This window comes from Thalassophryne amazonica, chromosome 8 (genome assembly GCF_902500255.1).
Source record: "Thalassophryne amazonica chromosome 8, fThaAma1.1, whole genome shotgun sequence".
NCBI classification, from domain to species: Eukaryota; Metazoa; Chordata; class Actinopteri; order Batrachoidiformes; family Batrachoididae; genus Thalassophryne; species Thalassophryne amazonica.
Genome location: NC_047110.1, coordinates 93,214,657 through 93,286,745, shown reverse-complemented (window position 1 = coordinate 93,286,745; position 72,089 = coordinate 93,214,657). Strand labels below are relative to the sequence as shown.

General features: G+C 42.3%; 2 protein-coding genes across 3 annotated transcripts in view; both read left to right on the top strand.

Moving 5' to 3' along the window:
* The window catches only part of mlc1 (modulator of VRAC current 1), a 15,464-nt gene extending 8,149 nt beyond the window's left edge, over positions 1-7,315 (top strand). Inside the window, exons 3-12 of one of the 2 annotated variants that reach the window (XM_034177003.1) lie at positions 3,325-3,414; positions 3,537-3,590; positions 3,692-3,793; positions 3,887-3,988; positions 4,074-4,145; positions 4,223-4,339; positions 4,429-4,485; positions 6,693-6,815; positions 6,904-7,065; positions 7,160-7,315. In XM_034177003.1, coding sequence (XP_034032894.1) covers positions 3,325-3,414; positions 3,537-3,590; positions 3,692-3,793; positions 3,887-3,988; positions 4,074-4,145; positions 4,223-4,339; positions 4,429-4,485; positions 6,693-6,815; positions 6,904-7,065; positions 7,160-7,237 — 957 coding nt within the window. In that variant the 3' untranslated portion in view covers positions 7,238-7,315. Of the gene's footprint in view, positions 1-3,324; positions 3,415-3,536; positions 3,591-3,691; positions 3,794-3,886; positions 3,989-4,073; positions 4,146-4,222; positions 4,340-4,428; positions 4,486-6,692; positions 6,816-6,903; positions 7,066-7,156 lie in introns of both variants that reach the window. The other variant, XM_034177002.1, reaches the window with a different exon arrangement.
* A 29,086-nt stretch (positions 7,316-36,401) lies between these two features.
* On the top strand, positions 36,402-62,438 carry panx2 (pannexin 2). The gene is made up of 5 exons (XM_034177001.1): positions 36,402-36,760; positions 45,604-46,718; positions 47,978-48,113; positions 57,801-57,986; positions 62,119-62,438. Exons 1-5 carry the CDS (start codon positions 36,532-36,534, stop codon positions 62,436-62,438), a joined length of 1,986 nt encoding a protein of 661 aa, XP_034032892.1. The 5' UTR covers positions 36,402-36,531.
* The last annotated feature ends 9,651 nt before the right edge of the window (positions 62,439-72,089 follow it).

The following is a 72,089-nucleotide window of genomic DNA, read 5'->3' as shown; positions in this document are numbered from 1 at the left end:
GTTTCTCATGATGCATTCAGTGATGCTCCAATATGGAAGGTGGTGAAGTGTGGCGTGGGCACACCTGCCATCCTGAGACACCAGAGGGGATGGAGTGGTTGGGACATTTTGTTGTTGACTGCTGTGGTGTTGATGGAGAAGGAAAGTTCGTCAGCAACGTGGGCTCCCCGAAATTGTTGGTGACCCCTTCCACAGCAGCACCACCAATGTTTAGTGGTGTGTGTCTTCGCCAGTCCTCCTAACATCACTCACCATCTCCTTCATTTTGTTGTTACTGAAATGCAGTGCAGCAGTAAAAGAATAAACTGGATAAAATATTCAGCTGGAGCACATAGAAACTTGAAATCTCTGACTAATTTAGGGCCAATATGTGCTCTCTTTCCACAGTGGCTAGTGAGTGCTGGCATATTTTTTATTTTTTTTTGGCTCTTGCCATAGTAATGCTTCAGGTTATGACAAAACGTTCCATTAAGAACTTGTATTATGCAAGTAATTTGACTCAGCCACATCAGGTGTGGAGCCAGTACATTCTGAATGTCGGTGTCGCAGACCGAACGGTCTGCCCCTAAAGCTTGGTCCGCCCTGCCTCCACTGTGCTTGCGTCATTTCGGTGCTCAGCAGCTCATCTGAGACAGAGTCTCTTCACCCAAAGCGATCAAATGGATGAATGGGATTATTACCCATCAGATGACAAGGTAAAACCTCTTAAATCATTCTAAAGTCAATTTTAAGCAGAAACAAGGGTGTTTTAATATGGTATCAAGGACAGGCATGTGGAAGGGCAGATGGTAGTTGATTTCGCAAAAAGGATGTAAATGGCTGTCATGAATACCTACTTTACGAAAAGGGAGGAGCACAGGGTTACATGTAAGAGTGCAGGAAGGTGCACATAGGTAGACTACATTCTGTGTAGGAGAAGCAAGCTAAACGAAATTGGAGACTGTAAGGTGGTGGCAGGAGAAAGTGTAGCAAGACAGCACAGCATGGTGATTTGTAGGATGACTAGAACTGAAGAAGAAGAGTCAGAGCACAACAAAGGATCAGATGGTGGAAGCTGAATGAAGAAGACTGTGTGAAATTCAGTGAGTAGGCAAGAGAGGCACTTAATGGAGGGGAAGCAATTTTGGACAACTGGAAAAGTACTGCAGATGTGGTGAGGGAGACGGCTAGGAAGGTACTGGTTGTGACATCTGGACAGTGGAAAGAAGACAAGTAGACTGGGTGGTGGAATGAAGATGTTCAGCAAAGCATATCAAGAAAGAGCTTAACAAAGAAGAATTGGGATAGTCAGAGAGATGAAGAAAGTGGAGAAGAGTATAAGGAGATGTGGCATAAGGCTAGAGGCTAGAGAAGTGGCAAAAGCTAAGGGAAAGGCATATAGTGAGATATACAAGAAGTTGAATAGTAAGGAAGGAGAAAAAAACTTGTACTGATTGGCCAGAGAAAGGGACAGAGCTGGAGTGGATGTGCAGCAGGTTAGGGTGGTAAAGGATGCAGATGGTAATGTGCTGACAAGTGATGAGAGTGTGTTGAGAAAGTGGAGGAAATATTTTGAGGAGATGATGAATGAAGAACATGAGAGTGAAAAGGCTGGATGATGAGGAATGAGTAAATCAGGAAGTGCAAGAGATTAGCAAGGACGAAGTGAGAGCAGCAATGAAGAGGATGAAGAATGGAAAGACAGTTGGTCCAGATGACATTCCAGTGGAGGCATGGGAATGTCTAGGAGAGATGGCAGTGAAGTTTCAAACTGAAATTGAGCTAAAGTGCATCCTGTTTCCACTGATCATCCTTGAGATGTTTCTACAGCTTAATTAGAGTCCACCTAGGGTAAATTCAGTTGATTGGACATGATCTGTAAAGTCACACACCTGTCTATATATATAAGGTCCCACAGTTGACAGTGCATGTCAGACCACAAACCAAACATGAAGTCAAAGGAATTGTCTATAGACCTCAGAGACAGGATTGTTTCAAGGCACAAATCTGGAGAAGGGTACAGAAACATTTCTGTTGCTTTGAAGGTTCCAATGAGCACAGTGGCCTGTAAATGGAAGAAGTTCAGATCCACCAGGACTCTTCCTGGAGCTGACCATCCATCTATAGGTGTCAAACTGATTCCAGAAAGGGCTAAGAGGGTGCAGGTTTTCTTTGTAACCACCTACCCACCCACCCCGAGAGCACATCACCCCTGTGTTAGCCTCGCTCCATTGGCTCCCAGTCTCATTTAGGATTGATTTTAAGATCCTGTTGCTTGTGTTCAAGTGTTTAAATGGTTTGGCTCCCGAATACCTCTCTGAGCTACAGAAGGACAACCATCTCTGCACAAATCCAACAATCAGGCCAGAGTGGTCAGACAGAAGCCACTCCTTAGTAAAAGGCACATGGCAGTCCACCTGGAGTTTGTCAAAAGGCACCTAAAGGACTCTCAGACTATGAGAAACAAAATTCTCTGGTCTGATGAGACAAAGATTGAACTCTTTGTTGTGTGAATGCCAGGTGTCATGTTTGGAGGAAACCAGGCACCATCCCTACTAGTCAGTATTGAGGGAAAGATGAATGCAGCAATGTACAGAGACATCCTGGATGAAAAACTGCTCCAGAACGCTCTTGACCTCAGACTGGGGTGATAGTTCAGCGTCAGCAAGACAATGACCCAAAGCACACAGCTAAGATATCAAATGAGTGGCTTCAGGACAACTCTGTGAATGTCCTTGAGTGTCCCAGACAGACCTAAATCCCACTGAACATCTCTGGAGAGATCTGAAAATGGCTGTGCACCGACGCTTCCCATCAAACCTGAAGGAGCTTGAGAAGTGCTGTAAAGCGGAATGGACAAAACTGTCCAAAGATAAGTGCACCAAGCTTGTGGCATCATATTCAAGAAGACTTGAAGCTGTAATTGCTGCCAAAGGTGCATCAACAGTAGTGAGCAAAGGGTGTGAATACTTACGTACATGTGATTTCTTAGTTTTTTTATTTTTGATAACTTGAGATCATGAGATCACGTCTCTGTCGATCCAGGAAGTGTTTGACATTTGACATTTCCTGTTTCACTGTGGACTTAAAATTTGGCACTTCCTGTTTGGGACTCTGTGTACCAATGAGCGAGCTTCACGTCGCTGTGTATCGCTTCGCTCATATAAGACATTTTGTAAACATTCAAAATGGGTGTATGAAGGATATAAAAGAAATTAAGATGGTGGATGTTATGTGGCTGCATGTGCATGAATTCTTGTGTCATCCTGCCTGTTGAATGCATTAACCTATGTAATCTCTATATGTATGTGCTTGCTCGGTTGTGTGCTGTGCACGTGTCCTCAGGGCAGCCTGCTCATCACGTCTGGTTTCTCTCTGTACCTGGGCAACATGTTTCCCGTTGCTATGGATTACCTTCGATGTGCTGCAGGTTCTGTGAGTGAACGCATTCATGCTCACATGCAGTTGTTACTGATAACTTCACCTGAATCGATGGTCATGTGGCACTCTTTCAAGCAGTGTCACGCACTTTAAGCAGCATCTTCTTCTCTTTGCAGGGCTTCCCTGCAGCAATCGCAAGTTTTGCCATCGCCAAGAAGAGACACGTGGCAGTGAGTAAATGATGAAAACACCCAAGAAAGAAGTTAATTATGTTTTAATGGCTTTTTAATTGAATCTCCATCAGGGTAACCAAGGCTTTCTTTATGTCAAGGTGTCAGATTTCCAGGTGGTCTACGTGTCAACATTTGCTGTGACAACTACCTGCCTGGTTTGGTTTGGGTGCAAACTGGTCCTGAGCCCATCGGCTATCAATGTAAACACATTATAAAGGAACAACAGGTGTGCAACTGCATAGTACATATCCAGCTTCATGTTTCTCTCCTGTTCTTTCTCCTTTCTGATGAAGATAAATTTTAACCTCATCTTGATGATTCTGCTGGAGGTCCTGATGGCCAATTGCGTCATCCTGTCCGCCCGCTCTGCAGAGGACTGCTGCAGCAACAGGAAGGTTCGTGTGCAAGTCTGCTTGATTGCTTTTCTTCCCTCAGATGTTCCTCATCTCCGATCTCCTCTTCATCTCTCCTTCTATTTAGTCAGTGAAGTTTGACAGACCTGCAGCTCGAACCCCTGCAGTTTTCCCAACTCGGCTGCTTAAAGCATATTCTGTGAGTAGGTGTATTTGTATAAGATGGTGCTTTGTGGCTCAGTACGGCCGTCGCTCACAGAGCGTTTTCTCTCACAGGTGATTGAAGTGATTGTGGGAATCTCCGCAGTATTTGGAGGGATTATCGCCCTCAACATGGACGCTCTGTTACCTGGTCCCTATTTGTCTGTCACATTTTTCTGGATCCTTGTAGCTGTGAGTTTCCTGTACTTCAGTAAAACAGAGACTACAGGTCAGACTGAGTGACTTTATGACATGCTGGTCTAAGCTGAAATCTTTTGCAGTGTTTCCCCAGCGCCATCGCCAGTCACGTCGTGTCAGAATACCCCAACAAATGTTTGGTGAGTTCAACAAGTTGTACATAGAGCAGCAGGGTTTTTTTGTTTGTTTTTTGCTTATTTGTTTGTTTTGGGTTTTTTTGGTTGGTTTTTAAGTTCAGAAACTTGATGAAATGCTCCAGAATTTTTCAAATATTATGAAAATGTCCAAAGAAAAGTGTTTGAGTTGTCACTTTTATTACCTCCATCAAGAACGTTACATTTTTGATGCTGTTTGTCAGTTCGATTTTTAGCAGGCTATCTTAAAAATGCATGAAGGGATTTCAGTGGAAATTGATGGTGAGGACAAAGAATTGATTAAATAGAAGTGAGATCAAGGGATGGATCTTGACTTTGATCTTTGTTCTTTGATTACTGATTTCATTTCCTTTGATCCTGAATATTCCAGGTCACAATTATTAGGCAGTGGAATGTTCGTGGGGGAAACCTAAAATTGTAATGATTTATAATTGATTTACAAAGGATTTAACATGGGGGTGTTCATAAATTTATAACTTGCAGTTGATGAAAATGCATGTTCAAAAATGGAAGTCTGCATAAAATACACACACATTTGTGCAGTGTTTGTGTCTGTTCTTCTACTTCTCCCAGATCCTTTAGCCAATTTTCTACTAAAGTTGATATGTGGATGATGGTCAACTGCAGATTTGTTTTGGTAAAGGTCAAAGGGCAACATTTTATGTTTTTCACTCCAACTTGCACCAATCGTAGCAAACATATATAAAGGTGGATTCTGGAATTGCCCAGATGAGGTCAGATTGGACAAAGGTCAGTCACAAAGACCAGCTCATGTCTGTCTGTCTGTTTGTTGGCTTTCTCCTCCCACATGACTTTGCTGATTTCTACCAACCTTGGTATGTCAATGAAGGTTGACATACCCCAAAATTGTCCTAACAAAACTAATTTGGGCAAAGTCAAAGAATTTGACTTTCAACCTAATTTGAGCCAAATGTGACACATGCTTGTGCTGCATTCACACGTTGGCTGTGGCAGACGGTAAACCACTTGTCATCAAAAGATAAAAATGTCAGCTTTGGTCACTGACTGTAGCAAAAAAGGACAAACTGGATGTCATTTTATTTTTAACAAAGAGGAAATACAGACAGTGAGAGATGGATCATTTTAAGTGCAGGTAGCCACATGACTGTAATCAGGTAAAGATGAATCATTTGTGTGATATTACTGAGAGGAATGACTCTATAACCTCAGAAAAAGTTAACTTTTTAAGATGATATCAGAGCGAGGACTTGCTCAAAGATTGCTGCATCTTTCAATTAAGCAAATTGTTGTCTGTGTCCCTCATAAAAATAACAGCCCCTCACATCATCACCGACAGCCTCACGCTGCAGGTGACAGGAGTAATGCAGCAACCGCTATGACCACTTTTCTGTTGTTAACGTGAACGCAGCATCACGTGATTTCAGAAATGCCTTGGCAAGATAATCCATACTGACCATAGTGGTGCACCCCTGAATTTTAAGGACAGAATTTAAAATATGTTCATAAAATAATGTAAATAAACCAATTATGTACAATCACAATATTTATTAAGACATAAAATGTACAACATGCAGCACAGACACTGGTGCCTTTTGATGAAGTTACAGTTGGTCAGCCAGTTTTCTTTACACAGCAGCATGGTGGCTTAGTGGTTAGCACTGTTGCCTCACAGGGAGAAGGTCATGGGTTTGATTCCCCTTTCTGTGTGGAGTTTGCATGTTCTCCCCTGTTCGAGTGGGTTCCCTCCGGGTGCTTCCTCCCACATCCAAAGACACGCAGGTCAGGTGGATTGGAAACTTTACATTGTCCGTAGGTGTGCGTGCGGGTGTGAACGTGTTTGTTTGTCTGTATGTGGTCGTGTGACAGACTGGCATCCTGTTGTGGGCGTACCACGCCTTACACCCCATGACTGCTGGCATAGGTTGCAGCCCCCCAGTGACCCTTAACTGGAGTAAGCGGTTGGAGATGAGTGAGTGAGTTTTCTTTACACAAGTCAGGCGATGGTGGGATTTGATCAAAGGAAGAGGCGAGTCAGTTCTGGGACTGATCCAGATCTCAATCTGGCTCCTGGTTCAATTTAAATAACATTTTGGATAAATATAATTAAAGTCTGGGACAATCATTTGGTGCATAGTATTGCTACATCCATGTGTCACCTTTTATTATTTTTTTTTGTTTTTGTTTTTTTGTTTTTTTTTGGTGTTCCACAGGTGGAGGTGTTGATCGCTGTCAGCAGCGTAACATCACCGCTGCTCTTTTCAGCCTCTGGCTTCCTCTCTTGCAGTGTGATCAGCTTTGTGGAAATTTTCCTGTACGACGTGCCCACGGCCAAGGCGAGTTTAAGGCTGAGGAAGTTAACCATTAATGTTCACTGTGCATCTTTTCTTCTCTTAATTCTTAATGTGCGTGCATCCCCAGCAGAAATCCTACGACATCTTGCTGCTGATTCTGCTGGTGCTGCTGCTGGTGCAGGCGGTTCTGACTTCAGCCACCGTGGTGCACTGCGCCTCCTACAAGAGCCTGCTCCACAGGGGGGCCGCAGAGGCCGACCACAGCACGCAGACTGCGACTCAGTACTCTGAGGTACCCAGAACAGCCAGTGATCGGTGCTTCTCCTCCTCACAGCGTGCATCACCACCACCTTCCTCCTTCTGTCCTCCTCTGTTTTCCACAGCAGCGAGCATCCAACGGGACACTGCAGGATTTTGACAAAGACAAGGCCTGGAAGGCAGTCGTGGTCCAAATGGCTCAATGAGCAGTCTGTAGCAGGTTTTTATGAAAAGTGGGACAAAAGCCGTGAGGTAACTCACTGAGAAAACTGACAGCAGGAAGAAGAATTTTGGGATGAGAGGAAAGTCAGCTTCAGAACACAGGAAAAACACAGGAAGAATCAGAGGGTGAAATGTATTTGCATTGCTTTCCACACTGGCTGTTTTATGACTTTTATTGGTTGTTTTCTGTAGAGAAAATGACCTGCTCTGATCTGGAGTTTAAAAACTACCAACCAGTTTATTGTGGCTGCAGTCCTGCTCGGGATAAGTGGCACCCATGGATTTTAAATACAGAATTTAAAATTTGTTTGGAAAAAAATGCAAATGAATGAATGATGTATAATCAGAATTTAAAAAATAAATAAATATATTCTGAAGTTTGTCTGTCTGTATGTGGCCCTGTGATAGACTTGGGTCCTGTCCAGGGTGTACCCTGCCTTTCGCCCTGTGACTGCTGGGATAGGCTCCAACACCCCAGGATGCTTGATTGGAGTAAGCAGGTATAGAAAATCCTTCTCGGTTCCACTCTACGGTTAAGCTGTATAACTGCTGATGTGACAAACAAAAGTTCCACTATGTCTTCCCTCACCAGTGCCCTTCTTACACAGTCTATAACTTTTTGAGACCCACCTGCTCCAATTAGTACCATACTGTTTGGATTTATTTGTGAACATACAGTATTTTTAAAAAATTCAAGGGTGCCAGTAATCCTGAGAAGGACTGCAAAAGCAAGTATATGTGTGTGTGTGTGTGTGGGAGGGGGTCATCACTTTCCATTTTCAGCAGGTGCGATAAAACTTGGTGAATCCTGTTTTTAAACAATGTTGTTTGAATGTACACGAGGAAGTAGGTAGATCCGCAAAAAGTAAGTTCACAGTGGGCCCCAATTACTTTGATGTCCTGGACAATGGCGTAAAACATCACATAAAATATTTATTTAAGTTAGTCGCAGGTTGACCGTACAAGGAGACCGAAGATCTTTGGAAGGACAACTGCATAACATGGACAAAAGTAGAATATGGTGATATATAAAACTGATAACAATTTGAGATTTATAGTAGGTGTCACTGGTCTAGTTGTATATCAAGTCTCTAAATGTCTTTATTTTCCCAATGAGCAAGCAAAGCCTAACCAGTGCTAACATGACACTGACACAATGATTTAAAGTTGGTCATCATAAAAAAGAAAAATAAGTCATATTTTACCTATATGCACCATTTTGTGTGGTTTATTTTTATTGTTTTGTGATTTCTCATATTGCCCAAAAGCAAGTTGTTTTAGACAGTATAAGTGTGTCTGTGCACACAGTCAATCTAGGTGTTGTGCAAATGTTGTCCTAAATGCTGGCAGATGGGAGATAACATCTCCTCACTTTTATAAATGGTGTTTGGACGAATACTGACGCACATGTTCTTCAGACAATAGTGCAGCACATGTACTAAATAAGGTTAATAAGTTGAGTCACTAGGACAAAACAGTGTGTCAGTACATAATTAAATATAATTAGTGTGTTTACTGTTGGGATCCATGGGCTCTAGATTGGGTAGTGTTTATAAAATAGGTAGCGGATATTTTCAGAGTGGTAATAAATTATGCAACGTTTCTATAATGATTTTAAATGAAAGTGCGGGAAATTAAAAATGAGAATGTTTTATGAATAATTGTATTCATTATTTGGCCCTTTTTGTTGATATCATGTTTTAAACTAGCAACGCTGAGATATTTCCTTTGATATGATCCTTTGATAGACAATATTCTGTGTTAATAATGTAGGGAGAGTGGGGTAAGCTGTGCCGTTTTTTACTTAAACTTACTTTAAAGAGAGGCCATGCGAGTAATGCCTCCAGCTTAATTATGTAAATATATTTCAGGATGTGGTGCAACCCTGGGAACAATGACTTTGGAACTGAAGTAAAGTATTGAAGAAATATAGCTTTCTGAAAAAAAAGTGGTCTTGTGGCACAAATTGCCCCCGGTGCGGGTAAGTTGTGCCTTTGGAGAGCATACATTGGGGTAAATTGTGCCATTAATTATTTAAGTAAAACTGTATATTTTAATAACAGAAATTGTAATGCTAGCTGTAATAGCTGTAAAAGCTAGACAAATGCAATACAAGTTTGCCCATTTAAGGTTTATTTAAAGTTATTTTAACAATATATCTCAATATTTTCTTGAACAAGGGCCAACACTTCAGAACAAGGTTGAATTCAAAATGAAAACATTTCCAAGGCCTAGAGCCACATGAACACATAAGAACAAAATAAAATTCAAATGAAGAACTCTTCACAGATCTGGCCTACTACATCACATCTCACTTGTCAATGCTACAAGGGAATATAAATTTCTGCTCCCTTCTGGCTGTACCACCAAGTTTTTGTGGTGTGGGTAGTTTTCCTACACACATCCTCTCTAGGGATAACTCCATCATTTTCTTTGAAAGTGAAGATGGACTTTCCATCCACAGACCTCTTGTTGTGTGGGCCGCCAGAAGAGGAGGTACTGCTGGCCCACCACCACCAGATGGCGCCCTGCCTGGAGTGCGGGCTTCAGGCACGAGAGGGCGCAGTCACCATGGACACAGCCGGGAGTGACAGCTGTCACTCATTATCTCACAACAGCTGTCACTCATCTGCACTTCATCTTGCCACTCCATAAAGACCGGACTTCATCTCCACCTCGCTGCCGAGATATCGTCTACCTTAGGAGGTAATTTGTTCTCAGCCATTGTTTTGTCTACCACAGACAGCGTTTGCTTGTGCTATTTTTGCAGTAGGTTTTGTAAGTGCTTGCAGCTGGAGGCTGGGTTTGGACTGACGTCTTCACTCCAAACCTTTGATAAGTACACATACTACTGCACGTGCCAGCTTTCTGAATGAGAGGTGGAGGTGGAGTTCCACCATTGTTGTTACTGGGTGTTCACACACCTACATCTGATTGTCTCTGCTCCTTGCCAGGAGTACCAGATCCGACACGCGGAGACAGTGGCCACCTGGGGTTTTCGGGACTTGGCGGCTCCAGTATTCTCCAGGTTCGGTGGCGGAGGAAATCGTGTGGTTCCGGTTCTTCTCAGGACAGACGTCCTCTATCCTCGAGCCTGCCCGCACGTCACCTTTGTTAATTGACTATTGTACACATTCTGTAATCTGCTGTGTTTGGTTGTGCTTTTCACAACAGTAAAGTGTTCATATTTGACTCTTTCATTGTCCGTTCATTTACGCCCCCTGTTGTGGGTCCGTGTCACTACACTTTCACAACACCTCTTGCTTCTTCTTAGGAACTTTGCTCTGATGTCAGCACCATCAACCTTCTCAACCAATCCAACATAGTTGTAGGATTTGGTTTTGCCTGCAATATTCACAATAACAAAGTCCCCAGCAGACAGATCCTTGTCACCATCATTATCATCATCATCATTCTGGACATCTGAACTGTCATAGTCAGTGGTGTCGTTAAGTGGAATGGAAATGTCACTCTCTTCTGAGCTACTGAAGGCAACCACCTTTTTTTTGGTTTGGTTGGTGTGGACCCTTTCAGAGCCTCTCTTATTTTTTTCTCATTTTCTTCTGTCTTTCATTCTTTTTCTTTTCCTTTTCAGCCATTTTATGTTTTTCTTTTTGTGCCTGCTCCAGCTCCATTTTCTCAGGTGTGTCTGTCACAATTTTTGATTTTACTTTCTTTCTTCTCATTATGGTCCTTCTTGCTGTGGCTTTTGGCAAGAGAAGTATGGAGATACATAACCCAAATGGCCACTTGGCTTTTCATATATAGATGATTTTCCACCACCTGCTGGAATGGTGTGTGAGTCCAGAATGTAATTATCAACGTCCAACCAAAAATATTAGTCCTATTAATTTTCCAATTTGCCGGCATTCATCCTTGACCCAAAATGCATAAGCATACCAAATGGCACATGTCAGCTCTCCCCGGTGATCGAAGCCATACACACGCACGCATGCATACATGCCACTTGGCTTAATCTAATGTGAACAAATCCAATACACTTTTAAAGATGTTTTTGTTTTTCAAATTTCCACATGGTGCAGCAAATCTAATTTTTTTCATTCATCTTGACAGTGTAATCTCAGTTGTTTTTATTTGTTTGTTTGTTTTCATTTTGTTTGTTGTTTTTCAAGAAGCAAAATCTTTGAAGGAACTTTACGGAACATTACTTTTATTTTATTTTATTAGTTGATTCTGATGGACATGTGAGGACCAGTGAGCCTCTTATTTTGGGCCATGTTGGCATCCTTTAACATGCGCAATAAAACCATAACGTAAGATAAAGACACACAATTATCTAGTCGCCTATAAATCCTTGTTGTTAATCATCACATGGTCATGCTTGTTGTCAGCATGACATAAACGCAAACACGACTTTCACCAACTTTATTCTTCATGTATAATAAATGTATAATTTACAACAGATTGTATTCTGGATTCCACAGATTGAGCAGTTTTGTAACCTTGTGGATGTTTCAGCAGAGCAACATTAAAAATAAGATGTTTTACAGTGTGGTAATGATTGCACTAGTTTATTGTGGAAGAATGTACATGCATTATCTAATGTAAAACCTCTTCTTTAAAATGGTCTGTTTTATAATAAACAGCTCATCAGCTGCATGAATCATCACTTAAAGTATTCATGCTGAAAAAAGAAACTGCTTTAATTGATGACACTCAGTTGAATTAATCTTCTCCAAATTACATTAACAATCTGGCATATTAGCATTTATTAAATTAATTTGGATCAACTTAATTCATATGAGTGTTACCAACTGAAGCACTTGATTAGGTTGGTCCAAAAACATTTTTTCTCCTCAGTGTATGCTGGATGACTCACTGACAGCAGAAGGTGATGTGAATTAAAAAATAAAGATAAAAAAAATTCAGACAAGTTGCCAAAACTATTCTTCTGCTGTTTTGCTCTACTCAGAATCTCCCTTTCAGCTCCTCCCTTCACCTGTCTCCAACTCACCCAAGTTGACTATTCTGCTCTCCTCTAATTCATTTGTCTTTTGTTTATGTGCAGGTAGGGGCATAAATATTTGGACATTGGTGGTGGTTTTATTTTAGCTGTCCGTCATAGCATATTAAAGTCAATAGTAAATATAACATCATGGATTGGATAGTTTAATTTTGGGGTTGTTTCGTGTTAACTGGGTGAACAGTGTGGTGATTACAGTGGTTTTCATGTGTGGGTCCCCATTTTTAATAAAGTAATTGGACAACTGGCTGTTTCACACCCAACTATGTGTTATTCCAACAATACTGTGTTGCCAAGTCAGCAAATAAAAGTTTTACAGTTGATTTCAAGTGTTGCATATCGTCTTTAGGTGAGTTACAGTTCAGAAAAAAACAGTATGTTAAATCTGCACTGTCCATTCTCAAAAACTGACTGACCATGCATGAACAATTCAAGTGAGGAAAGCCACCAAGACAACTCTGACCCCTAAATTCCACCAGGCGCAGCTGCATCACATCACGACAGTACCATGGCTACCAGAGCTGATCATGGCCATTCCAGTCAGTGCTTGTGATTCCAACAGGAGTGCCATGGCAAAATTCAGGAGCAGCTGTTCACTCCACTCACTGGAATTTCTTTTTTTTCTGATGGAACTGGATAGTCCATGCATTAATTTGAACAGGACAGGAAAACAACATACACATTGCACAGGGAATCTGGTCAATTTTCAAAATAAAACACTCAGTGTAAAGATTGCATTTAACTTCATTAAACACGATTAAAAACATACAAAAAAGAAACCATGCAGTTGCACTACTCAGCCATAGTAGAAGCACAACAATAAAGGAAAAACAACCAAATCAACAAATGCTCTTGGGGTGGGGGGTGGGGGCATTAGAGCCCATTCCAGCAGTCATGGAGTATCCTGGAGCATGCAAGAAACTCCACACATGGCGATCCCACAACCTTCTTGCTGTGAGGCAACAGCACTAACCACTAAGCCACCGTGCTATCCACTGGAGAGCAAGAGAAAACAGCCAAAATCATCGATGTGACAGTCCCCAATGACTACGGTCTGAATCGAGCTGAAAGGGGAAAGATCTCGAAATACCAAGACCTGAAAAATGACCTACGAACAACATGGTCATTGAAATACATCGATATCATCCCAGTTGTGGTGGGAGCAACAGGCCTGATGAAGAAGAACCTGAAGAAATACCTTGAGGCAATCCCTGGTCACCCAAGTGCACATGAGGTGCAGTTGTCTGCAATTAAGGGAACGATCACCATCTTGAAGAGAGCCCTTGTGTTGTGTGGGCCGCTGAAGAGGAGGTACTGCTGGCCCACCACCACCAGAGGGCGCCCTGCCTGGAGTGCGGGCTCCAGGCACCAGAGGGCGCTGCCGCCGACGAAGGCTGTCAGGGTGACAGCTGTCACCCATTACTGGACACAGCTGACTGCACTCAGGACGGAGGTATATCAGCAGGACAGCGTCTCCACCTCAGTGCCGAGATATCGCCTTGAGCCTAAGGTAATCTTCTCTGCAGCTTATTTAAGTATAATCCTATAATACTTGTTAAACCTTTCAGGACAGCTGACTACCGAAAGCCGAGTGATCGGATAAGTACTCACCTTCCTGCTTATTGTGACAAGAGGTGGAGGCGGCTTGCCCCTCTCATCTACTGGGTGCGGTCGCATCCCAACCTGTGTGTTTGTGTTCCTTCCCGCCAGCAGTACCGGATCCGACGAGCGAAGGCAGTGGCCACCTGGGAATTCGGGACTTGGCGGTTCCAGTACTTCTGGGTTTCGGTGGCAGAGGAAATCTGGGTGGTTCCGGTTCGACTAGGACGGACGTCTCCTACCTTCGGGCCTGCCCACAAGACACCAGCAGATTTCGGCTTACACCTCCAAATTGTGAATTATTGTATCAGTTGTGCTAATTTCACAACAGTAAAACTTGTTATTCACCTTTCTCCATTGTCCGTTCATTGCGCCCCCTGTTGTGGGTCCGTGTACCTACACTTTCACAACACCTTGGATACAATGCCAGATCTGGTTAGGATAACTATAGAGCCTAGGGTGCAACTTTAGACCCCAGGTTTGGGGCCCATTGCATTCTACTAAAAAGACATCAAAGATAAATGAAAAACCAAAGGCAAAAAGAATGTTGGCCTTTTGTTTCACCACTACACCTTCATGGCAAAGTGAAAGAGAGAAAGTCTTTGTTAAATACAAAATGTGAAATCTAGTCTGGACATTTTATCTGCTGAATTGTTGATAGAAAACGAGACTAAGGCCAGTCTCCCAGTGCCAATTTGTAATGCATAACTGTCTATGGTTTTGCCAAAAAAAAAAAAAAAACTGTGGCCTGAAATTAGGTGTAAGCAGTGGTAAATGTACCAATGAGGGACATTGTGAAAACTGATCTTAATGGGTTTTGTGGTGGAAAAGATCAAGGCCATTGGGTTCAAAGGTAAATTTTTTGGTTTATCTGATTTTTTGCTTGTTTCCTTGCTTGCCCCAATTTTTTATTTATTTATTTTTTTCGGGGGGATTTTAGACAGAGTTGATATGTAGATGACAGTCAACCCCAGAATTACCATTGCGACCCGGCATAGGTTGTAAGTGGTGATAACAGTAGCCTTGTAGAACACTGAGTGGTCAAAAAAAATTTCGAACATTTTAAACAAAATTGTGATAGAGATACATCCTTATCCACAACAGTGAATAATTGGATGGAATTTGTGCAGAGTGGGAGGAATATTTTGCAAAAGCAGGTGATGGTGCACAGCTGGGTACAAGATGCAGTAAGTGGGATCTACTGTTCTCTGATCAGAATCCTCCTTCCGATTCCCCGATGCAAAATAAATCACATGAAATGCATGTCATGCTCACCAACAGAATTTAATGAGATCTACAGCTACATTTTAGATTTGTGGAAAAACATGGGAATAACACAAAAATCCCAAATTAAAGAACTGATAATACAGAAAAAAGGTGCAGTTTATATGTTTATTTTTCCTCTTCAAGAGGCATTTTTGATAGATTTGACTTATCCTGACTTTCTACTTATGAGCTGGGAAATATGGTGAGTTAATTTCTTTTTTGGCTTCAAATTTATAGTCATTTTCAACGATAAATATGCTCTGACAGGAAAGTAAAAAAAAAAAAAAACAAAATCTCTGTTGATGTCCAAAAAATTACGGGTCCAACTGTGCCCCATTTCTTCCTGTCACTTCATATCATCCATCCCACTCAGTGTGTCAGATGTTGAGCACCACATCCTCACTTCTGTTAAGAAGTACTGGTTTATATTAGTACAGTGCATCTGGAAAGTATTCGCAGCGCATCACTTTTTCCACATTTTGTTATGTTACAGCCTTATTCCAAAATGGATTAAATTCTTTTTTCATCAAAATTCTACAAACAACACCCCACAATAACAATGTGAAAACAGTTTTTTGAGATTTTTGCAAATGTATTAATAATAATAATAATAAACAACAAGTAAGAAATCACATGTACATAAGGTACATAAGACAGGATTGTCTAGAGGCACAAATCTAGGGAAGGGTACAGAAACATTTCTGCTGCTTTGAAGGTCCCAATAAGCACAATGGCCTCCATCATCTGTAAATGGAAGAAGTTCAGATCCACCAAGACTCTTCCTAGAGCTGGCCGCCCATCTAAACTGAGTGAACACGGGAGAAGGGCCTTAGACAGGGAAGTGACCAAGAACTCGATGGTCACTCTGTCAGAGCTCCAGCATTCCTCTGTGGAGAGAGGAGAACCTTCCAGAAGGACAATCATCTCTGCAGCAATCCACCAATCAGACCTGTATGGTATAGGTACATGGCAGCCCACCTGGAGTTTGCCAAAAGGCACCTGAAGGACTCTCAGACCATGAGAAACAAAATTCTCTGGTTTGATGAGACAAAGACTGAACTCTTTGGTGTGAATGCCAGGCGTCATGTGTGGAGGAAACCAGGCACCATCCCTACAGTGAAGCGTGGTGGCAGCATCGTGCTGTGAGGATGTTTTTCAGTGGCAGGAACTGGGAGACTAGTCAGGATGAGGTGCTGGAAGATGAATACAGCATTGTACAGAGCCATCCTGGATGAACATCTGCTGCAGAGTGCTCTTGACCTCAGACTGGGGTGACGGTTCCAGCAGGACAATGACTCTAAGCACATAGCCAAGATATCAAAGGAGTGGCTTCAGGACAACTCTGTGAATATCCTTGAGTGGCCCAGCCAGAGCCCAGACCTGAATCCAATTGAACATCTCTGGAGAGATCTGAAAATTGCTGTGCACCGACGTTCCCCATCCAACCTGATGGAGCTTGAGAGGTGCTGCAAAGAGGAATGGACAAAACTTCCCAAAGGTAGGTACGCCAAGCTTGTGGCATCATATTCAAGAAGACTTGAGGCTGTAATTGCTGCCAAAGGTGCATCAACAAAGTATTGAGCAAAGGGTGTGAATACTTATGTACACGTGATTTCTTAGATTGTTTTATTTTTATTTTTAATAAATTTGGGGTGTTGTGAGTAGAATTTTTATGGAAAAAAATTACTTTATACTGCAATAAGACTGTAAAATAAAATGTGGAAAAAGTGAAGCACTGTGAATACTTTTCGGATGCACCGCATGCACAAAGAGAATGAAAACTGTGCAAAATCAGCCAAATCTGTTACTCATATTTTGCATTTGCTGTTAAAGTCATGATGCCAAAATATATTTCTGAAGACAGCAGAAGTATAACATCAATGCATAAACAGGCCTTTGACGTAAAGCAGGTTCATGCATTCTTTGTACTAAGGCAGGCAGAGAGAGAGAGAGAGAGAGAGAGAGACCATATTTGGAAGCAGTAACCAGCATAAACCGGTTTAGGGAAAGTAATAGCTATGAGTCCTGACAAACATCAGGGGTGCTTGCAGCATGTTTGAGCCACCAGAGAACCGCAGGTTGTTCTGAAAGCTGCCGGAAAGTGATCAGTGAAGGCATCATCTGGGAGATAGAAAGCACTGCTTTAAAAGATATTCATTTTTTTTCCACTTTCAGCACCTCTGGGAGGGACTGATGGAAAAAAGTGACATAGATGTGGGTGTTTGAGGGGATGGCAGGAACAAAATGTCCTTATTAGGTTCACACTGATTTCACTGCCCTTGACCATGGCAGGGTCTCTAGACTTGGACCTCCTAGTTGGACTTAGTGTCTAACTACAAAATTAGGATTGCTTAAATGCAGAGGACAGTTTTATTGCATGCATACTCTACAACAATACAAAACACCTTTGCTTTCACTCCCATTTTTCATGAATTAAATTGCTTTGTTGACAAATCATATTATAATCTGAGAAATGTTTGGGGTGTGTGTGTGTGTGTGTGTGTGTGTGTGTGTGTGTGTGTGTGTGTGTGTGTGTGTGTGTGTGTGTGTGTGTGTGTGTGTGTGTGTGTGTGTGTGTGTCCCGCTACTCCTCCAAGGTGCTTGAGCTAGTTTCCACCAAAATTTGGTTTGTGTATGTAGGTTGAACCCAACAAGGTCAACCTTTGGGGTCAAGGTCATGTCTAAGATGCCTGTTTCTGGCCTACTCCACCCTGATCGTTTTGCTGACCTACAAACTTGGTAGGTCACTGAAGGTTGACCCCAAAATTTGCCTGAAAGAATTTGTTTAGGCAAAGGTCAAGGTCAAGACATTTGATTTTCAACCCAGTTTGGATCAAATGTGACTTACACATAGGTGGATTCCAGATGCAGGTCAGCCAGAGGCCAATCAATTGGGTGAAGATCAAGGTCACTGCTGTCAATTGTCAGATTGCTGTATCTGTTTACTGCCTTCATGTCCATGAGTACAATTCCTCAGTTTCTTGTAATCCATGTTAGTGATTAATTCACCTTTGCCACGTTTCTGTGTAGGCTCTCAGTTGTCCAGGTGGTTTCCATAGTAGAGAAGCTTGAATCTTCGACTGGACTGGGTTGCTTGACGCTAAATAGTTGTTTCTGGCATCCTCACGTGTGAACTTGATATTGGAATCCACCGAATTGATGTGTTCTGTAAAGTCCTCGACCTCCTGTTGCTTGATTTTAACCCATGTTAAAATCAAGCAACCGGGGGGCGGGTCTCAGACACGCTTTGTCCCCTGTTTACAATGGGGTACTCAGGTCAAAGCAGTTTCAGTCTTTTGTTCATGGTAATGAGTCATTCACGTCATCAGGAGAGTCGTCAAGGGAGCCATCAGGAGAGGCTTCCATCCCATCATTAGGAGAGTGCACAATAGGTGCTAATTAGAGCTATTGTTTAGTCACTAGCCTATAGCAGTCGGCCTCTCGGTAGGAGGGGTCTGGTTAGGTTAAAAACTCCAGCTTTTGTTGGCTTCTGGTTTATTCTTCTCTACAAGAGTCAAGACAGAAGTCAGACTACCAGAGCAAGAATTTTAGCTGAGGAAGCTTCTGTGATTTGAAGCAAAACGTCTTCACGTCAAGCAACCCAGTCCAGTCGAAGATTCAAGCTTCTCTACCACCTTTGCCAAAATAATTAATCCACCTGGCAGGTGTGACATATCAAGATGCTGATTAAACAACATGGTTATTGTACAGATGTGCCATGGACTGCTCACAATAAAGTGACTGTCTTGTGTGATTATATTCTTGTGGGAAAGACTCCTTATCTGACACGGTTATGCTATTGGAGCAATTTGTACAGGGGGAATAAATGATTATCTTATGCATACATAATAATTATCCTGTGCACTAAAGAAAATCATCTTGTGATGATAATATCTAGTATGCACAACATCCATGTTGTGAATTTTACATATTTAATAATTTCGCATCACACAGCGGCACCAGAAAATGTAACACCATGTAAATTTACGTTCACCAAGAATGTAATAAAATCATCAGCATTTATTTATTTGTCTGTCTGTCTGTTTGTCTGTCTGGTAGCAGAATTACATCTAAACTACTGCACAGTTTTGACAAAATTTTCACCGCAGATACATATTAGGGCATGGAAGACTCCGCAAAATTTTAGAGGTGATCTGGTGTTCTGTCGAGATGAGGTGCGTCGTCGAGATGAGGTTCCTCGCGTAACTGCACATGCATACACTGAAAAAATTACTTGACGAAGTTCGCTTATTTTGATGGGAAAGTAAATGTATAAATTGTTCATCCGAACGTAGCAATGTACAAAATCTACTCACTATAAAACAATAAGTATTTTTAACCTGGAGTTAGCTTATTTCAACAGGCAAAATATACATATACATACATTTATGCTCCTAACGTAAAATACATAAAATGTTTTACTTACTAGGCTATAAAAAATAAATAAATAAATAAATAAATAAAACTTACGTGAATTCTTCTTAGTGGTGGGTAGAGGAAAAAACAAAAACAAAAAACAAAATGCGCGTGCGCAGTTGCACATTGAGCGAGTTACATCGTGTCCACATATGCAGTTGCACGAGGCACCTCATCTCGATGGGTGATGTCTTCAAGTCCGGGGTAGAGCGATGTGCGCATGAGTGCGCATGCGCAGTAGCGCAATGCACCTTATCTCGACGTTCACCTCATCTTGACAGGACACCGGCTCTGGATTCTGGCTCAAGTTTCACTTTATATAAGCTTTGAAAGATTACATCAAAACTACTTCATAGATTCTCACCAAATTTGCACCACAGATAGATATTACGACATGGAAGACTCATCCAAATTGTGGAGGTGATCAAGATCTGGATTCTGTATCAAGATTTCCCTTTATATAAGCTTTGAAAGATTACATCAAAACTACTTCATAGATTCTCACCAAATTTGCACCACAGATAGATATTACGACATGGAAGACTCATCCAAATTGTGGAGGTGATCAAGATCTGGATAAGCGGATGTCAGAAATCTCTGATTGCTCTTGTTAGATTTATTAATATTTGTTCCTGAAATGTGCCTCCTTATGGGGACTCAGAATAAGTTGTGACTAATTAGTGTTATCGTTAATATTATTAATTTTGGGAAGCACCTACGTGCTCATAATAAATTTGTGTAATAAAATATAAGTTAAGACACTATTTAATTTCATATAAAATTGAATTAAACCTTGAACAGGGCACCACCTGCGTAATTTTCAGATGAGCAGGATGTCAGGTTGCACAATATTATTATTCGAATCCAATTATATTTTTTCCACAAATCTGATTGGTTAATCGTGTGAGATTTCAGACCATAAAATATCACGTAAATGGTGGCAAAATATTAAAACAGTTTCACATTTAATATATTAGTCCGCACCCTGACAGCGCATGCTGTTATGCAGATGTAAATAATTGTGTTGTCACCTGAGGGCGACAGAAACTAGTGCAGCGAGGACGATGCCGAACTGTGTGGATTTAACTGGATTGATTGATAGATTTACCGTGGATTTAACTCAGTGCACCTGACGAAAGAAATCTGTGGTTCTGTTCACAGACTTTCCAGTTTGGCATGAACACGCTGCTGCAATGCCGGTAAGCTTTGACAAGCTGACCACACCCTTTCACAACGATTCACCATGCAAACGTTGGAATTGGATTTGAATGGCAATAACTCCCTTGTGTCTGATGATTTGCAGATGTTAATGCTGGATTACCGTCGCAAATAGCTAATGGGCCACCGGTAACACGTCACTGGTAAAACTCCTTTTTAAAGGTAAAGCTCATTTTGTGACCGTAAAATCCAGCAAATCATCAGGCACAACAGGGTTATTCCCTAATTAATCAGTCTCTGATCTGAAAGTCATAAGTTCCCGATATGAATGATCAAGACAGTTTCAACTGATCACAATGAAACCACTGGCATAATACTTACAAATTTATTTACATAAATACAGAGATAAACAGGTGTCGGACATTTTGAGAATATGAACAATGATTAATAGTTTTATTACAGAGACAGTTTTGTTAATCATGAGACATTAAAATCTAAATCCATGAATGAACGAAGTTAAAGAATTTAAAGGGAATCTGATTGGAATTTAATGATGAATTTGGGTTCACCAATTGTTATTATTTTTCTTAAGAAAATCACCAAATGATATGTCTAGCTTAGCCACTTTGCAGCAATTGACAACAAAACCCCTGGGAACCTTGGTTGAGTCACTTAGCTGGTACATTAGCTCAGATGGTTCTGGTCCGGTTTCTTGATGGGCCTGTGTGGCCTTTGTTGCCTGCATCAGGGTTGAGCCCAAGTGTGCTTCCCAGGTGACTGCAGGTCTGGCTCGTTTGCTGGCAGGACCAAACAATGGCAGTTTGGCGGTTCTGTTGATTGGTTCAGAGTGACCCACAGATGAATGTTTTAGGTGTTTACTCTCAAAAGATACTCTGATGGCTTCCAAAAATTGTACAAGACCAAATTAAAGTCTTTGTAAAACTTTAGAAAAAGTTCAAGGCTTGCGAGTTGTATACAAAGCAAGAAAAATATTCTTGGCAAATTCGCTCTTTATCTGAAAAACTCAGCTAGGAAGTTGTCTATAAAAGGCAGAAAACTTGACTTTAGCCTTAAAAGTTATCAAGACTGGCATGTTACCATCGAAAGTTAAGAAGCACTGAACAAAAGAACAAAGAAGCCACGTGGTGGAACTTTAGCGAATCCAAAAACAAAGGGCCACACACAGCCCACAGGAGGCTGTCCAACAGTCAAAAAATGCAGAAGAAAAAACTGAGAAGAGAAAAGCAAGAGAGAGAAGGTTCCTTTGTTCGACGCCTTTTAAAGGGATCTGCTATGTCAATAATGTTTGGGGCATTTAGTTCTGCTCACAGAAAAGTCAGAAAAACTTCAAATATACTGGAAGACATTCTGTTCTTTTTCCTACAACATATACGATTAGAGAATTTTCTAAATACCTCCTAAGAAAGAACTTGGTTTAAAAAAACCCTTTCCACCATGACAATTCATTAATAATTCAAGAAATAACATTTGACTTACATCAACAATTATAAAAGGCTTTACCTAAATAGTAAATGGGCTGCATTTATATAGCACTTTAACATCTGCATCAGATGCTCAAAGCGCTTTACAATAATGCCTCACATTCACGGGTACTGCCATAAAAGGTACTCACTACACTGGAAGCAACTAGGGCTGGCGTGCCCAACCAGTTGATCATGATCGCCTGGTCAATTGCGGGCTGAGTTCCAGTCGATCGCATGAAAAAAAATCTGTCACTGGACTTGGGAGGATGTAGTGCTGCTATAACAGACTGATGCAGCAGGTGGCATCAATAAGGATGCCGGCTGCTGTGAAATGCCAGAAAAGAAGAAGAACTCTTCTTCTATGGTGAAGGATAAGAAACAAAAAATTATCATTTTCATCCTGGATTATTTTTTCATTTATTCGCATGGCAAATCCAACTATTTTCTGCAATGTAAATGTAGCTTTAGTGAAGAAAGGGAATTTGGAGTGGCATTTCAGATGATTCACAAAAAAATACGATGCTCACTTCTAATGCTAACCCAACTACATCCCCTCTGCTCACCCGAAAAGTCCAGGAATTTAAATGTCAGTGAGCAGCACAGTGGTCCATAAACATGAAGAGTGATGAATGTGGCAAACAAGATTGCAGTGTTCTGTTCAGGCCAAGAGTCTGAGGATACATTTACTCTGTTCGCAGTTGGAGGAGACACACATCTGTTGCACAAGACATTAGGTGGCTCAGCAGAGGTAAATTTCTGGAATGTTCAAACCATGCTGAATATGCACAGCTTTTGGATTTGAAAGCAAGTTTAAAAGCAAATTACACGTGCTATCAAGCTGGTTGCAACAGTGTGACCTGCAGAACTTTCCACACATGGACACAGAACTTATGCACCAGGACAAAGACTGCATTATGATGATCATGTGCAGAGCATCTTGTCAAAATTTGACAGGCACTTTACTGACTTTGCATCCAAACAGCCTGTTGTCAATTTTCCCTGTTTCCCATTTGGGGAAATATAGATGCGGACTGTATATCATCCAAAGTGGCATCACTCTTCAACCTGGATCCTCACACTGAAAAATGACATTGAGCTCAAATCCAGAGCAACATGTTGTGTGGGCCGCTGAAGAGGAGGTACTGCTGGCCCACCACCACCAGAGGGCACCTTGCCTGGAGTGCGGGCTCCAGGCACCAGAGGGCGCTGCCATCTCACAGGAGCAGCCGGGGTGACAGCTGTCACCTACGACAGCTGTTACCAATCTTCTGATCCGCTGCGGTATATCTGCAAGACGTCATCTCCACTTCTCTGCCGAGATATCGCTCTACCAAGGAGGTAACGTACTCAGCCAATTGTGTTATCGTCTTGACAATAATACTTTGTTGCTTGTGTGTAGGACAGCTGGAGACTGTATTGGACTTTTTTGGATAAGTACTCACATTCCTACACTACAGTATTTTTCTGACGAGAGGTGGAGGTGGTGTTTCCACCCTACGTGTTGCTGGGTGCAGACGCACCCACATCTGACTGTTTCTGTTCCTCGCCAGCAGTACCGGATCCGACAAGCGGAGGCAGTGGCCACCTGGGAGTTCGGGACTTGGCGGCTCCAGTATTCCCGGGGTTCGGTGGCGGAGGAAATCGGGTGGTTCCGGTTCGACTTGGACAGACGTCTCCTATCTTCGAGCCTGCCCACACGACACCGTTGGAATTCGGCTTATTCTTTGACATTGTAATCGGTTGTGTTTGTTGTGCGTGTTTCACAACAGTAAAGCATTGTTATTTGACTTCCTCCATTGTCCGTTCATTTGCGCCCCCTGTTGTGGGTCCGTGTTCCTACACTTTCCCAACACAACACCTGACATGAATGTCCAAATCTGAAATCTAATGCAGACAGAGAGTGCCTGAGTACCTGCTTCCGGTTGCACTCAGCTCCTAATGTCCGGATTATGAGACCCCAGCTTCCTCCTCTCGGGACCAGAAGTCCCACGAAGGTAGGGAACAACTTTTCCAACTTGAGGCCAGTCCTAGGCCAACTTGTGCTTATTCTTTTCCACCATGCAGATTTACTTCAATGATGAATTATTACTGTTAAAACCTGCCAGAAAAAAATGTGTTATTATGTTGGTGCACAATGTATTGTGGCGATGCTATGGCACTCAATATGGCTCAGTAGATCTTGATACACTGTCAACTTTAAAAGTAGCTCTTGGTTCAAAAAAGGTTGGGCACCCCTGAACTAGGGGATTAAGGACCTTTCCCAAGGGCCCTTAGTGATTTTTCCAGTCAGGCTGGGATTTGAACCAAGGATCATCTGGTCTCAAGCCCAACGCTTAACCACCAGACCATCACCTCCCCGCTTTTTTTTTTTTTTTTTACCTGAAAGAAAAACATTAATAGGTTAGATTGGAATATACAATTTGTCTTTTGATTAATTATACAAACAGGAAAATGCATTATAATCTTATTCTTTGGCTAAGAACAAGTTATTTGTACATTGAAGTATGTCTGTGTTCTTCCCACCCTGGGCCTCCAGGTGGAGCACTAGTCCTGCCCCAGTGTCAGTTACTTTTATAACCCTAATCCATGTTACCTGGAGGAAGACGATTCTGGGTTTATTGCTCCGTTACCTTGGAGGAAGAGTGCTCCGTTAGCCTGGAATATCTCAGCCATAGTCAGGTGTATATGAACTGTTCCCTCATTCACTCTGAGTTTAACCCATTCCTATTTTCAGAAAAACTTTTGAAGTATAACCCTATTGATTACTCTTGTGAGAGGTGGATGTTCGAATAGCAACTTCACAGGGATCCCCATGGGTGAAGTTGTAAGATCAGGTCAAGTAACAACAGTCCATTAGTTTAAAACATTTTGCCTTTGAAAGGTTTGGAACGACAGTTCTTTGGAAAAGGATAACATTAATGTAATTTTGATTTTTTGAAAATTAGTTTGAAGTCACCTTTGTTCTATAGTGACAACAGGTTATGTGTACACTCAAGATAAGGGGAACAAGATCTTTACAAGATCTTTTACTATGCTAAACATAAGCATCTGGAGGAAACCAGTTATCTGGCACATTCAAGGTTATTATTGGACAAATTAACATTGTGTGAGCACAATGTGACAATGTTCTGGCAACAAGTCTTTGTCTTGTGCAAAAAGGACAGTCATCTTGTAGGTACAACACACATATCCCGTGGGAACACATTGTTCTGTGGAAAGAGGATAATTAGTTTATATTTTGTGGGAACATTGTGGGACTCAATATAATTCTGATGTGGCAAAAAACTTACCTGTGCACAAAACAAAACACTGCAGAGCATGTTTAAAGTGTTTAAGTTGACCAAACTCAAAAATGTCTGCAGCTGTTGGCCTTTAGTTTGTAGGTTTCCTTAATGTTTTATTAAGTCTTCTTTTTGTAAGGTGAAGATGTGGAAGGAAAAATCCTTATTTTGCAACTTTTGGGGCTCCCTGTAAACTTATAATTTTGCTCATCAAAGACATTCATGTTTGAGGTGTTTTGAGTTTGTTCGATTATTAGTCAGCAGTAAATCTTAAAGGTGTGATTCAGTTAAATTTAAAATGCCATTTTTAATGTTTAATTTAAATTAAAATTTGTTGAAGTAGAATGCTTGGGCCAAGGAAGAGTTGACATCTGGAACAAGGGGTGGATTTTACCTTTGACTGATGACCTTTAATCTTGATTCTTTGATGTTGATCCTGTCATTGTTCTTTGAACTTTCATGCTGATCCTGCCATTGTTCTTTGTTCTTTGATCCCTTTGAACATGTATTCAGCCTTGCTGATTCCATGTTCTGTAGTTTAGTGATCAGGATCAAAGATCAGGGTTTGCCTTGATCCTGATTTGTTTTGTGAACAAGGACTGGAGCTTCTGTCATACAAAATGATATTTACCATATATTAAGAGGTGGAACTGATTTGGAAAACTGTTTAGGTAAACCTAACTGCCCAGAGCAAGACACCCCTCCACCCAACCTACAGATCAGGATCAAAGAAGGATGACCAAGACCAAAGGTGAGCAAGTCAAGCCTGTACTCTAAAAAATGAACCACTGTCTCAACAAGAACAATTTGACATGTTTTTTAAAGTTATTTCAACTTAGTTATTTCAACTTTTAACTGAGGCAATGCAACAATACTTCTTTAGTTAAGTTGAAATAACTTTAGTTAAGCTGAAATAACTTTTAAAAATCTATGCAAATCGTTACATTGCTTTTTCTCATTGAGACAGCAGTTAATTTTTTAGAGTGCACATCTCTAAAATAACCATCTACCTGCCACAACTAGGTGAAGCGTGGGCTTCTCTAGCCACGGGGGTAATCAAGATCAAATCTCTGGATTAAAGATATGAATCAAAGATGAATAATCAGGATCAAATGTCAGCAATCAAAATCAAACCTCAGGATCAAAGATAAGAATCAAAGATGAGTGATCGGGATCGGTAATCAAAATCAAAACTCTGGATTAAACAAGAATCAAAGAAGAGCAATCAGGATCAAAGGTCGACAATCAAAATCTAAATGAGGATCAAAGACAAGCGTGATCAGGACCAAAGTCAGCAATCAAAATCTCTGGAACAAAAATAAGACTCAAAGATGAGTAATAAAGATAAAAAGTCAGCAATTTACTAAAGATGTGGGTGTGTAAAAACACATATCACTCCTAAAAAAAAGGTGCAATTTTGCACTTACAGCCAGATACACATTATTTATTCAACTGCATAATGCTGCCTATACACCCTAAAAAGTAATTCAGTGGCTTTGTATATATCACAGTAAGAAACAGCTATAATGTCTTAATAAAATCTCTGAAACACATTCAATTGATAAGTTGGATGTACAGTGAGGAAAACAAGTATTTGAACACCCTGCGATTTTGCAAGTTCTCCCACTCTGAAATCATGGAGGGGTCTGAAATTTTCATCTTAGGTGCATGTCCACTGTGAGAGACATAATCTAAAAAAAAAATCTGGAAATCACAATGTATGATTTTTTAATAATTTATTTGTATGTTACTGCTGCAAATAAGTATTTGAACCCCTAACAACCAGCAAGAATTCTGGCTCTCACAGACCTGTTACTTTTTCTTTAAGAAGCCCTCTTATTCTGCACTCTTTACCTGTATTAATTGCACCTGTTTGAACTTGTTACCTGTATAAAAGACACCTGTTCACACAGTCAATCAATCACACTCCAACCTGTCCACCATAGCCAAGACCAAAGAGCTGTCTAAGGACACCAGGGACAAAACTGTAGACCTGCATAAGGCTGAGATGGACTACAGGACAACAGGCAAGCAGCTTGGTAAGAAGGCGACAACTGTTATGATTATTTATTAGAAAGTGGAAGAAACAAAAGATGACTGTCAATCTCCCTCAGTCTGGGATTCCATGCAAGATCTCACTTTGTGGGGTAAGGATGATTCTGAGAAAGCTCAGAACTACACAGGAGGACCTGTTCAATGACCTGAAGAGAGCTGGGACCACAGTCACAAAGATTACATTAGTAACACATGATGTTGTCATGGTTTAAAATCCTGCAGGGCAGCAAGGTCCCCCTGCTCAAGCCAGTACATGTCCAGGCCCGTTTGAAGTTCACCAGTGACCATCTGGATGATCCAGAGGAGGCACGGGAGAAGGTCATGTGGTCAGATGAGACCAGAACAGAGCTTTTTGGAATCAACTCCACTTACAGTGTTTAAAGGATGAGAACAACCCCGAGAAAACCATCCCAACTGTGAAGCATGGGGGTGGAAACATCATACTCTGGGGGTGCTCTTCTGCAAAGGGGACAGGACGACTGCACCGTATTGAAGGGAGGATGGATGGGGTCATGTATTGCAAGATTTTGGCAAACAACCTCCTTCCCTCAGTAAGAGCATTGAAGATGGGTCATGGCTGGGTCTTCCAGCCATGACAATGACCCCAAACACACAGAAAGGGCAACTAAAGAGGAGCTCTGTAAGAAGCATTTCAAGGTCCTGGAGTGGCCTGGCCAGTCTCCAGACCTGAACTCAATAGAAAATCTTTGGAGGGAGCTGAAATTCCAAACCTGAAAGATTTGGAGAAGATCTGTATGGAGGAGTGGACCAAAATCCCTGTTGCAGTGTGTGAAAACTTGGTCAAGAACTACAAGAAAAGTTGGACCTCTGTAATTGCAAACAAAGGCTACTGTACCAAATATTAACACTGATTTTCACAGGTGTTCAAATATTTATTTGCAGCAGTAACATACAAATAAATTATTAAAAAAAATCATACATTGTGATTTCCAGATTTTTTTTTTAGATTATGTCTCTCACAGTGGACGTGCACCTAAGATGAAAATTTCAGACCCCTCCATGATTTCTAAGTGGGAGAACTTGCAAAATCGCAGGGTGTTCAAATACTTATTTTCCTCACTGTACCAAATGAAATGCGTAAAAAAATTAACAGTTTTATCTTAACTTGACATTTATTATTTGAGTTTATTTCATTGAAATAAATTAGCATTTGCTTAACAAATTATATTTTTGAAATATACTTCATTTTGTTAATTTCATTCAGAATATTTGAGGACTAATATACTTAACATTTTTACTTAAATTTACCAAGTTCATCAAGCATATTTAAATTATTTAATTTACCCAATATTTTTAGTATTTAAATGATTTTTCAGTTTTTTTAATTTACCCAATATTTTTAAGTGTAAAAATATTTCACAAAAAAAAGTAGAGCACCTGTAACAGTTTTTAAAGTATTACTTATCACTCACATTAAATTTTGCAGTTAGTCAAAGTAAATAACCTGCAAAACCGCCTCCATCCATGAACATTTGAATTGTCCACCCAATTTAGCTCTGGTGATCTGTGATGTTCATAGGCGGTGGCCCCGTGGTTTAATGAGCTTGGTTTCAGTATGGAAGGTTCCTGGTTCAAACCCCACCTCTGCCTCATTTCTCCGTGTAATGTGTAGTGGCGTCAGGAAGGGCATCTGGTGGAAAAAGAGCTTGTGCCAAATCAACATCCAGACCCACCTTGGACCTGTTGTAGGACCCTGAATGAAAACAAGGGAGCAGCCGAAAGGTCTTACTTTTATCTGAGATCTCTGTAAATCTGGCCCCAAATCTCCAGATCAAAGCTTCGGATCACACGTTGGCCATCAGGACGGTAAGTGATCAAACCCTCACAGTGAAAACAAAAGTGGGAAACGGAAAATGTCAACAGCGACGTAGACAGAACTGACAGCAGTCCACGGCTGACTCGGCGTGTCGCGGTTCTAGTTGGGGATGAAAACTCTGCCATGAAGTTCATGTAGAAAAGGTAATTCTATGTGGCCATAACATTTATGTCAGTTCACGACTGAGCTGGAATTTCATTCTCATTCTCACGTCTTCATCAGCTGCTGTGAATTATGACGTCATATACATTCGGTTAACCGCGGAGATCGTGACGCGTGTTCTGTGGCGCGCTCCTTTGTGAGCGGGCAGGGCGGAGAGGAGGAGGAGAAGAGGAGGGGAGATGGAGCCGGGCTGAAGGCGGAACAAACCGGTGTGCTCCGATACCCGCTGTAGCTGCTCGCCCGCACTGCAGATTAACTCCTTCAGCGCCGAGAGATGCGGCGAGACACGGTGAGTGAATCGGGTGATTTTATTTATATATTTATTATTTTATTTCACTTATATATTTCTGTGTGTGCGTGTGTGTGTGTGTATGTATATATATATATATCACTGCATGCACGTGCGTGATGTTTTGCCAGCACCAGAGAGGGGAGGGAGGACGGAGGGGGGACGTCACTCGGTTGGACAGGTATCGAACATTAAGGAGACTCTCCACTTCTCTCCCTGCCTACACGCGCACGCACGCGCATAGAGGAGGACACACAATTGATTTTTTCTTCTTTTTTTTCTCTCTCTCTCTCTCTCTTTTTAACGGGAGCTGTCCGCCGCTCCGGTGCTGATCTGCGCCGCTGCTGCAAAGCGGTGCCGGAACGACACATCTGGAAGAGTCCAGGACTCACAGACCAGCATCACATCATCTCACTCAGAAACATCCTGCTGTTACACTGACAAAAATGAAGAACAACCTACTTTTTAAATGTTTTTTTTCCCATCTCCACCTCCACTACATGTATATCAGATAACGCTTCATCTCATCCATAATGAATGAACTGAGCACCATCCTGGTGCCTTTCTGTCTCTTCTGGGTCTGTTTCCTTGGAGTGGAGCGGGATCATTGTAGTAGCAAAGGAACTTGGGATTCCCTCTCGAAACAGTCACAGCATCCGGCAGCTGTAGGAAATAAATGCCAGCTGCTCACACTCAGCAGTGCGCGCTTCAACCCACCGCCTAAAGTATGATGCTGCCTCTTTAAATGTAAATTATGCAAAGTTCATTTCTCATTGGAGCTGCAGTTGAGAATATCTTAGAGGACTTGGGCAAGAACATTATGAAATGAGCGTGTTTTGAGTACTGACAGACCCAAGCTGTTCGAGTGTTCACCGGTTCACCACCCGGGTGAGACGAGCCTGATGATGACCACAGCTGACTGGTTGTTTCCTGAAGATGGCACTCCCCAGATCATCCAGATAAACTGATCTTTTGCATATTGAAACAAAAGTGAGGCCAGGGGGAGAAATGTGTGTGAGCGCATGGGCGTATGAGAGAGAGAGTCTGAGTATTGTTGCTGGTGAAGAATCCACACCGCCTCAGGAAAGACATTCATGTAACCTTCAAGAAAATGAGGAACCTTCAACTGCCAAGTCCATGCTGCAAAATGACAAGCAGTTATACAACTGCTTCCATATATACCTGCTCTCTCGCTGTTACTGTGTGACACGAAATCCCACTGACAGATGTCTGAGTTCAGCCGACATTCAGAATACTGAATGTGAATCCTGCTAAACTCAGCAAAGAATTCCAGAGTGAAATCAGTTTTCCTTCAGTATTCACACCCGTTGTCGTTGCTCAAAGGCACACATCGTCCTCTGTCATGGTTGTTTTCACAAATGACACTGATCCAGTATATCTGGATGAGCCATCCACAGGAAAACCTGATGTGAAACACTTAAAAATTCTGACTGTAATTTCAAATTGTCCACGTTTGGAATTGAGGTTTTTGTTTTTAGGAATTTCATTGACTAAATGTACCATGGCATGCCCTGGGTGTTGGGTAGGATTGTGAAAACCAGCAGCTTAGGTGCTTTTGCTGATGAGGAAAGGTTTACTGACCTTCATGTTACAACACTTGAGAAGTTCAGTGAGGAATTTGTGTGTCTGGGTTTGTGATTGGATCAAGGCTAAGACATGCTTTCATTGAAGTGTATCTGTACAGAATGTAAGTCTCCAACTTGCACAGACATTCACTTATCTTGGTAGTGACATTCCTATCTCTGGGTCCTTGGATTTTGTTCCAAGGAATTTCCTGGGAACAGCTTATGGAGTCATGATGTCACTGGACACAAGTGTTTGGCGATGCTGATATTTTTGCAGGAGAATGAAAGTCCAAGTCTTTAGGATCCTGGAGCTTCCTGTCTTACTGTGTCACTGTGAGACTTGGACCAGTGACCTAAGCTGATGACTGGATGTCTTCTCTACTCGGTCTCTTCTGAGGATCCTTGGGTACTGCTGGAATGACTTTCTTTCAAACAACTGGTTACTTAGGGAGACTCAGATAAGGAGTATCACTTGCATTGTGAAGGAGTGTCAGCTATGACATTTTGTCCATGTGTCTTTGCATGATCCAGCATGCAGGTGTCTCAGTATTACAGATCGCGGGTTGTGAAGGGCAAGGGGATGCCCCTTTTTTTTCTGGCTGCCGCAGAGGGATTGCTGCTTTCAATAGGTGGAGGTCAGTGGTTGTCTGCCTTGGGGGCTGTCATCCAGGAACCAGCCCTGTTCTGTGGTGTGGTGGATGCCTGCTCCCAGATGTGACCAGACTTGTTGTGTCTTTGTCTCCCACCATGAAATAAGGGGGACCACTGAAATGGACTCAGTGTCTTTGCATGCATCTGCCCATTTGGCACATTCTGAAAGCCCTAGATTCCCCTGTTGCCCCTTTCTGAGACATTACTTACCTGTATAATATTGTGAATGGACACAAATGTGACATCTACGCATATGACCTTGACTCAGATTTCATGTCTTCTGAAATAACAGCTGACAAAGACACCAACCGTCTCACCCCAAAATACCACTTTTTCTCTAAAAATATAGAGCTTACATTTGCACTGAACACATATAGCAAATCATGTATCCTGACTCCCCTTTAACACACTACATTTGGCCTTGAACCTCTGCATCAAGGTCAAACATGCAAATGGATTAAAAAATAGATGGTTTTCAGTATATTTTGTCTTCTCAGCGCAAAAATTCTCTTCTAATGCCTAAATTTGGGTTGAAAACCTATAGCAAATCATTCATCCCGGCTCCCTTGAGGCAACCGTGTTTGACCTTGAACCCTTGGGGTCAAGGTCGTGCATGAAAATGAATGGAAAACTGCTTTTTCCTGTATTATTTGGCTTTTTTCCACTCATTGTTCACACTCCCCCACCATGAAATAAGGGGGCCATTAACATGGACTCCATGTGTCCTTCTGTGCTTATTTGTTTAATTTATCATCATGCCGTATCAGCATAATTGGTGGAGGACCTCAGCCAAGTATTGGCTTATTGCATATTGAGAGGAACCCCTGCAGGATGTATAATTCTCTCTGCAGGAAGGCGATAATACAGTTACTCCAAAGCAGTGTGGAAACAGAAGATCTTTTCTGGTGTCGGTTTTTGGACAACTACTTACAGACCTGGATGTAGTTTAATGTTATGCACTGTGTTGTTCAAGTAAGAGGAGGAAAAAACGAAGCATAAAATTAACAAAGAGATTGTAGTGATGTCAGCATTAATGTAGGGACGCTGTCAACCTCAATCAGATTGCATATCTCTCAAATTACCGCTCAATTTACATTCCAACCCTCAGCTATAGTCAGGAACTTTGTGTAGATGCTGTAAAAATGAAATCATAGATATGAACTTCCAACTTCCAGAGCTGCTGCTTAGAAAGGAGCCAGCTGAGTTGGTTATGAACAGTAAACCTCGATCAGTATTTTGACCACAACCTGGAGGTGCAGTTCCGTGACTGGCCACTTGAGGTTGGTGCCAAGAGGGATTGTCCAAAATGTCCAACCTTAGAGAAGATATGTTTACAGCCTGGCTTTAAAAAATGGTTTTGATCTCTATAGATAGTTTCTTCCTCCATGACAACTGTACGGGGGGTTGAATATTTTCGAACTTTTTAGTTTAAGATGTTTTAAGATGCAAAGTTCTGTAAACTTTTATATTTGAATATTTTTTACTTTTTTCTATAAACCATGTAAATGAAACTTTCTAACTATTTCATGTGCTGACTCATACTGTGGAGCATCATGTAGGCACAGTGTGCCACTCTGAGGACATCTGCATCCAAACACACAATCGAGAAAGTAGCCAGCTGTGTGACACATTGAGGATTTTCACCACCACACTGCATCTCCGCCAAGACTGCAGAAATTTCCCTGCAACAGCGACTCGATCACGAGTGGCATCGGCTGACTGTGTTCACATGAGCACCTGAAACAAAAAAACAGAACATTGACATTTTTGTGTTTTCCAAATATACATATGCATGTAAACTGAACAGCCTGTTTTTTGTTCAGACGTCTGTTCATTCAAAGTAGATTAGATGTGATACAATTTATGATTACAGATGTTCTGTATGTGTATTTTAGACAGGAAAGTCTCCATTTAGCATAAACATTTTTCTACAATATTATGCCTGATAAAATTTGACAACAGATATAGAAGTAAAATGTTGTTTTATTTAGAAATCTTCCCCCCTATCCCATTTGGGTCTACAGCTTTTCAGATAAAGATTTGTAATCATTTGCTTTGAATAAAAAGTGAACAATTAGCAATCACAAGAAACTGACTTATAAATGATTAAATATATACAGAATGTACAGAAACTTTATTTTCAGTGATTTTAGAACAAACTCCTAAATTTAAGCACGCTGTGCTGCTGAAATATTTTTTTTCATACACAAACCCACCGTGCCAGGAATAAATGATCATTTATAAGAAAGTGGTGAGTGAACAAACCATTCTGTGTCGTCCTCCTCAGCGCTGCTGATGTCAGCTGACAGCTGCAGCTTCATCCTCTTTCTGTGGCGTTCGGCTGGAACATACACCATTAATATCTTCATCAGAAACTTCCTCAACTTCTTCAAAAGCAATCAATATGTCACTTAAATCTTCGCTATAATCGTATACTATGCCTTCGCTATCCGTGCCAGCCGTGTTGGTAAACAGAGCCGTGCTGCGAGACAGCTACTTGAATGACGTCACATCCGTCGCAGTGAAAAAGTAGGTCAACTCGGAGGCAGTGAATACAAATTCTCAGATGGGTAACGAAACGTCTAAATCCTTGTTCAGTGTAATTTTATGGTAAAAAACAAAGACAACATGTGGAAAAAGCTTTTTTATTGTTCAAGAATATGTAAAAATGTCATAGCGTGGCAGGGACACTTTAAGGCAGTTCTGAAGGCAAAAGGGGGTTCGACCGGGTAGCCAGCAAGTGTATAAGTTGCTCCTTTTTTCTGTTCTTTAATCTGGGATTTGTGTGCATTGTTACAGTACACCTTATATTACTGGCATTTATTATTTTATTTTTTGAATTTATTTTGTTTAGTACTTTGATTCCTGGGAATTCTGTAGTCATTATAATTATCTTTATTAATAACAGATGTGTGATATTTTGGTATATATGTCACAGGGCCTCCCAAACAAGTAAAAATATCCCATGACTTACACTCCAGAAAATATGGTATGTTTAATAACCTTTGCTTTGATAACAAAACACATTACAAACAATAATAACACACTTTGAACCAAAAAAAGTACAACTCACATACTTACTTCCATTTGTGTTAAGAGCAAAGATCATAACATAAAGGTGAACAGTTTTTACCTTACCCTTAACAGTGTTGCAAGAGTCTCTTGTGGACTTGTCATTCATAATTCTTGTATTAATTCCAGCAATGCATGTTGGTTAGTGAACAATGTTCACACATAGCATTGGAAGCATTAGGTGTTATTCCAGTTGTTACACCAGTCAAACTCTGTGCATACAAGTCAGCAAGCCAGTAAGCCTCTGTTCCATTTGGCTACCCATAATTCTCTTCTCTGCATCAGCTAGATATCGTGCAGCGGAAGCTCAGAAGCATAACTCAGCTTTTACCTTCCTGCCATTGTGACCAGACACCAGATAAACAATGAAATATGAATGGATGAATGGTCTACAATTTCAAAACCAACTGCAATAATTATCTGTACATGTTCTTCAAAGTGGAATCTGTAATGAACTACTATATTTTTGCCCTGCGCACCGGCAAAGCAGTAAAGCAGGATATTGTAGTCAGTCACGCGTGTGTGTGTGTGTGTGTGTGTGTGTGTGTGTGTGTGTGTGTGTGTGTGTGTGTGTGTGTGTGTGTGTGTGTGTGTGTGTGTGTGTGTGTGTGTGTGTGTGTGTGTGTGTGTGTGTCTGTCTGTCTGTCTGAACAAGATAACTAAAAATCATCCAGACAGCTTTTCACTAAACTTGGTGGGAATGTTACTTGGGCAGAGGTCTTGAAAGGATTAACTTCTTGAGAGTGTCAGACCAAGGTCAAAGTCAACAAAAATGTGGTGTGAAAACATATTTTCTACTATATCTCTGCAACCAATAGGGGGAGAGAGATGATCCAAAGTTTATACTGATCATTAAAATACTTGTGATTGATTGGTATAGTGATGAAGTCATGAGAAAGTCATAAAATGAAGTCATGTTTGTTCAGAGCATGCAGAGTTTGCATCAGTCCTCTGATGTCTTACATTCATATTTATATAAAAAAATGTAATTATTGTATGTTCCTAACACATTATGTGTCTTTCAGGAAATGGGTGATCAGAACATTTCAACGCTCACATGGCGTCTTTAACAGTCACTTGCCTGGAGAATCACGACAACACCTCCCAGATTTAGATTTCCTCACTGTGTGCAGCTGGCTGGAGCCAGGCTCAGAAGATAGGAGGAAGAATATAAGGATGCTCATTGAAGAAGCACAGCAAAGACTGTTCTCCACAACATGTTTCCTCCTAACAGATGTGAGCTTTTAGGAACTCAAAGCTCCAAACAAAACTGTCCACCAAGGATCAACTGGTTCTTTCTCACACATGGTGACAGCAGCTGAAGTTGGCCACCCATGACTGTGTTGACAAGTAGCTAACCACTGGAAGTGTTTGGCCACACACACATCCACCCCACTCACGCTCGGGGGGGTTATAGTGTGTTTTCTGTGTGTTCCGGATGCAGAACATCCTTGAACAAAACTTAGACATGGCCACAGCTTTACTCGCTGGGGAGAAGCTCAAGGAGCTGATCCTGCCAGGCTCCTCTCAAGATGAGAAAGGCGGAGCCCTGGCCAGTTTAATGGTCCAGCTAAAACTCGAGCTGCCTTTTGATCGGGTTGTCACTATAGGAACCGTCATCATCCCCATTCTGCTCGTCACCCTCGTCTTCACTCGGAACTTTGCAGGTAAGACACTCATCTGTTAAAAGGACTCACTGCCACAAGTAATTGCCAGTTATAGAGTCCAACTGAAATATCAGTTGGTTGATGTGAACCTTTCACACACATATCGGTGTCTGTGTTATCTTTGCAGATATAAAACTGTTGTTTGACTGAGTAAACAATGCAGAAAAACACATTGGCTGTTGGAAACAACAGTGTTTAAAAAGGCTTGGACTCTCATCACCCCTTGGTCATATTAGCTACAGACAGAGGCAAAGAGTCCAGCTGCCATTCATTTTGACCAAGAGTAGGAGTTTTACAGTGATGAGACATGTGGTTGCTATGCCAATATAGACAAGAAGTTTATTTTATACAAATGCCGAGTGCTGCAACATGGCAACTGGCAATCCATGTGAAGGCAGCATGATCTATTTGGTTGGTTGTTGGTAGTGCTAATTTTGTCACCTGTTTTTAATTTAGTCTTACTCCTATATCAAATGCCCTTTTTTAGTTTTAGTCATATTTAGTCATTCACATACAATTTCTTTTAGTCAGATTTTACTCGACTAAAAGTCTGCCTATTTTAGACTAGTTTTAGTCAAAAGAGAACTCAGTGTATTTTAGTCTTGTTTTAATCAAGACATTTTCATCTTTGATAAAAAATAATTAGATTATTCTGTTTCAATTTTAATTTCATGCAAAACATTTTAGTCCTGTCTTTTTTCAACAAAAATGCATGTTAATATCATCTTCGTCAGTGTCCTAGAACATTGGCGCCATCTCGTCATCGTCTCATCTTAGTCATTAAAAAATGGTCATTGACGAATATATTTTGTCTCATCTGATGAAATTAACACTAGTTATTGGTTGTGTTTATAGTTATTTATAATAAAGGTCATGTTTAAACTGTAAAACATCAAGTCAATTACATTTCTTTGTCATAAGGAATTATTAATGAAATGCTAAGAATCATTGCCATTGTCTATGTGTGTATTGATAAATATATTGGTATCCCAATTTTTTTTTTTACTCCCTGATATGGGTATCTGCCTACAAAAAAATCCATAGTCAAACTTTTCTAAGTTACATGCCTGCATATTTTCAAAGTGTGGTGTTTCCACTTAATTGGATGAGCAAACCTGACTTAGTTAATTAGCCGGGAGAAATGGAAAACATGGTGGACAGGTGATCTCCGGGGGCAGGGTTGGTGACCCCTGATCTAGTATAACGCAACAAAAACTAAGAGGTGACAATACACCTGAGAATGCAATATGCTGATGATAATGTGCATTAACCGTGTGTGTGAGCCAAACAGTGTTGTTGTGTCCTCTGTGACAGAATGACAAGAAGAGGTACAGGTGTGAGTTTACCAAAGTAAAGTGATTACTTATGAATGTCAAGTGCACAAAAGGAACATAAAGGGAGAGGTAAAGACAAACTGGACAGGGGACAGATTGATTTTTGCTCTTTCTACGACAGAGAGAGGAAGTAGCAGCGCTATTGCATTGCGGAGTCAGATTCTGCATGACCAACCTAACCAGCTCTGACTTATGGAAGTAAATCTGTGCCATCAGAGTTTGAATTTGAATTTTGAAGGTTGAATATTTTTAGCATCAAAATCAGAGTTTGAAGTTGAATTTCTAAGGTTGAATTTGTTTAGCATCAAATTATTCAGCCTCAAAAACTTCAACCTAAAAAAAAAAAATCAACTTAAAAAAAATTCAACCTAAAAAATTCAACCTTGAAAAATTCAGCCTAAAAAATTCAACCTAAAACAAATCAACCTAAAAAAAATTCGTCAAAAAAATAGAAAAGCAGGGAGAAGCAATCGATCCCTGTCTCAATCATCCAACATCATAGACTTACATCCATACATAAATGTTGGATGACTCAGATACAGATATGATACAGAGATCGATTGCTTCTCCCTGCTTTTCTATTTTTTGAGGTTGAATTTTTTAGGTTGAATTTTTTTTAGGTTTAATTTTTTTTTTTTAGGTTGACGTTTTTGAGGTTGAATATTTTGATGCTAAACAAATTCAACCTTAGAAATTAAACTTCAAACTCTGATTTTGATGCTAAAAACATTCAACCTTCAAAATTCAATTTCAAACACTGTGTTGTGTGTTGGGGGTGTGTGGCTGGACATTTTGGTGTTCTTTTCTTTTCTTTGCTCTCCAGGTGGTATGCAAACTGATTTACTGTCTGTGGAGAAGGTGGTGGCAGAAGAGTCCTTCACCCTCATCAACATGATGTGCAGCACCTGTGGTTGGTGCTCACGTGCAACCTTAAAGACTTTCAGCTGAAGCAGATAATGAGATGGCGTTCTGCATTTAAGTCATGTGTGATTCAAGCAGAATTGCCGGGAACTCGACTTTGTGATGTTCGTTTGTGAGACGCTGAGGACCGCGCCTGAGTTTGACACATCGTGCCTGTGAAGGAGGAAGGGTGAGGGACACATGCTGTCAGCACACATCAGAGGTGATTGATTATCTGAATAATTGTTAACAGAAAATTGGTATTTTGTTACGCAGTATATTTGAACTTTGATGAGAGTTGTGCAGCTCGCTTCTCACTGCCGTGGCATGCGGACTGATAAAAATATTACCACTGATCACCTGGATTAATTCACGTTAGCTTCCTGTGCTAACTCTGTCATGAAGTTTACGTTTGTCAGCAGTGACTGTGTTCATAACTGAACATTAGATCATTTTATTTAAGACTAATCTATCACGGTGATGAGGACAAAGATTCCATTCACAACTACATTGTATCACTGATCAGTGATGCTTTTGAAAACAGATGTAAAAACTTGAGTTATTTCTGTCTTGATATCACTGTGATGAATTAGTCTTAAGTAAATGAACTGAATTCATTTCCCACAAAACACACAGACACAAAGAAAAATTAATCCACAAGAAAAATGGGAACTTCCCACTGGTCCTAGGGTCCACTAGTCTTACAACCCTGGCAAAAATTATGGAATCACCGGCCTCGGAGGATGTTAATTCAGTTGTTTAATTTTGTAGAAAAAAAGCAGATCACAGACATGACACAAAACTAAAGTCATTTCAAATGGCAACTTTCTGGCTTTAAGAAACACTAAAAGAAATCAGGAAAAAAATTGTGGCAGTCAGTAATGGTTACTTTTTTACACCAAGCAGAGGGAAAAAATATGGAATCACTCAATTCTGAGGAATAAATTATGGAATCATGAAAAACAAAAGAACGCTCCAACACATCACTAGTATTTTGTTGCACTACCTCTGGCTTTTATAACAGCTTGCAGTCTCTGAGGCAGGCATCTTTATAAATCTCATTGGAACGGCACCAAACAAAAGTTCCAGCATCATCACCTTGCCCAATGCAGATTCGAGATTCATCACTGAATATGACTTTCATCCAGTCATCCACAGTCCACGATTGCTTTTCCTTAGCCCATTGTAACCTTGTTTTTTCTCTTTAGGTGTTAATGATGGCTTTCGTTTAGCTTTTCTGTATGTAAATCCCATTTCCTTTAGGCGGTCTCTTACAGTTCGGTCACAGACGTTGACTCCAGTTTCCTCCCATTTGTTCCTCATTTGTTTTGTTGTGCATTTTCGATTTTTGAGACATATTGCTTTAAGTTTTCTGTCTTGACGCTTTGATGTCTTCCTTGGTCTACCAGTATGTTTGCCTTTAACAACCTTCCCATGTTGTTTGTATTTAGTCCAGAGTTTAGACACAGCTGACTGTGAACCAGGGCCGCTGCTAAGGTTTTGGAGGCCCTAAGCATAACTGGTCAGGGAGGCCCCCCCACCCCCATACAAGAGAACCCCCCCCCCCCCACACACACACACACACACACACACACACACACACACACGCGTGATTCTTAGACTACGGGCACTTATTATGTCCTTTGATCATATTGTATGAAAAACAGAAAAAAGGTGAAATTTCACACTTTTATAGTTATCTTTACAATGAAAGTGTGTTAAGAAATTTGTTCTAGTAGTCTATGATGACTTTTTCACCTTTTTTAAGCATCATTATATGCAAATATTGCTGTTTTGTGCTTGTCCCACACCCAGACTTTTGATCTTCAATGATAAAAATGAATGGTAAAGAAACATTTTTTCTAATGTTTTAAAATATCTCTGAATAAAATATCAGTAAAATAATCAAAACATAATTGGGGTATTCAATGTCATACAACTGTTGTGATTTTTTTAAACAAAATGTAGTTGTCCCACACTATTGCCGTAATTTCCACCACAACACTGTAATGTCCCTAAACAGTTTGTATGAAAGATTGTTTGGGTAGTTTCTATGGAGATAAACAGTGACATCAGAGCCCATGTATATAGCGCCAAATCACAACAAACAGTTGCCCCAAGGCGCTTTATATTGTAAGGCAATGGTGTGGGAGAAATTACATTTACAAGGCCAATAGTGTTATGTGTCGACGCAGGTTGAGGAGCGGACCTGCGTCTGACGGAACCCAGCGCTAAAACAACCAGAAAGCGGTTCCAATAACAAAACAATTAATTTGGTGCATAACAAAGTGTACAAACAAAAACTGCATCGGTCTGGCGGAGTGAAGGACGGCACGCTCTCCAGCGCCCAAAGCGATCGAAGCCCGGTGCTTCTGGACCCACGTTCACCGCCAAACACCCCCCAGGTGGACACGACAAACCGACTCTGCGAAGGATAGAAAAGGTGAGGTAAGTCAGCAGCTACAACTAATATCCTTCAAAAGGCACACACTATCAGCAACACATTCAGGTCCGAATTCAAGCTTTATGTAAATGAGCAGCTTCTCACAACAGGTGGAGGATCATCAGTCCGCATGCCACGGCAGTGAGAAGCGAGCTGCACAACTGTCATCAAAGTTCAAATATACTGCGTAACAAAATACCAAGTTACTGTTAACAATTATTCAGATAATCAATCACCTCTGATGTGTGCTGACAGCATGTGTCCCTCACCCTTCCTCCTTCACAGGCACGATGTGTCAAACCCAGGCGCGGTCCTCAGCGTCTCACAAACGAACATCACAAGGTCGAGTTCCCGGCAATTCTGCTTGAATCACACATGACTTAAATGCAGAACGCCATCTCATTATCTGCTTCAGCTGAAAATCTTTAAGGTTGCACGTGAGCACCATCCACAGGTGCTGCACATCATGTTGATGAGGGTGAAGGACTCTTCTGCCAGCACCTTCTCCACAGACAATAAATCAGTTTGCATACCACCTGGAGAGCAAAGAAAAGAAAAGAACACCAAAATGTCCAGCCACACCCCCCAACACACAACAAATAGTGCCCGTAGTTAAAGAATCACCCACACACAAGAGTTCTACTCAAACCGTTACTATTTATTAAAGCGTTTAAGTTTAGCATTTAAAGCTACATCAAATCAGCAAAGCCAACGCAACCTAGCTTAAGGAGCACCACTGAACATTAAGTAATCAAAACAATTTAAACCTTTAACACGTACTTATCAGCAAGGGATGCACAGGCATCATCTTTTTGTTTCTTTTTCCTCCGTTTTTCAGCTCCAGACTCCTGCTGTCGCTTCATTGTTTAATTGTCGCATAGTGGCAACTTGTCGTCTCATGTCAGAATCGAATGTGGGCTAGCAGTGCTACTTCAGTTAGGCGCAGGGTTGCCAGATTGGGTGTTTTCCCATCCAATTGGTTTGTTTAGGGTAAAAATATGGAACTGGATGAGTTTTTTGTATAGAATTGCCAAACACATTTTAAAAATCAGTTCAAATTGCGCAGGATTTAGTGCCTCTTCGGGGTCTCCCCGCATGGGTATTGTGACCCATCCTTAGCCCAGTCTCTAAGGACGAGTGCTGCTGTATTGACCGTTTGGGGCAGTTTTTCTGCGTGTGCTTGGTTGAGCTGCAGTGAAAACACTCCCCACTGAACAGCCTGCTTTGTCTCTGATCTGATCGCCTTTTGGCCCTGCTCGTTTCCATAGCAACATCAGCAGGGGGAGCTGTCGTCACGTGGATTGCCCTGGCTGTGGAGCGTGGGGAAGACGGCTCCCTTTCGGACCCGGGAGGAAGAGGGACGGCTTGTGCCTGACCACGCCCTTCGTCTCGCTCCCGTCGGTGTTCTGTTAATCGGTTGTCTAACCGTATAACTAGGTCGATAAGTCCGTCTAAATCCCGTGGCTCGTCCTTCGCCACCAGGTGCTCCTTAAGGACCAGAGACAGTCAGTTTACAAAGGCGGCGCAGAGCGCAACAGCATTCCAGCTGGCTCACGCTGCCGCGATGCGGAAGTCGACTGCATACTTTGCTGCACTCCGACACCCCTGTCTTATCGACAGCAGCACGCTTGAAGCGGTCTCACCTCTATGAGGGTGGTCGAACACCTGTCTGAACTCCCTCACAAACCCAGTATATGTCATTAGGAGCCGTGAATTCTGCTCCCAGAGCGCCGTAGCCCAGGCGCGTGCCTCTCCTCGAAGCAGATTTATTATGTAAGCTACCCGGTTAGCGTCTGACGCGTACATGACGGGACGCTGTGAAAAGACGAGCGAGCACTGCATTAAGAAGTCCGCGCACGTCTCGACACAGCCTCCGTACGGCTCCGGAGGGCTTATGTAAGCTTCAGGGGATGGTGGGGGGGTTCGTTGAACGACCAGCGGAATGTTGTTTCAGGCCTCCAGTCAGCCGGAGGAAGTGCTGCAGCAGTGTCCTGAGCACACGCTTCCACCTGAGCGGTGAGAGCCTCCATCCTCCGATTGAGACTAACATTCTGCTCAGTGACTAAGTCCAACCGAGCAGTGAAAGTGGTTAAGATTTGCTGCAGCTCACCTAACACGCCTCCTGCTGACACCTGTTCACCTTGCTCTTCCATTGGCTGTTCAAGCGATGGTTGACGCCCCTCGGGATCCATGACGCTGGCCGAGAAATCCTGTTGGGAGGGTGTAGTGACACGGACCCACAACAGGGGGCGTTAATGAACGGACAATGGATGAGCCAAAAAGTAACAATTTAATGTTGTGAATTGCACAACGGAATACAGACAATGACAATAGAGGAGTACAGTCAATCGTATACAAGGTGACGTGTGGGCAGGCTCGAGGATAGAAGACATCTGTCCAGAGAAGAGCCGGATCCCACACGGCTTCCACCGCCAGCGGATCTGAAGAACACCGGAGCCGCCAAGTCCCGAGTCCCAGGTGGCCACCGTCTCCAGCTGTCAGACCAGGTACTGCTGGCAGAAACAGAAACAGTTAATGGTGGGTGTGTGAAGACACACCCAGTAATCGCCCCTTGATTAGTTCCTCCGGGAGGGAGAACCTCCACCTCCAGAAACAATTTCACCCGTGCAGCTCCTGTTGGTCTCTTTCCTGGATGGAGTGAGAGGCGAAGAACGTCGCCCTCTCACTGTCCGCCAATCCAGCCTCTGACAAAACCCGCAGGAACACGGCTGCACACAGAACAATGTTTTTAGTCTCAATATAAATCGCAGAGAAGGTTACCTCGATTGGTAGCTGATTTCTCGGCGAGGAGGTGGAGTTGCAGTCCGGCCTTTATGGTGATGGTGATGAGTTGTATGAGTGACAGCTGTCACTCCCAGTGGCTCCGACACCCTCTCGTGCTTGAAGCTCGCACTCCAAGCAGGGCGCCATCTGGTGGTGGTGGGCCAGCAGTACCTCCTCTTCAGCGGCCCACACAACACAATTTTTTTTTCTTGAATTCTTATAGTGTTTCTTAAAGCCAGAAAGTTGCCATTTGAAATTACTTTAGTTTTGTGTCATGTCTGATCTGCTTTTTTTCTACAAAATTGAATGAACTGAATGAACATCCTCCGAGGCCGATAATTCCATAATTATTGCCAGGGGTTGTAGTATTAAGGAGTGCATGTTGAAGTTGTTTTTACATTTATGGTAGGCTATAGGTTGCACTAAAGTACATTAAGTAATGTTACAAAAGTGTGTCAATTAAATAAAACCATTTAATTTTGGTGAATTAGCGTTATTTGTTGATTTTCAATTCAACAGATTTATAGACAACAGTACAATTAAAGGTGATTAATGGTGTATGTCAACAGAATCATATGTTTTATTTTTGTAAACTGAACAAAACTGGATTACTGTGAACTTTAAAATCAGTTTGGGGTTGTAATATACACCATCAAATAATATAAAGAGGTTAGGACCAGTGGACCCTAGGGTATCATCCAAATAATATAAAGAGGTTAGGACCAGTGGACCCTAGGGTATCATCCAGTTGCTTAACACTACTCTCTCCTACCTTGTGTTCACACTAGCTTCACACGTAGCTTCCTTCTATTGATGATAGAACACTGAGCTACCAGGTGCTTCTTGGTCAGTGTGGAGGTTGGTCTTCTGTTCATCCATGTTACCTCTCTCATTGAGTCTGTTGTCATAGCATTCCATCAGTTCTATGTTGTCAGTCCTTGTCTGTGTACATCTTGTCCCAGTAGCCCATCTCCCATCAGTGTGTCCTGTTTCCTCCCTCAGCAACCGACATTGTTAACCTATTTCATTTTCAATTTCATATGAGTGAGCAAATTGGTGGAGTACCATGAGGGTGTCTAGCCTGGGGACCCTTACTGGATGTGTGTCATGACCAGGGTTTGAACCCACAACCTGTTGTTCCAAAGGCAGCAATTCTACCACTATCTATCTATCTATCTATCTATCTATCTATCTATCTATCTATCTATCTATCTATCTATCTATCTATCTATCTATCTATCTATCTATCTATCTATCTATCTATCTATCTATCTATGGACCCCCCCATAAGCTATGTCTTCAATATAGTTTGAATGAATGATGTATACTCATCCATGTTAAGAGCAATATCTGGACTAATGTTTTCCATGTTGTCCCTGCAGAGGAGTCTATATACTGTTACACCCCACATAACTTCACCAGAGACCAGGCACTGTATGCACGAGGCTACTGCTGGACAGAGCTGCGTGATGCTGCACCTGGTGTTGAACCTCACCTCTGGCCTTCACTATTTGAACACAAGTTTCTGCCCTATGCCCTGCTGGCCTTTGCTGGAATCATGTACATTCCCGCTTTGGGCTGGGAGTTCCTTGCATCTACACGGCTCACTTCAGAGCTCAACTTCCTGCTTCAAGAGATTGATAACTGCTACCATCGAGCCGCTGAGGGCCGAGCCCCAAAGATCGAGAAGCAGATCCAGTCCAAAGGACCTGGTATAACTGAGCGAGAAAGGAGAGAGATCATAGAGAACGCGGAGAAGGAGAAGAGCCCTGAGCAGAACTTGTTTGAGAAGTATTTGGAAAGACGGGGCCAAAGTAATTTTCTGGCTAAGATTTACCTGGCGCGCCACCTTGCCATTATCTGCTTGAGTTCTATCCCTATTTCTTACCTGAGCGCCTACTATGCCCGCCAAAGGCAGAATGAATTCACCTGTGCCCTGGGTGAGCCTCCAGACACGAGCAGCTACCCAGACTTGAAGCTCAGGGTCAACTGTAAGCTGCCTGCTGTGCAGCTGCAGCGCATCATGGCGGCAGTGGATATCGCCCTGCTCTGCACAATGAACCTCATCATCCTGCTTAATTTGCTGCATTTGTTTGTGGTGCGCAAATCCAACTTTGTATTTGACAAACTGCATAAAGTAGGTATTAAGACGCGCAGGCGTTGGCAAAAGTCTCAGTTCTGCGACATCAACATCCTGGCTATGTTCTGCAATGAGAACAGGGACCACATCAAGTCGCTCAACCGGCTGGACTTCATCACCAACGAGAGCGACCTCATGTATGATAACGTGGTTAGGCAGCTGTTGGCTGCCCTTGCACAGTCCAATCATGATGCTACACCCAGTGTGAGGGATTCTGGGATACAGACAATAGACCCAAATATGGATCCCTCTGACCTTGGAGTAGGGGAGATGGGAGGAGAGCCGCTGGTCATCAAACGTCCTCGAAAGAAGATTAAATGGATTCCAAGCTCCAATCCTCTTCCTCAGCCATTCAAGGTAAGGGCGCTGCCCTCCGACTATTTTCATGCTCACAGTTGTTTTACTCTGCATGTTTGCAAAAGGGCGATAGCAGGGTACTGTTTTCAGTGCGGGGGGGTGTCTGTGTGCTTGTGGACAAGATAACTCGGAAACAGCTCCTTTCCTTCAATGTTGGTGGGAATGTTACTTGGACAGAAAGCTAGAGGTGATTAAACTTTGGATTAATTTGGTCAAAGCTCAAAGGTAAAGGGAAACATTTTTGGAATATCTCAGCCAGGGTGCCTGGAAGGATCAAACTTAGTGGGAATGTTGTACAGATATCAAGAGGTGATTAACTTTTGGGGTAGTTTGGTTAAAGGTCAATGGTCAACATGCCCTAAAATAACTTTTTTTGTACATCTCAACAACCAAGATGCCTAAATGGATGATCTAAAGCATATATTGATCAGCAAAATATTTGTTATTGATTGTTTGAATGACAGCATGGTGGCTTAGTGGTTAGCACTGTTGCCATGGTCATGGGTTCCATTCCCGCCTGTGGCCTTTCTATGTGGAGTTTGCATGTTCTCCCCGTGTTTGCATGGGTTTCCTCCAGGTGCTCCAGTTTCCTCTCACATCCAAAGACATGCAGGTTAGGTGGATTGGAATCTTTTAATTGTCCGTAGGTGTGCGAGTGGGTGTGAATGTGTTTGTTTGTCTGTTTGTGGTCCTGTGTCAGACTGGCGTCCTGTCCTGGGTGTACCCCGCCTCGCGCTCTATGAAAGCTGGGATAGGCTCCAGCCCCCCGCGACCCTTAATTGAATTAAGCGGTTGAAGATGAGTGAGTGTGTGTGTGTGTGTGTGTGTGTGTGTGTGTGTGTGTGTGTGTGTGTGTGTGTGTGTGTGTGTGTGTGTGTGTGTGTGTGTGTGTGTGTGTGTGTGTGTGTGTGGTTGAATGACTTCATAATGAAACCACACAGAAGTCGTATTATGAAGTCCTATTTAGTCAAAAACACCATGTCAGACATATGTATATTTACTTGAACATTTACAATGTGGTGTGTAGAGCACACAGGCTGTACATCAGCCCTCTGATACCTTTCTTTGATATAAATGAGAATTTACCAGTATCACTGACATTACTTGCAAACCCACCACATACTGTATGAAAGAGTTGTTCAGAGGAAGTCTGCATATCATCTTACACTGACATATCTCATCTGCTTTTACAGAAGTGTGATGTGTACATGCATGTGAAGTCACTGAAAGATCTTATGATGTTCTCTGCTCTTCAAAAGGAACCTCTTACCCTGACTCGTTTGGAAAATAACACCAAAACCGAAAAGCCCAAACCCCTCAGACGGAAAAACGTTGCAGACAGCTTCATAGCACCACTTCTGGATAGTAAGAGTACACAACATCCTTCCTCAAAAGGTATGCAGTACTACAACCAGCACTATTAAAGCTACAGTGTGTAGACTTTAAGGATGTTTATTGGCAGAAATGGAAGATAGAATTCATAATTCATCTCTTCATTAGAGTATAACTACCTGCAATAATGAGACGGAAAGGGAGCTTGAATTCCCATCATCAAAGAAGCAAAAGTGTGAAGGAAAATAAGATCATGACTGACGACTGTTAGGAAGCTTGTGCATGTGTAATGGAAGTGAAACTTAACTGTCTGTTGAGACTTTGGACCAGTTAAATCCAGGTTCCAGGCACATCTAAACATATAACGAAAGCAAATATTTGATAACATAAAATACGGAATTAACACAGATATTATCTAACAACTCACCCTCTTGACATGACTCTGTCATGTCAAAAATTAAGATCATTTTGGCATAATAATTGAATTCTCATGTATGATCCAGTATACCAATCAAGTCAATATACTGCCAAACATGTAGGCACATAGGCAGCCATCAACTGACCCCATCCTGATGCTCCCTTACGGTGCCCATGTAGCCAGACGAGAGTCAAGGCCTCGCTGAAACAAGATTGAGTAACTGTGACTGTGCCTGTTAGGTCGTCCTGGGGTATAAGGTGGGATCTTACCCATCATGAGCTATCCAGCCTTCCATACTCGCCTGAAACACCATGCCAACAAGGCAGAGGCACCAAGGTGTGAGAAGGAACTACCATTCAAGGTGTCATGTCCAAATGGTCACTATATTTAAATTCATAACACACTGTTGAGGTGTGTTCGACGTGGGGAAAGTTCAAATGGCAATCTATCGAGGTGCACTCTGACTGCAGTCTCAGCATTCAAAACACCTGAACGGGGTCGGGCGACATACTGCAATGGCCAGCCAAGACAGAACCCAACCAAATGCCCTGGATGTTGCACGGATGAGCTGGAATGCAATTGTATGCAACATCGATGTGAGCTGAATGGCCCAAGTGCTCCCTCAAGGCAACACGGATGAGGCAGGAACCTCCCGCCTGGCTGTAGACTGTGGATGGGCCACAATGGCCACAACAGCAGATAGTATTGAAAGGGATGTTGCGCACCATCCAGTGTCTGCATTGAATACCATTTGATTAACTGCCACACATGAGAGAGAGAGAGAGAGAGAGAGAGAGAGAGAGAGAGAGAGAGAGAGAGAGAGAGAGAGAGAGAGAGAGCTGCTGCACTTCGAATGTGCGCGAATTAGTAGAGGCGGCTTTGGCACGCGTTCTGGGTATTCGCACAGCATTCGTACACAGCTGAATATTTGTCCCTTCTGACTGCGTCCCGAGTTTTGGGTTTTTTGCCCATTCGACCTAATGAGGTTTCAAATCTTGCAAAATCTCACAAAATTTTGGAGAGTTCGCCACGCTGCGAGATGTCTGATCAGGTTGCACTTTAACCGCTGCACACGGACAACAGCATTAACATCACAAAATAAAACTCTTTGTATATTGTGCCTAACACTCTCTTAAATATATTATCTGGGTTTTTAGATGTTGTTATTGTGTTTGTTTTATGTAAACATGCGAGAAGCTCAGGTTGTTTCTTCGTTATTTTCAGTGGGAGTTGCTGTGAGCCGCGATCACTTCCTGTTCACGTCATTCTGGGGGAAAGTGAAGTTTGCTCTTTAATGTCCTGATTATTGTCCTTTACAACACTGTTTGTCCAGTTTGTCCCAGAGTAATATATATAAAATGTTGGAAATTCTGTTTGCGCTTATTAAATTCCACGCAGATTAAACGGAGCAGACACGGATTAGGTGGAATATTTGTTTTAGCAAGTTTTCAGGGTCCCATGCATGCAGTCTCTAACGGCCCCTTCACACAAAGTGTGAAGTTTGGACAAAGTGCACACCTAGTGCGCATGATGCAGGAATCGTGTGAAACCATGTAATGTCATCCCTGTCGCCAACACCTCGTACACCTGGTGCTACAACTATTTGCACACACAAGCACCTGAAAGACAGAGTGTGCACTGGGTGAACCCATCGCACCCTCGCAGCAGGTGCCAGCCAAATTCCAGGTGACATGTATGAACATCTAACACCGCTCAAACGGCACTTAGAAAATGTGTGGCCAGTCGCACTATTGGCACGACAACAGACTGCAGACAATCACTGTCTTACTGCTGTCAAATTTGTCTAAGTTCCCCACTAGTATGACTTTGCAAATACACACATGGGTGTGTGCACTCCACTCATGGAAGGCGTGGCTTCCGACAGAAGTAGGTGTGGTGATCTGTCATTCTGGAGATTCCAGCTACACAAAACGTACTGTGTTGGCACAGTTACGGACTAACAACTGTCCACTGTGAGGCATGTGTGTCTGATTGCTGTATTTACATGGACATAAATAAAAACTATCGCCGTGGTGGCGACAAGCTGCAGCAAGCAAGCGCGCATGGAGCGGACACTGACAGCTCCCCAGATTGAAACCGACCGTCAGATCAGAACACGCAGTGGGCGATCTGACTGTCACGTCACCCACGTGAGCTCTGCTCCACATGACACGTCCACAAGACATGATTTTACAAAGCTTTTCAAGCAGTTCCATTCACATTTTTATAATCTCGGCCACTAGGGAAGGTACAATGCAATGTTTCATTTAATTGTTTTTTGACATTTTTTTTTTTTTACGTTTTAAGATAAGAAATGTTGTGATTATTATATTTGTCTGGCTGATTTTGAAAAACTTGTTGTGTGTTGGGGGGTGTGGCTGGATATTTTGGTGTTCTTTTCTTTTCTTTGCTCTCCAGGTGGCATGAGAACTGATTTGTCTGTGGAGAAGGTGCTGGCTGAAGAATCCTTCACCCTCATCAACATCATGTGCAGCACCTGTGAATGGTGCTCACATGCAACCTTAAAGACTTTCAGCTGAAGCAGATAATTGGATGGCGTTCTGCATTTAAGTCATGTGTGATTCAAGCAGAACTGCCGGGAACTCGACCTTGTGATGTTCGTTTGTGAGACGCTGAGGACCGCGCCTGGGTTTGACACATCGAGCCCGTGAAGCAAGGAAGGGTGAGGGACACATGCTGTCAGCACACATCAAAGGTGATTAAGTGTTTGACTAATTGTTGATAGTAACTTGGTATTTTGTTACGCAGTATACTTGAATTGTGATGAGGATTGTGCAGCTCGCTTCTCACTGCTGTGGCATGCAGACAAGTGGTCCTCCACCTGTTGTGAGAAGCTGCTCATTTGCATAAAGCTTAAAATACAGACCTGCATGTGTTGCTGATAGTGTGTGTCTTTTGAAGGATATTAGTTGTAACTGCTGACTTACCTCACCTCTTCTATGCTTCGCAGAGAGTCGGTTTGTCGTGTCCACCTGGGGGGTGTTTGGCGGTGGTAGTGGGTCCAGGAGCGCCGGGCTTCGATCCTTTTGGGCGCTGGAGAGTGTGCCAGCCTTCACTCCACCAGAAGGACGCTATTTCTGTTTTTACACTTTTTATGCACTAGCGGGTGAAATAAATATATTGTTTTTGGAACCGCTTTTCTGGTTATTTGTAGCGCTGGGTTCCGTCTGACGCAGGTCCGCTCCTCAACTTGCGTTGACACATAACAGTAGTTCCCGGCCATTCCATAATGGACCCAGCAGCAGAGGCAGTTCCTTTTGCCGAAAAAGTTCAAGAACACTTGGAGAAAATATGGGAACAATTGCCGCATCTTACAAGCCAAATTGGGCCAGCGGACGCCCGTGTTGCGGAGCTTGTAGCGCAAGCCGTTCCGCTTCCTGCTGCTCCAGCTGCGGCACCATCGATACTGGTGCAGATAACTCCGTCTCCCAGAGATTCGGCGTCCGAACTGATTGTTTGTCGTCCAGAGCCTTATGCGGGACATGTTGAAGCCTGTGCTTCATTTTTGATGCAATGTTCTCTGGTGACATATCTCCAGGTGTTCTGGGACAGGCAAAATAACACACACAAAAAAATAAAAAATAAAAAAAAATAAAAAAAATCTTGTATGGGTTAATCTTTTGTTTTCTTTAAATAGGGGTTATAATTTGTTTGGGGAGTCAGAGGCGTGTCTGGTGGAGTGAATGTTAGGCGGTTAGAAGCCCGTCTGGGCTCACTTAATTGTTAATTTTTATGTGTTTTTAGGTATTTTCTGTTTGGGTTGTTGGGTCGTTTTATTTTGTTTTTTATTTCCCTACATCCCTAACCCCAACCTCACTTGCCCCAAGACCATTCGTCTTGTGGGTTGTGGGGTGGTGCAGGTTGGTCACGCTGAGCGTTCTCAGAAGACCTCTGCAACTGGGGGGGGGGGGGGGGGGTGTTAGGGGCGTTTTTCTTGGTTTGGTTAGGGCCCGGTTCCACTCCAGCCTCGGTGAGCCTTTGTACCGTTCGTCATTGGTGTTGCCGGGGTGTGGTGCAGCGGGAACATACCTCAGTCGGAGGGGTGGGCCGATCTGTTGCCGTTCGCCATTTCGGTAGTTCCACCCCTCCCGAGAGGCTGGGGTATGGTCGAGTTGGGGCACCGGACGTATTTCCGGTTTTCCGCTGCGCCTTGGGGTTGGGGCTGGGTTAGTTTTTTCCTGTTCTCTTCCCGGCTTAATGTTTTGAGCCGTTCGCCAAAATTGAGCCGCCGAGGGGCTCTGGGAGGGACCTGGGGTCTTTCGGGGTGCCGGGGAAGGTAACAGGGTTTACGGTCGTTTTATATCTCCCCGGGGTTGTTTTGGTAGTCCTCCGGGGGTTGGATTTTGATTTTGTTTTGTTTCCTTCCGGGTTCCACCTCCAGGGTTGATGGGACGGTCCTCTGGGGGGGAATTGGCTTGGGGCCGACTAGCCAAGTGTGGCCGGGTCTGGGGTTCCGGGGTTGTGGGGAGGGTACCTCCTGGGGTTGATGGTACGGTCCTCTGGGGGGCGCCGTTTGCTCCATGTACACCTGGGGACCTTTGTGGGATTCTGGTTCTGGCTGTTCCTCCTGGAACTGGCGGTAAAGGCCTTCTGGGGGGGGGTTGGGCTCTGCAGGTCGTTCTGGGGGGGTTGTTTGTTATTTTTCTTTTATGCATTTATGTTTGTATTGTGTTTGTGGGGCTGTGTTGGGTTTTTGCGTTTGGGTGTTTTTCTTTTCTTCCCGGGGTTGGATGGGACGGTCCCCTGGGGAGGTTTTGGGTGGGTTTTGTGTTTTTTCCTGTGTGTTGGATTGTACTGGGGAATGTTTTGGGGCTTTTGTTGATGCCAGCCGGCCTTCCAGCTGCGGTGCCCTGTCCTGCTGTCTGTGGTGGACCTTGGGAGCGTGGTGCTGTCTGCTTCCTGACGAGGACCCCAGAGGGAGGTGCTGTTCTCGGGCCTGGTCTGTTCGGTCGCCGGGAGGCTTCCCGTTAAAGGGGGGGTACTGTTGTGTGTTGGGGGGTGTGGCTGGATATTTTGGTGTTCTTTTCTTTTCTTTGCTCTCCAGGTGGCATGAGAACTGATTTGTCTGTGGAGAAGGTGCTGGCTGAAGAATCCTTCACCCTCATAAACATCATGTGCAGCACCTGTGAATGGTGCTCACATGCAACCTTAAAGACTTTCAGCTGAAGCAGATAATTGGATGGCGTTCTGCATTTAAGTCATGTGTGATTCAAGCAGAACTGCCGGGAACTCGACCTTGTGATGTTCGTTTGTGAGACGCTGAGGACCGCGCCTGGGTTTGACACATCGAGCCCATGAAGCAAGGAAGGGTGAGGGACACATGCTGTCAGCACACATCAAAGGTGATTAAGTGTTTGACTAATTGTTGATAGTAACTTGGTATTTTGTTACGCAGTATACTTGAATTGTGATGAGGATTGTGCAGCTCGCTTCTCACTGCTGTGGCATGCGGACAAGTGGTCCTCCACCTGTTGTGAGAAGCTGCTCATTTGCATAAAGCTTAAAATACAGACCTGCATGTGTTGCTGATAGTGTGTGTCTTTTGAAGGATATTAGTTGTAACTGCTGACTTACCTCACCTCTTCTATGCTTCGCAGAGAGTCGGTTTGTCGTGTCCACCTGGGGGGTGTTTGGCGGTGGTAGTGGGTCCAGGAGCACCGGGCTTCGATCCTTTTGGGCGCTGGAGAGCGTGCCAGCCTTCACTCCACCAGAAGGACGCTATTTCTGTTTTTACACTTTTTATGCACTAGCGGGTGAAATAAATATATTGTTTTTGGAACCGCTTTTCTGGTTATTTGTAGCGCTGGGTTCCGTCTGACGCAGGTCCGCTCCTCAACCCGCGTCGACACATAATAAAACTAATCAAGCAGTACTTTCCAAATTAGGCTCTAATAATCTGTGCAATAGGGGAGGTGCCTTACAAATTTCACATGCAGACATTTTAGATATTGTGATACCAGCAAGTGTCCAAAATACAATGTGCTGGCTTGAAATGAAGGCACAAACTGGCTGGACGTTTTCATGAGTTTGATATCTATGAATCACATGTTGTTGTTTGTCTTTCAGCTGCCCCTGGTTGCTCCGGGTCTCCAAATTGGTTTGAGCACTAATCCGCAATTGGATTTGACAAGTTTTACATTGTATGCCCGCTCTGGTACAACTCCAGGGTTACATGGAGAAACACACACACACACACACAGCTCCTGGTGTTCCCAGTCAGTGTACTAGCCAAAGACAAATCAGGACCGACTGCTGCATTTCTAAGACCCAACATAATCATGTGCACACAAAGCAGGATGGCTGCATCTATTGAATGAATACAAGGTCTGTTAGAAAAGTATCCAACCTTATTATTTTTTTAAGAAACCATATGGATTTGAATCACGTGTGATTGCGTCAGACAAGCTTGAACCCTCGTGCGCATGCGTGAGTTTTTTCATGCCTGTCGGTTGCGTCATTCGCCTGTGAGCAGGCTTTGAGTGAGGTGTGGTCCACCCCTCTCGTCTATTTTTTATTGCGAATAAATGTCTGAATGATTTGGAGCTTTGCTGCATCAATTTTTTTTCTAGAAACTGTGAGAGACCTCCAGGTGGACACCATTCGAAAAATTAATATGGCTTTCAGGGACGATTTTATGGGGATTAAACAGATTACGGAGTGTTACTGCCGCTTTAAGGATATGGCCCACAACTGTTGTGTGGGCCGCCAGAAGAGGAGGTACTGCTGGCCCACCACCAGAGGGTGCCCTGTCTGAAGTGCAGGCTTCAGGCACGAGAGAGCGCTGCCGCCACGGACACAACCGGGAGTGACAGCTGTCACACATCAACTCATGACAGCTGTCACCCATCTTCATTTCATCACTCCATAAAAGCCGGATGTCATCTCCACTTCGCTGCCGAGATATCATCTACCTGTGAAGGTACTTTTCTCTGCTGACCTAAATCATTGAATAATAACCTGAACTTCTTTGCAGCCGTATTCCTGTGGCGTTTCATTATCTGTGGATTGGCGTTTGGTGTGAACAGCAACGGCTTCGCTTCACACCCAAACCAGATAAGTGGTTAGACAGGAGCTGCACGAGTGTGTGATTAGAGGTGGAGGTGACTTTCCACCTTCTGACTGTTCTTGTTACTGGGTGTGCACACACCCACATCTCACTGTTTGTGCTCCTCGCCAGCAGTACCAGATCCGACAGTCGGGGACGGTGATCACCTGAGAATTCGGGACTTGGCGGCTCCAGTATTCTCCGGGTTCTGTGGCGGTGGAAATCGTGTGGTTCCGGCTCTTCTCAGGACAGGCGTCTTCTATCCTCGAGCCTGCCCACACGTCACCTTGGTGTATTGACTGCTATCAGATTCTGTGATTGTCTGTATAATCGTTGTGCACATTCACAACATTAAATTGTTACCTTTTGGCTCATCTATTGACCGTTCATTTGCACCCCCTGTTGTGGGTCCGTGTCACTACACTTTCCCCAACAACAACTGCTGAGAGCGCAGCGCACTCCCAGCCCCCATCGACAGGCTGACACCCCGTTGGAACAACCAGATCATTTCCAATGTGAAAGCTTTGTTGATCCTGGACCTCGTCTGACTTTCACAAAAAGGCAGAAGATGTGGACATCAGCACTTTTTTCCGGCACATTCCACCGTTACAGGAGTTTTTTTCATGGAAAGAAAAGCAGAGGGACATGCCACGGAGCCGTTCATTACGTGGGACAAAACCACCTCGGTGTTGGTCTCTCAGGACGGCTTTCAGGTGGATTTCAGACGGATTCCGGTTGCTTTCCAGTCGTGTGAATATCCAATTGTGATTGTGCATGAGCTGGACATGCCAGAACATGTCTCGTGAGGCTTCATCACGGCGTTGCTTTGCGCTGAGCGGCTGCACCGCGACACGCGGTGGAGCAGCTTCTCTTTCCATGACAAAAACTCCTGTAACAGTGAAATGTGCCATTCATTTTTAAAGTGGACGCTGTCTTGATCCGGTATGTCATCTGACTAGCACAGGAATTGTGAAAAGACGTGGACATCAGCACTTTTCCGGCACATTAAGACAAACATGCAGAGGAGTTCCGCGTGTCGCGGTGCAGCCGCTTGGCGCAAAGCAACGCCGTGATGAAGCCTCACGGGACATGTTCTGGCATGTCCAGCTCATGCACAATCACAATCGGATATTCACACGACTGGAAAGCAACCGGAATCCGTCTGAAATCCACCTGAAAGCTGTCCTGAGAGACCAACACCGAGGTGGTTTTGTCCCGCGTAATGAACAGCTGCGTGGCGCGTCCCTCCGCTTTTCTTTCCATGAAAAAAACTCCTGTAATGGTGGAATGTGCCGGAAAAAGTGCTGATGTCCACATCTTCTGCCTTTTTGTGAAAGTCAGACGAGGTCCCGGATCAACAAAGCTTTCACGTTGGAAATGATCTGGTTGTTCCAGCGGGGTGTCAGCCTGTCGATGGGGCTGGGAGCGCGCCGCATTCTCAGCAGTTGTGGGCCATCCTTAAAGCAGCAGTAACACTCCGTAATCTGTTTAATCCCCATAAAATCGTCCCTGAAAGACATATTAATTTTTCGAATGGTGTCCACCTGGAGGTCTCTCACAGTTTCTGGAAAAAAATTGAGGCAGCAAAGCTCCAAATCGTTCAGACATTTATTCGCAATAAAAAATAGACGAGAGGGGTGGACCACACCTCACTCAAAACCTGCTCACAGGCGAATGACGCAACCAACAGGCATGAAAAAACTCACACATGCGCACGAGAGTTCAAGCTTGTCTGACACAATCACACGTGATTCAAATCCATATGGTTTTTTAAAAAAATAATGTCGGATACTTTTCTAACAGACCTCCTATATTAAGGGATTCATAAATTGTGACCTATAAAGGGAGGTATTGACTTCTGCCACATCTGTCATTCTGTGCACACCTGACCCCGTCAGATTTCAGAAGTGAAGCATAGTAGGTCCTGATTATTACTCGGCTGAGAAACCACTTGGGAACACCAGGAGCTGTGAGCTGGTTTCTCCATGAACTGAAGCTGTGTCACCAAGAGCATTTGACAGAAAACTGCCAAATCCCAATGCAGATCCGCTGTGGCAACCGTGAGTAAGTGGGGGTAGCTGAAACAAAAAAGGGAGGTTTCAATTTGTTGATTTTGGCTGAATAGAGATATGAGTAACCCTTACTTGCTTTTCTGCTTGTTTAATATAGACATACTAAAGAGAAGCAGTTCAGTGTCATAAATCTTTCCTGATTCCTTGATTTGTTTCATCTCATTTTAAACCCGTTTGTTCATTTTCCCTTGTAGATTTAAGTGGGATTGAGAAAAAGCACACACGTAATTTCTCACTGGATGTCCATCCGTACATGCTGACCATTCGTAAACCCAAAGTGGAGGCTGCGACCACAGACCCACTCCCCACAGACCACAGCATGGATTCAGTGTACCTGGAAGGAACGCACACAATTGTTCATGTGTCTGGTGCCATTACAGGTAGATCTCACTGCTTCTCCTACTCACAGTATCTCTGCTTTAATTTCTCACATTTCTTTTTATTGTTTAATTTTTCTAGTACTGTACTGCTACAGTAGTATTAGGTGATAGCAAATATCCTGGGCGTGACATTAAACTACATCCAGTGACGCTGTTGGCAGAACGAGTGGCACCACCAAACTAGAGAGTTCTTACTGTCGGGCAACTTCCCAATTCATCAAGTCGGTTGCACTTCCTGTGCGCCAACTAGGACCGCATGTGGAACTAGTCCACAGAGGTTGTTGGTGGAGGCACAATACTGTCTTTCTCATCCTTTGTGCAAGTCATGTGTGAGAGACAGTTTTTGGAGCACAGACGTGATCGATGCGAACAATACTGTCAATCCAACGGAGGCCTCGCTGCCCAGAAATGTGCTTCGTGCCAAAGATGAACCCAAAAACACAGTCCATGTTAAAAATGACAGACTGTTGAATATTATAAACAATGAACATTTTAACAGCAGAATTAAGTGGGTGAACCTTTTGTTTGCTCCAAACAATAAGCACCATTGTTTACTCTCTGCTATTATCGCAACATAATTCTGGCTGTTCATAAATCTAATAGTGATGTGGCCTTCACTGATGGCAAAACATTTTAGACCAAAATGTTTATTTCAGTTACAGACACTTGGTTCAAGTCTCAGCCCTCATACCAGATGTTTCTGCAGTCATGCAGTCAAGTCCACAAGTATTTGGACAGTGACCATTTTTACAATGTTGCATCCATACATCACCACAGTGGAGCTGAAATTAAACAATGTGCTTGTCATGTGGACCTTTTAGCTGTTATTCAAGGACATTCAAGGACAAGGACTTGTCACGTCTTAAGGAGGATAAGATGTTGGGCGACAAATATGTAGACTTCCTGGTTAATCCTCAGCTATGGTACTTTTTTGTTTTTGTGTACAAGACATTTCAACCCCATTAACCCAGTCCATTCAGCTGTCACAACTTTGGCTGAGGAAAAAACCTGTAGTGGAAAGCCATCCCGTCCACTGGGAGTCATAGTCATCTGCTTCACACTGCAGAAATTGGGGTTAATCACAAGCACTAATGGGCCATCTTAGTCTAAGAGAAACTAAAATGAGGACTATCACTTGCATTGTGACAGAGTGTCAGTTTCAACATTTTGGCCATGTGGCCAAAATGTGTCTCCTGGGGAGACACAGGAATAAAGCCATGATAATGCTCAAGAGACAGACAAGGGCTACCAAAGTAACATGGGGTCAGAAAAATTATCACCGTCCTGACTACCGCTGGAGGAAGAGGGAAACAGATGTCTTGCTTCAATTGAAGTCTTTATTACCGCAGGAGTGAAACAGTGATATTGCAACTTCCTTTTCACTGAAGGCATGAACCCTCTGGGGTCCGAGGGCATTTTTTGGACAGTTCACTCGCCTGGCATAAATGTTTTATTATTGCTGTTAAAAGCTCTCCCTGCATCCCACAATCAAGTTTTATGTCTCTTTTTTTTTCAGGACAACCTGTACTTTCAGAATATACGAGGTCTGTCCATAAAGTATCGTACCTTTTTATTTTTTTCAAAAACTATATGGATTTCATTCATATGTTTTTACGTCAGACATGCTTGCACCCTCGTGCGCATGCGTGAGTTTTTCCACGCCTGTCGTTGACGTCATTCGCCTGTGAGCACGCCTTGTGGAAGGAGTGGTCCCGCCCCTTCGTCGGATTTTCATTGTCTGGAAATGGCGGAATGAAAAGGACTTTTTTCCCATCAGAATTTTTTCAGAAGCTGTTAGAGACTGGCACCTGGAAACCATTCAAAAAATTTATCTGGCTTTCAGTGAAAATTTTACGGGCTTCACAGAGAATAAGGACTTTAACTACAGGTTTAAGGACCCCTTTAAAGGACAGTCGGTGCGCCGCGCTGTGAGCTGCGACGATGCGGCACAAACCACTGGATCATTTCTAAGCTGATGGCTCTGTGGATACGAGACCGTCGTGTGCTCTTTCTCTGGTTATCACAAGACCTGGACATCAGCCATTTTCCGGCAGATTTCACTTTTAACAAGAGATTTTGTCATGGAAAGCCGCGCGGAGGCTTCGCGCGTCACGACCGATTCGCTGATGAAGCGAGACAAAGGAACACCTCCGTTTCGGCGTGTTAGAGGACAAGTTGGGACATGTCTATCTCGGCTTTCAGTGCTTACCAGTCGAGTGAGTATAAAAGAACTTGTGGAGAGCTGGACATGTCCGAAACGGAGGTGTTCCTTTGTCTCGCTTCATCAGCGAATAAACAGTGTTTTACGCCGGAGCGAGAGAGCTTGCCACAGGCTTATTCAATAACATTCACAGGTAATGAGGAGTGGAGCATCTCTAAAACTCAACAATCTGTGTTTGAGCATGTGAGATTGTCATCAGAAGCCCTCTGTCTGCTCACTTTCACTGATCGCTGTGCGTAATGGTGCAGGGTACATTGCAGCAAGCAGCCAGATGGCTATTCAAATGGGCCAACTAGTAACACATCACTCCTAAAAATGATCTTTGGTTTACCACGTGAGGTAAATCTGCCCTACAATTGGATTTTGGAAAACCATGTGACAGTGAACCACTTCTGATTGGACACTCACTTTGCGCACGTCATCACACAGCTTCTATGAGGAGTACAAAGATGGCCAATGGCTGGCTCAAAAGTCTGCTGAGTTAACTTTTCAGCAATAAAAAAGTAAGTTTCTATCTCATATCATTAAAAAGTTAATTATAATTTAGTAAAGCTTGGTCTCAGTCGTCGTATACGACGGCGTCAACCCCAGAGGGTTAACAAAGCTCCAGATAACATACAGCCCTCGAAATTACATGGAGGGGGTTACCTAGCCACAGTTTCTCCAGTCATAACTCTCCGCACCATCTTCAACACAGCCGCCGGACTTATCTAACCCAAGGTGGCCTTGGCCCTTTCTAGGATAATACGTTTATATTCTCACACAAGCTTTTAGCAATAACAGTGTTGTTAAAATGCAAGCATGAAACATAATATTCGGTGTTTCGCAGGTGTGAGTCTTGCACCGTCAAGCGGTCCGTGACTCACGAGAGGTTGGTTTCAGCAGAGTTCCAGTTTACAGCACAATGTAAACACACCTCCTGAAGCATGGACAAAAAGACAACATCAGGGCATGGCCAAAGTTTATCACACGTGCTACACCTCTTCTAGATAACCCTCTCAACTTCAGAGACCGTGTCATCACCAGAATCACTCATGAACTCATTGAATCGGAGCCATTCACATCCTCACTTTGCCATTGTTTACATGCACTGCACCAGAACTCTGCTGGCGCTATAGTGCATTCTGTGAAGCACATGGGGATTATGGGAAATGTTAAAATACCGAATATTCAAAGAAATTACAATTACAAAATAATTTTAAAATCACTGGAGACACACGCATATATAAGCCAACCTGAATTAAAGGAGAAATGGTGCTTTTAACAACCTGGACCTCATTTCTGTCATAAAATACGGTCATTTACTCACCAATATAACTTTGGTGTCATTATTAGTCCACATTTCAAATGACGTGTTCAGTTCAAATCTGAGGCAAACTTTTTTCTTCTACTAAAGTGAATTAGAGCTTTTTGTGATACACAGCACCAACTACTGGACAGGAGGAACCTAGCAGTCAATGTGACTCACTGATTACAAAATGCATCTCTTTTCAACCAGACGTGCGGTGCTGTGACATGTCAATCATCTGTGTCCAATCAGATTTCAGGGGAGTCCATTGCAACCCCGGCCTCTGCTCTAGCTCCTATGTCAGGAAGTGTTCAACATTTGACATTTCCTGTTTCACTGTGGATTCAAAATTTGGCATTTCCTGTTTCAGTGTGAACTTGCCACTGAGTTCCCGCGAGATTCCATGAGATCTCATCTGTCAGTCCAGGAAGTGTCTATCCAGGATGTGTTTGACATTTGACATTTCTGTTTCACTATGGACTCAAAATTTGGCACTTCCTGTTTGGGACTCCCTGTACCATAAGCGAGCTTCACGTCGCTTTGCTCATAATATAGTTCAGTATTTTTTTTTCTACAGTGTAACATTGTTTTCTCTTGATGTTATTTTGTGCTCATGTCTTCAGAAACAAAGGTCTGCTCTCCCCAGTCAACCAACACTGCCTTTTCTACATTGACGCTGCCCACTGCCACATATGTCAACGGAGTGAGTCCCAACCCACCATCTAGTGATGACCCGCTCAGTCCCAAACCCTCACCTCCCCCAAGCGAGGCTCTCTCCCATGTAGAAAACCACGAGGCTCAGTCACCACCCCTGACCAGAGCCCCCACACACCAGCTGCTCAGTATTCGCCACACTCTCTTTGAGGAAGAGGAAGATGAGGAAAATCGAAGAGACAGGCTGGCAGAGAGGCCGGGAGAGCTTATTGCTGCTGGCGAATGTTGAATGGGACGAATAGAGTCTGAAACTGCTCTAAGCCAGCACCACACTTTGTACCACCAGGTTGATCACCTCTTACAGAACCAACAGCTTCGTGTGCCCAGTGAGGGAACTCGCACGTCTGTGCGGTGAGTGGACTGAGCTAACTGATGAGCACAAAGGGGGCAGCAAGAAACTCGAGAAAAGACAAAGTGATGGAAACTTTCCCATACTTGGAGAAAATATTCAAGAAGATACAAAAATAAATCTGTGAAGTTACTTCCACTCAAACATTTTGAGAAAACCATTTACCTCAAACCGATTAATTTAGAATTAAACAGTTAATTAACTGAAGTGATTAAATCATTAGAACTTATTTTGATCAAGTTAAATTAGCTTTGCTAATTAGTGTTAAATTACAACCCCAAATCAGAAAAAGTTGGAATGGTATGGAAAATGCAAATTCAAAGTAGTGATTCCTACATTTCCTTTGATTTGTATTACATTGCAGACAATGTGAACCCAAGATACCTCTTGTTTTGTGTGGTCAATTTCATTAAATCTGTTAATGTACATCCATTCCTGCATTTCAGGCCTCCAACACTTTCCAAAAATGTTGGCCAGGAAAAAATTAATGAAATATTTAAAAGCAATGTTCCTCATAGAAAGATTGGAAGGGATTTGCACATTGCACCATCTACAGTGTATTGCATCATTAAACAATTCAAGGGATCTCGATGAATTTCAGTGTGTAAAGGGCAAGGGTACAAGCATAAAATGAGCACCCGTGATCTCAGATTCCACAGATGGCACTGCATGAACAACTGTCATTCATCAATAGCTGATATAGCCACATGGCTACTTTGGAAAATCTTTATCAAGCACTAAATTCACAAATGCCACTTAAAAATCTACTGTGCAAAAAAAGAACCCTCTTGTTAACCTTGCCTGGAAGCGCCATCAATTTCTCTGGGCTCTGAGGCTTCTGGATTGGATGATCACATAATGGAAATTTGTATTGCGGTGAGACAAATGATCATTCCAGATGTTTTAAGAAGAAATGGACACTGTCCTCCAGACCACAGACATAAAGGAACATCCAGTCTGTTATGAGTGACAAGTCCAAAAGCCAGGTTCTGTCATGGTATGAGGTTGTGTCAGTGCCCTTGGGTGAGGTAACGTACACTTCTGTGGTGGCAACATTAATGCAGAAAAGTACATTGAGATTTTAGAGAAAAATATGCTGCCTTCAAGACGACATCTTTTTCAGGGACATCCATGCATTTTTCAACAAGACAATGCAAAACCACATTCTGCACAAAGACATGACTGTAGAAGAGGCAGGTATGGCTACTGTACCAGCCTCCTTGCAGTCCTGACCTGTCCCCAGCACAGAACATCTGGAGAATTTTGAAATGAAAAATGGAACAACAACCCCATGCTGTTGCACTCCTTATGTGGTTACAGGAAGATTGGGACAAATTAACACCTGAAATGCTTCATAGCTCATATCCTCAATGCCAAAACATATTTTAAGTGTTGTGAGAAAGAATGCAAACATCACAAAGTGGAAAATGTTTTAGTGGCACGTGTTTGCAGGAACGGATGTAAATTAATAAATGAAGCTGACCAGAAAAATATGAAACATGTCTGTTTCATACGGTCTGGAATGAAATAAAAGTCAAAGTCATTAAAAAAATTATTTTCCAATAGTTACAACCCCAACTATTTCCGATTTGGACTTGTAACTTACAGGTGTAATAGTTTACTATTTGAATAAATTTGAGCCAATTTTGACATAGAAACATAGTGAGAGATCACTTCAGGTTGATGGTTAACTCGTTCCACAGTCTGAGTCATCAGCACCCATTTTTATACCTCTAAATTTATTTCCTCTGTCACTTTGTTCTCTCTGTTAGGTGCAAACATCTGACAAAACTGATGTCCTATAAAGGGAAGTCATTAAATGTTATTTTTTTTTTTTTTTTTACTGAGGCGGAACTGTGGCTCATGTGGCTCATGTGGTACATGAGACTTTTTTGCTGGATCCTGTGTGGTGAGGTGGCCTTGAGAAAGACACTAAAACCGCAACGCAATGTGACTTCCAATGCTGTTAAAACACACACACACACACACAAACCCTTGTTAGAGCTCATACCTCTGCCAAGGTCCCACAGTTACCTTCAAGTTTAATTCAAGTCCAGTCCTTAGTAGTCCACCTCTATCTAGATCTGGACCAAAATATGATTATGGATGGGCAACTATGAGAGTCTGTATTCTCACCTTTGATCCTAGTTGTGACCTTGATCAGTCACCTTTCCTTCTGATTAATAATGATAATAATGACTTGGATTTATAGAGCGCTTTTCAAGACAGCCAAAGCACAAGTTGCATTATTCATTCACTCACCCATTAGTGGTGATAAGCTACTAGTGTAGCCACAGCTGCCCTGGGGCAAACTGATGGAAGCATGGCTGCCATTCTGCACCTATGGCCCCTCCAAACACCACCTCATTCATACACAGGCAAAGTGAGTTAAGTGTCTTAACCAAGCACACAACGGCAATATGCAGATTTTTGACTGATTGGGAGCCAGATTCAAACCGTCGACCCTTTAGTCATAAGACGGCTCGCTCTACCAACTGACCTATTGCCACCCTAATTACTATGATCATGACCATGATCTTTGTTCCTGATTGTTGAATTTAATCCTGATTGGTGATCTTTGATCTTTTTGAACTTGTGAACTTGATTATGATCTTGATTGCTGAACTTTGATCCTGTATCACTGAAATTTGATTTCTGTGATCATGATCTTTGAGTTTAGGTCCTGATGTCTGAAGTTTAATGTTGAACGCTCACGTTTCAGCCTAAATCTAAACCCTGATGGTTGATATTCTGGTTGATATGTCTTTTGGTCCTGATGGTTTAAGTTTAATCTTGATCACTGACATTTGAGCCTGAATCTGATCTTTGATCCAGATTTCTTGATTCTGATAGCTGATTTTTTTTTTTTTTTAATCATGATTGCTGACTTTGGTTTTCCCCTTGATCCGGATCCACACCGGAATTTAATGAGTTCTGCCTTTGACAACGCCACATTATGTGGAGAACAGGGACAGGTGGTCTTCTGGGAGCCTTCTGTTCTGGAAACAAGAGCACTAACCACTTGGTCACCATGCTGTCAAAAATGTTATTTACCCATCTAAAAAAAAAAAAAAAAAAAAACACAACAAAACAAAAAGAAACTGAAAACAAAATGTGAATGGAAGGTGCATTATGCAACTCATTCACTTTTTTGAGCTGAAGTTCCAAACTTATATATTGGCAAACTGAAAGAAAAAAATAGGCTTGGTGCAAAAAAATCAAGAACACAGCAGGTGATTCATATGGCATTCTTTATAAATACTGGCCTGTATGTAGACATATGTTGCATTTTTTTCAGTCATATATAATTTTCGATAAGCTTTGACCAGTTCATTGCACAGGTGAAAATAGTCTAAATTATCAACCACGGTTACTGAATTCTATGAGGTCACTGGAGTGGTCTGAGGTAAACTGCGTTCCACAAACTGTTTGACTTGGATGAAGTGATCAGGTTTGTGTATGTGAGCGAGTGTTCCTGCAGGAAACGATGTCACATTAATGTCTCAGGACGACTGTGTGCAGCTAATCACCCTCAACGAAACCAGCAGTGTTATAACTTAGCAGGGTGCTGCAGTGCACGGTCAAACAGCAGCTACGCATCGAAAGGACCAAAGGAAAGAATGACAAGTGGAGAAAGAGAATTCTTAGAAAAACCACACAAACTTCAAAAATACATATCTGCAAAGACGTCTTGAGATGTATTTTAAACACATACAGTATCGCTTGGTCCCTTTAGCCCAATAGCCAAGTAGACAGGTAGCTCACGCACTACAGTTGTGGAGATCTGCACACTTAATATGCAAAAGATCATAATATATTTGTGGCAATAATAACAAATGCGCTTCGAGCATCACATCTCACACACACTGTGTTCCACTCACCGTTTGTGGGGTGTTTAAACAGTTCTTGCCTTCATTATTGCCTTTTTGTTTTGTATTAGAGCTGGACTCATATGTACTCATAATCTGGTCCAAAAGTATTTGGACAGTGATCATTTATTTATACAATTTTGTGTAATTTTGCCTCCTTATGTCACCACGATGGAGATGAAATGACAAAATGCCAAGATGTAACATTCAACTTTAATTCAAAGGGTTCAACAAAAAAATACCGCATTAACCATTTCGAAATTACAGCCATTTTTATACACGCTCCCTTCATTTTCAGAAGCCATAAGTAATTGGACACATGAAATATAAAGATTATTGTTGACACAAATTGACATTTTTACAGCCAGTTTTCTTTAGACAAGTCAAGGGATGGAAACATGAACATTTCACTGAATATGTCTTTGACTTCCTTTACATGAAGTCATTAAGAAACACAAGCGGTATGGTATGGTATGGTCAATTTGTCTGAAGTAGGCAGTTCTCAAAAACTGAGTGGCTGTGCAGGAAGGAGACGAGTGAGGGAAGCCACCAAGACACAGTGACACCTCTGAAGGCATTATAGGCTCCTGTGGCTGTACATCTGTTGTCTGTTGAACAACCAGGCACAGCTCATGGTGAAGTGAAACAGAGAAGGGTTTTCACACAAGAAAAGAAATCAAATCTCAGCTTATATCTTCCATGTCCCTTCTGGCAAACTATATCTGAACTTTCACATCTTTTGAAGAAAATCCTTCTCTGTGCCACTTCACCATGAAGCTGTGCAACTGGTTCTGTGACAGACAAAAGCTGTCCTATGCTCTGTTCAAACTTTTAAAGCTGTAAATCATGTCTTGGTGGCTTCCCTCAATAGTCCTCTTCTTGCACATTCACTCGGTTTTTGAGAACTTCCTACTCCACACAGATTTAATTTTCACTACCATACTGATTGGATTTCCTCATGATTCAATCAATCAATCAATCAACATTTATTTATAAAGCGCTTTACAGCACCGACTGGTGTCCAAAGTGCTTAACATTAAAAACACAAATTTACAAAAATAAAACACATATAAAATAAAATTTAAAACAACTCATAAAAAAGAACATAAAAATAAAAAATAAAAATAAAAATACTGGTAATGATTGATATAAATGAAGTCTAAAACATATTCAGTGACTTAAAAATGTCTTTCAACACTCAAAAAACTGACTCATTGGATTGGATTTCCATCTAATAAATATTTGTAGTCCCAACAAAATTTTTATTATCTTGCATAGATCTGCTTTTTTGAGTTGGGGCTACCTATATTTATTAGATGGAAATCCTGCACATAATTGAAGTGAGTTCATCCAATGAATTATTTTTTGAATGAAGCTATAAAAAAGATGATTTGATGATTTGTAGCAATAATCCTTATATTTAGTTTGTTCAATTGCTTATGGTCCCTAAAAATGGAGGGACTGTATATAAAAGCATCTTTAATTCCTAAATGGTTAATGCAATATTTTTGTTAAACCTCTCACATTAAAGTAAAAAATCATCACTGCAAGTACAACTTGACTGATTCAATTCAACTCCATTTCGGTGACATGCAGCGAGAGAAACAGAAAAAAAAATAGTGTCACTGTCCAAATACTTATGACCCAACTGTATATTTGCACATTATTTCACTAAAAAACATGAGTCATTGGATGAGCTCAATTCAAGTATGAGCAGAATTTCCAATTAATACAAATATGTAACCATCAACTCAAATAAAGCACATCCATGCAAGACCATTGAATTTAGTTAGGACAACATATATTTATTAGTTGGAAATCCTGCTTATAATTAAATTGAGTTCATCCAACAAGTCTGGTTTTTGAGTGTATGCTGACAAATTGTAAAAGAACAGACAAGTGTGATCTGAAAATGTGACTTTGTGCTAAAAGGTGAAACTTCAGTATTATTGAGAACAAGCAGACAGCAGATCTCTTCTGACAGCTGTGAGATGGTATTGTGTGTTTTTTATTTTTTATTTTTCTTCTTGAAGACTTAAATGATGATAAATGTAGCCGGACTCGCTGATAAAGTGAGACCTTTGTGTTTTGCTGGCTTCTTGTGGGAGCGTGTGATGATTCGGAATAGATGAAGTGGTTCTTCACTTTCAGGTTGTGTTCATGTTAACAAACCTTATAATGAACAACACACAGAATACGTGTTTATTGCAGCTAATTTTGTCCTGCCTCACATTGTGAAATTGAGCTTTATGTCCAAACAACACGAGGATTTGAGAGTTAAAGCAGCTATTTGTAGAACAAACTATAAGATATTCAGAGAGCGGACAAGGAGATGTGCACCAACCATCACTTCCACACAGTCATTTTCGGCAAATGGAGAAATAGAGCTTTGTCTGCACTTACACATGATACAACAGGAAACGTACAACACCAATTCCAATGAAGTTGGGACATTGTGTAAAATGTAAATAAAAACAGAATACAATGATTTGCAAATCCTCTTCAACCTATATTCAATTGAATACACCACAAAGACAAGATATTTAATGTTCAAACTGGCAAACTTTATTGTTTTTGTGCAAATATTTGCTCATTATGAAATGGATGCCTGCAACACGTTTCAAAAAAGCTGGGACAGTGGTATGTTTACCACTGTGTTACATCACCTTTCCTTCTAACAACACTCAATAAGCATTTGGGAACTGAGGACACTCATGATTGGGTATAAAAGGAGCATCCCCAAAAGTCTTGGTTTATTTTGTTGGCGTGAACAATCAGCTGATGCTACACTGCTTATTCACTTTGATTGGCAGTCACCATGTCGTGTTGTGTCACTCAGTATTTGCATTAAATAGACCTCACGCCTTTGGCCCCGCCTCGCTGGCGGCTGAGCAATTGCCGTCTCTTGCCGCTGCAAAACGCGCACTCTGAATGAAAATGAATGGCAAGTCCTCGCTTTACCTGTGCTGCTTGTAGCTGATGTGACCACTGCTTTAGTGCTGCAGACTGCATTCAGTGTATTCTGGCTCTTTAAAGCTACAGTGTGTACAATTTGTTGCCATCTAGTGGTGATGTTGCAGTTTGCATTATGTGGCTATTGTTGATCATAATTTTAATTTCTTCCACATTTTAGCTTCTTTGGCGAGGAGACATGCTCAGTTGCCTTTTCTTGTGATAAGCAACATGTGTGAGCCTCCTTTTCACAAAAATGTGGGCGGTGCAACATAGCGGCTTCTGTGAGGGGGTGTGCTCCCGTGTAGATACAAAGGGCTAATTCTGATCATGGGAAAACACACTGATTTGTTGTTGCCATAAACGTGTAGCGGTTTTGTACTCTACCCTCGCTAGCATACACCATAACACCACATGGTTAGCAAGCTTAGCTAAAGCTCTCAAATTTCCTATTTGTGACATACAAACCTCTCCCAGCCAGGGTGAACATAGGCTGACAAGAGAATGCAAAAATGCAGTATTTCGCCACTACAATCCCATAGAGGGCGCTCTAACACAACAAATGAAACTCCCACCACCAAATATAACTCAGAAATGTTTGAACTTTGCTGCTAATGGTAAGTGGGAATAATTACATTTGTAACATATGCACTAATGAACAGATGATTATGAATGCTATGTTCAATTTCTACAAAAACAAAAATATGCACACCTAAATTCTACAAATTATAGCTTTACATGTACTCTGGGAGTTTTGAAAGAGCCACATTTACAGTAAGTTAACAAATGTCATAATACGCTTTTAACACAGATGTGAAAGCTTCATAATAATCACTGAAAAAGATCCTAATTTTGTGCCAGTTTCTTTAAACTGAAAGGAGTTTATAGACTTTCTGGGTGTTAGTCCATGAGCCAGTCATCAATTTTGACCTAATCGGTACCAGTGAAAGTGACTAAACGACACTTAGAATCCAGCCTCAGTGTATCATGGCCTACACAAAATTGTATGATAGCAATCTCAGGGTGGTAGCTGTATCCAGGTAGGGGTCAGTGAGGAATTACACAGAGGACAAACTTTAAAAATGCTCCAATCATGTTGAAAACTATATCATATTATTTGTCTGATCATAACAATCCCAAAAAAGTCTCTGGGACACTGGGACCTGGACCTGTCACTGGAACCGGCAAAAGTGACCCAAAAGACACAATGGCAGAGTTACTTAAGAGTTGTTAGTTTGTTTGTTTGCTTGTTTAGTTTTCTTAAGTCTGGTATTTAGGACAGTGATTTATTTTATACAAAAAGAGTTTTACATTTACATCCTGCCCTGGATCAGTTCATGCCTGACTGCCCTGACTGCTGCGCAAGAACTGGGTCAAGTGTGAGCGCTTTGGGACGGATGAGGGTCTCAGTCCCACAGCAGCACCTTCTGCTCATAGAGAAGTGTAAGTATGACACGTGCTTTGACATCAGAGTCTTCGAAAGTCTCTAGTTACACTAGGGAAAGTTTTGGTATTGATCCGATACCAAGTAAATACAGGCCCAGTATTCCCGATATCGATACCGATACTTTTTCATATTTAAGCTTCATAGATCCAAAGGATCCAAAAGACCTAGGATAGAATTTCGCCAAACATTGCACATGACAACAGAATACTTTATTATCACAATCAACATTTTTGTTTAAAAATATCACTCAACACAACTTAAAACAAAATCTCCTGAGGTAGAGGGCTGACTTGAGGAGAGCGCTGAGTGGGCGGGCCAGGCTGAGCCTACCTGCATGGCTGTTGGCTGGCGCCACTGAGCCACGTGACAGCGCAACAACAAAAGACCAGAGGGGGGAGGGTGCGCTGCTCTGTGTTGTGTGACATAGAGCAGCGCTGCTCTTACAGACAGAGAGTAGACGTTGATGAATCTGCGTGCGCAGCAGTCAGTGCGTGCGGGAGAGAAAAAAAGCTTGAGTATTGACCTTTTCACACGAGGATTGTTCAATATCAATACCAGCATTGGTATCAATATTATCGATATTAGGATTGATCCGCCCACCTCTAGTTGGTAACACTGGTGTTGCAAAGCACAAGCAGGAGTCCAAAGACTCCAATCAGTCCTAATGCTGTGTTCAGAACCCATGGATGTTCAGAAATCTCTAGCTCTGGGAAAATGCCTTGAATGCTACATCGGGCTGGAAATTTTGCTCAGAAACCTGTGAGTCAGTGCCACAGCCATGGTGGCCATGTTGCTAATCCTGAAAATGCATCTTTAAGTGAAATCTTAACATTACTGCTATATGTAATATACTCACATTCTATGTACAATTACTTAAGTTAGCAGCACCACACATCAGCAAAAATGTTAAGCATTAAGCGGCAAGATAACATTAGCGAAAAGAAACCTTTAGCCTTGCTCTACTGTGATAAGTATTTGATGACTGAAGTTGCCAAGGTAATCTCATTCACACATTTTTTATGGGAATAGAGTTTTTTATGAATCCGCCCTTTTCAGGTTTCAAATCCCGCAAAATCTCGGAAAGGTCGCCGCTCTGCGAGATCTCAGTAACACTGAGAACTGCATTGAGACGCTCTGATCACGCTGCACTTTAACCGCTGCACACGGACAACAGCATTAACATTGCAACATAAAACTATTTTTATATTGTGCCTAAAACTCTCATGAATATATTCTCTGGGTTTATAGACGTTGTTACTGTGT

Coding starts and splice junctions, on each gene's coding strand:
- panx2 (XM_034177001.1), top strand. CDS start 36,532: ATGCAGAACATCCTTGAACAAAACTTAGACATGGCCACAGCTTTACTC. Junction 46,719..47,977: donor CTCTTCCTCAGCCATTCAAG/GTAAGGGCGCTG, acceptor GCTCTTCAAAAG/GAACCTCTTACCCTGACTCG. Junction 48,114..57,800: donor ACAACATCCTTCCTCAAAAG/GTATGCAGTACT, acceptor TTTCCCTTGTAG/ATTTAAGTGGGATTGAGAAA.